The sequence below is a fragment of the Rhinopithecus bieti genome, unplaced genomic scaffold, assembly GCF_001698545.2.
Source record: "Rhinopithecus bieti isolate Rb0 unplaced genomic scaffold, ASM169854v2 scaffold_12573, whole genome shotgun sequence".
Lineage (NCBI taxonomy): Eukaryota > Metazoa > Chordata > Mammalia > Primates > Cercopithecidae > Rhinopithecus > Rhinopithecus bieti.
In genome coordinates, this window is record NW_016807321.1 from 2,253,490 (window position 1) to 2,313,489 (window position 60,000).

Here is a 60,000-nt window from a genome sequence, read left to right on the forward strand (position 1 = left end):
CGGAGGCCTCCCCCGCGCACAGCCCCCCCACCTCCCCCGCCACCTCTCAGACGGAGAGACCCCCGGGTGGGAAGGAAAGGGCTGCCGATGTGGGCCGGTGCTGCCAGACTTTCAGAGGCGAGCTGCCACCCACCCACGGAGTCGGACCCCCGGGCAGTAACTGGGGGAGGGCGGCAGTGTCCCGCTCGTTGCCGTTCCCCGCACCCCCCTAGGAAGCTCCATGGGGAGGAGAGGGCCCTTTTGCACACCAAGTTCTTGGGAGGCTGCCTTCCCAACAGCCGGCAAGTCCTTCCTGGAGTGCAGCGCCCTCAGAAAAGCCCCCGTCTTTGGGGAGGCGCTCTGACTACCCAAGGGCGCCCATGCACAACGTTCCTGGCAGCACCAGGGACTTTGAATGCCTTTATGGGACAAGGTGGTCTTCGTGTTTCTGTCCTCACTCCCAAACCAACTCTGGCACAAGGCAAAGCTGACACAGGGAGGGAGAGAGCAGAGGCCCTGGACAGAGCCCACAAAGAGAAGGGGGAGCAGGGATGCAGAGGCTGTGGCCTCCTCCCTGCCCACCTCAGGGCCCTTGGGGAGGGGGCTGGGACCCGCAGGGGCTGTGCGGCTCCCCTGCCCAGCCCAGGCCACCGCTGCAGCAAGAGGCAGGGCTGACCTGGGTCCTTCCCGCTGGCCCCTCCCTGGATCCTCTGACCTGGGGAGGGCCGGGTTCCAGAGGAGCGTCCGGCTTCCTGAATTTTCACTGTCTCCTTCCCACCCCATCAGGAGGGGATCTCGCCTCCAGAGCTGAGGGTCTCCCTCTGGACGTCCTCCCCTCCCACTGCCACACATGGTTCTACTGGAGGAGTGTCGAGTGTCCCCAGCAGCCCTCCAGGCAGGGTCAGAATCCCCCCCACCTCACGGCACATCTCCTCATAGCCTGGAGGCTCTGCAACTGCCCTCCACCTACCACCATGCTGGGAGCCCCATGGGTAGAGACCACAGATCTTGGTGACCTTGAGCCTGTGTGGCCAGAAGCTCTTGGGTCTCTGTCCCTGCCAGCCTCGCTAGGCCACATCCAGCCTATGCTATGAATGCGGGGGGGCCCATGTGGGCCTTGCAGTGCCCCTCAGAGGCTGTTCCTGAACTGTCCCCAGGGGCGCTCCTGCCCTGAGGCCAGCACCCCCACAGGGTCACCCCCACCGAGAGCTGTCGCGGTCGGTGTCCAGCCCTCCCCAAAGCGCCACATCACAGTCTGTCTCGACGCCCATCGTCCCAGCATGCGGAGCTGGGTCTCCCAGTCTGGCCTCCAGGTCTCCCCTCACTCCAGTTTGCCCCATGGGCCTAGCACCTCATTCACAGACACTGAACCAGTGCTGGCTAATGGGGGGCCCTTGGGGCACCAGGAGGTGTGGCCTCTGGCTTTTCTGGGGAGGCAGGCAGAGTTGTGGCCACAGGGATGGATGGGCTTACAGGCCTCTGCCGGGTGGTGCTAGTTCCCTTTCAATCTCAGTGTGGGTGGCTGGACCCTTGGCCAAGTCTCAGTGTGGGTGGGCCTCCTGGGCAGCTGGCAGGAAGGTGCAGGGGGGTGGGGAGCTGTGTGAAGACCCCCAAAGGGCTGCTACTTGGCAGAAGCTCCCTCTGCTTACAACCTTAGGGATGGAGTCTGGGGTCACCAGGGCCTGGCTCAGCCTGGGCAGTGGCTGGTCACTGGGGCCTGGGAAAGAGGTCCTCAGGGTCCTCTGCAGCAGCCCTCACATGTTGGGAGGGATTTGCAGTTCCCTGGGGGCTCTGCTTGGTCCTCTGCCGCCCCTGAGAGCCCAGAGTCACTGGAGCTGCTCTAAACATAGTGGCAGGCAGTGTCCGGCATGACCTCATCGCCTCCTCGTCCCCTACAACACCCACCAGCAGCCGCCTTGCCTGGCGCCAGCCAATGACCCACCCTCTTGGCTGGGCTGTGCGACTCAGGTGTCCGGCTGTCATGTCCTGTGAGCCAGGGCTGGGTGGGGAGCCTCCTGGGTGCTCCTTTCTCTCCGCGTGGCAGGGAGGAGGCCGGCAGCCCCGGCCCAGTGTCCAGATGGGACGCAGTTGGGGTAGAGACCACAGTCAGGGTGGCGTGATCTGGAGTCCCAGGGCTGGGGGGACTCTCCAGGGCGGTACAGGGGATGGTGTGGGTGTGGCCAGTTGTGCTGAGGGAGGGGCATCCGATGTGTGTCTGTGCATCTGTGTGTGGCCTGTGTCTGTCTGTCTGTCTGGGTGTGGGGTGAGGGGGACTCTAGTGCTGGAGGCTGCCCAGGGCCTTGGGAGCCAGGCAAGCTGGACTCTCCCAGGAAGAGATGAGGGCCCATAATAGGTCCAGGACCAGGGGTCCTGCTCCATGAAGTTTGGAGGGTCCTCAAGGCTTCTCTGGCCACTGAGCTTGGGCCCCAGCCTTCTCCAAAGGAGGGCAGGCAGTTCATGAGTCTAGGAGCATTCCTCTGCCTCTGGAACCCCACCTCAGTCTATCCTGGACCAGGTGGGCTATGGCTCACCCTTGGGAGGGAGCCTATCTGTAGCCCCCAAACCCCAGTCAGAAAGGCAGAGTTTGGGGGCAAGCTTTCTCTACAAGGGTGGGACTGGCCTGGGCACTGAGTGGACACTGTCCTGCCTACCACCTGCCCCTCTCCCTCAGCCTGGACAGGAACCCCGGCCTCCAAGTGAGGCCTGCAAAGGATGCTGGGTAGTCCCCCCCCTCGGTGGCTGTGGGTGGGGGCTTGGCTTGGCACGGCTCCGGGCCTGGATGGCGGGACCTCCCAGGCACTGCCTGGGCACAGACCTCCCAGGCTCCCGCCAGCCCAGCCCCTGCGGCTGCAAGAGCAGCGAGGCTGGGACCAATTACCGAGTCCGAGGGGCCTGGACCCTCCTGCTCCTCGAGGGTGGAGGTGGGGGTTCCTGTTGGATGCAGTTTCAGGTGGAGGGGGCTCTCTGGCCTCCCGAACTTTGGCTGTCTCCAGTTCAGATCCTACCTTCTGCCCACAGCTGAACACCTCTTCCGCAGGGAGCCCCCAGCCTTCCAGCCACTGTCCTCGAGAGACGGCAGCATCTTGGTCTCCTGTCTGTGGCCTTGGTGGGCTTTCTACGGAACTCACTGAGACAGGTCCGGCTCCTCGGGAGCTCTGTATTTAGTGGGCCTTGTCCTGGAGTTGCGGCTCCAGGCCTAGTGAGACATGGCAGAGGCCAGGGCAGTGAGAGTGTGAGGCTGGGGTGAGGGTCTATGTAGAGGCCGCCCGATGCCTCAGAACCAGGTGGACAGTTGTGTGCATGTCTCTCTTGGCCAATGACAGGTCCGGTTCAGGTGGCCCTTGCCCAGGGACACAGGCTTCTCCTGGCTCTGTGCCTTCCAGCTCTCAGTCCTGGTACGCACAGTGTCACTGGGCTTCTGATAGCTGCCGGCCTCAACTCTGGGAGAGGGCAGGTGGGGCGGCAGGAGGTGCCTGTGCTTTCCTGGGCATGAGCAGGCATGAGAGGTGCATGTACTCACCTGGGCAGCGCCTCTCAACTGTTAGGTGTGGGGTTAGGGTTCACCTGACGATTTGCCACAGTCCAGCGGACCCGAGAGTTGCATGCAGAGCTGGGTGTCAGTGCAGATTGGGGAAGGGTCTGAGGGTGTGGGTGTGTGGGGCTGTGCCGGGGCCTGCAGACTGGGGTGTGCGGTGCGAGTGGGGAAGGGTCTGAGGGTGTGTGGTGCAAGTGAGGTGCTTTTGTAGTCTGAGGGATGATGTGCCAGTGTGGTGTCAGGGTCTCTTCTACTCTGGGTGCTAAGGGCCAGCAGGACTGAGAGGGGTGGGGCCTTCTCTGGGTCGAGGGCCACAGGGGGATGGTGGGGATGGGAGTGCTAAATGCACAGGGTGGGGCTGGGCTGCGGGCAGCAGATATGCTGTGGACAGTCAGGGTTAGGTCACCTGCGGCGAGCGGGGCTTCCTAGGTGTTCCCAGGGCCCTGGTGATGTGGAAGCTGTTCTCAAATTCTGGGGTGTTGTGCTATGGTGGGCATGTACCTAGGGTGTTATCAAGGGCTGTGCCCACTTTTAGGGGCACTGGACAGGAGTCGGGGTGTCAGAGCAGCTGCTTGAGCTCTGCAGGGACCGTCGTGTGGCCCTCGGGGTATCCTGCCCTAGGGGCAGCTGCAGGGCCACTTGTGTCCCTGGGTGTTGCTGCCTGTTGTGCGGCCTTCCCAGGGCTGTTTGTTGATGGGGGGGTTCCATGGGAAGCAGGCTGGTGGGCTGGGCTGCTCTGGGTTTCTGAGGCAACAGCAGGGAGGGGCCAGGAAACTGCAGCTCAGGAAGGAAGGCTGGCCTTGCAGGAGGAGGGAGCCTGGGGCCAGCTTAGGCTGAGCAGGCGCCAGACATTCTGTCCTGCGGCCCCGGCCCCCACTGGCTGGGAGCTCCTGCCCAAGTTCTACTGGCCCCACCCTTGTCTCCACCTCCATGCTTGTATGGCTGCCTTTATTCAGACCTTGGTGGCTTGGGCTTGGGTCTGTGGGTAACCTGGTCCTGTGCTTATGTGAGCCCCGGTCCCTTTGTGGCTCTGTAGAGGCCCAAATGGGGCTCGCGGTGTACCCTGCACTGTGGGGCATGTGTTAGCACACTCCAGTCCCCAGGGTCCCTGGAGGGCAGTGTCCACTCTGACTGCCCTGTCCTGGGCTGGCCCAGCCTCCTCCTCCCCTGCCAGGTTGGGAAATGGGGAGAGGGAGAACACCCTCAGGGGTCATCTCTCTCCCAGCCACGGAGGGGCACTGCAGGGCTGGACGCCTGAAGCTGTGTGTTTCTTTCTGTTGCTTGTCCTGGCATTGGTGACAGCCAGCTGGGGCTGCCACATGGGCTAGAGGGGGCAGGCCTGTGTTCTGGGGGCTCATCCACCCCTTCTTGCTCAGGGACTGGCAACATCTATCCGTCCATTTGTTCTTGGGCAGCTGCTGTGTAGCAGACCCTGTATTAGGGGTTAGGAATTTGGCAGAGAACAAAACAGACAGGTCCCCGCCTGTGGGAAGCTTCCATTTTGGTGAAGAGACAGACAGTCAACAAATCCACAAACAGGCCAGTGGCTCACGCCTGGAATCCCAGCACTTTGGGAGGCTAAGGCGGGAGGATCACCTGAGGTCAGGAGTTCGAGAACAGCCTGGTCAATATGATGAAACTGCCGTCGCTACTTGAAAAAAAAAAAAAAATTAGCTGGGCATGGTGGGCTCCTGTAGTCACAGCTACCCCAGAGGCTGAGGCATGAGAATCGCTTAAACCCGGGAGGCGGAGGTTGCAGTGAGCCGAGACTGCACCACTGCACTCCAGCCTGGGCGACAGAGTGAGACTCTGTTTCCAAACAAAAACAAAAGGAAAAAACAAAAATTAGCTGGGGGTGGTGGCACATGCTTGCAATCCCAGCTAGTAGGGAGGCTAAGGCACAGGAATTGTTTGAGCCTGGGAGGTAGAGGTTGCAGCGAGCCGAGATCGCACCACTGCCCTCCAGCCTGGGCGACAGAGAAAGACTGTTTCAAAAAACAAAAATGAAACAAAACAAACCTAACCGAAAACAAATCCACAAACAAGCCAGAACTTGGGGTGCCAGGTGTAGGGAGGGGCTGTATCAGGGTCACGCATGGATTTTGCCCTTGGGGGTTCAAGGGAGGGGTCTTTTCACAGAGGGAGGAGCATGTGCCAAGGCCCTGGGGCAGGGAAGTCTGCTGGCATGAGTGGAGCAGGGGGTGCAGAGAGGAGGGGATGAGGCTCAGAGGGAACAAGGGCTGAGTGGGGTCTGGGAGAGTCTTGCATTTTCTGAGTGAGATGGGACCTTGGGAGGTTCTGAGTAGAGCATGATCTGCCTCAGCTCAGCTGCTACGTGAAGATGCCGCTGTGCAGGGCAGGAGGGACGGGCTCACCGCCAGCGGAGAAGGCAGGGGGCTCTGCTTCTGCAGGGGGGCCTGGCCAAAGTTGGCTCTCAGCCCCTGCTCCGGCTGCCCCGGGAGTCTGCCTGGTCTCTCTCTGGGAGGCGTGGGCCCCTGGGAGGTGCCGCCTCAGGGAACCCTGGTTTTGCTGCCCCGTGAGTCCGTGAGTCGGGTCTCCAGGCTTCACCCATAGCCCGACCCCACGGCTGCCTGGGGCCTCTGGGGAGGGGGAGGGTGGAGTGGCCGCCAGGCTGGCGGGCTGGCAGGGCAGCATTTCTGGGAATTGTGTGGGGGAAGTGCATTGTTAGAGCAAGCCTGGAGCGGGCCGCCAGGGCCGCCACTGGCCTCTGGGGATGCCTCCTGCCTCCCCCAGCGTTGCTTCTGTGGGAGGGAGCTGGGACTGGGCCAAGGCATGGGCTGGGCTGGGGACTTTCCGAGAGACGCTGCCCTGGGCAGGTGGCTCTTCCCATTCTGCAGACTGGGTGACTGAGGTCCAGAGAGCCGGCTGCTGCAATGGCAAAGCCAGGAGCAGTGGGCCCAGTCCCCATCCCCTGCCCTCATCTACTGGTGCCTGGGACAGGGGAACACTTGCTGGACCTAAGCCCCGTCGCTGACCTGCCGGTGGGCATCCAAGGGAGGCCTGGGTGGGGTCCAATGGGGACACAGCTCGGCAGAGCCCCCAAGGTGGGCTGAAGGGTCTGATGGAACGGGGCGCAGAGATGGCGCCTAGGTGCTTGGGCTGTGGGAGGGCTGCCACCATGGGGTGGCAGGGGGTGGGGGCTCCTGGGGCTGCAGGATTCCCTGGCCCCCGCTCTGTGGTTGCAGGAAGCAAGTGAGGCTCTGTGTGAGTTTGGCAGCAGGAGGCTTCCCACCGTGGCTCTGCCTCAGCCAGAGGGGAAGCATGGATAGCGGCCACCGGGGTCATGGCCGGCTTTGGGCGGGCAGGGGCGGGGACGCAAATAGAAAATAAAGAGCCTGAGCTTCCGAAGTTTCCTGGACTCAGGATGGGGGAGGGGCAGGCTTTTGGGCCAAAGGTGCGGCCGGCCCTGTGGGGTGGACCAGGGGGTTTCTCCCCAGACGCCTGTTGAGGCCAGAACTGCCCCCTCAGACCTCCAAGGTGGGACATATCTCCTCCTTAGAGCCCTCAGATCAGGGCCCTGTTGCCTACAGAGAATTCCTAAAGGCCTATCCATATGTCTCTGTCCATAAAGACATCGAGTGTGGAGGACACCATGGAGGAGGAGACGGAACCCTCCTGTTTCCTGGGGCTCAGTCCCAGGTGAGGCTGGCCACAGGTGACCACAGAGACCTAGCCTGGTGTCGTGCAGCCGCTGGGTCTGTGAAGGGGAGTGGGGCACTCCTCACCCCGTGGCAGCTCCTAATCAGGAGGCCTCTCCCCTCCACCTGCACGTCATGTGGCTGTGGCTCCCAGGATGAGACAGGCTCGGCGCCCGGAGTGGGTGAGTGAGCATCCCTCTCCTTCATCACCACTGCCTCCGCTATGAGCCACCCTTCTTTCAGGCTATGTGCATTTCCGACTCTGTTCTCAGGGTTTAACCGAAACCCTAATGCGGCAGAGTGGGACCCGGGCCTTGCCCTCTGGGCAAGTGGCTCCCTGTGTGTGTAAGGCTCCCGCCTGCCTGTGTGCGTGTGCACGTGTGCCTGCACACAGGGAAGGAAAGTTTTTCAGCTGCTGAGGATGGGAGTAGGGGCTGGAGCAGCACCCTGCAGGGACGCCCCACAGGAAAATCGATGGTTCTGATGTTCTCAGCCTCTGGGTGCAAATTCCTGAGGGCACAGGAACGTCTGGCACCCCTGGGCAGCTTGCTGGGGGAAGCTCTGTGGAGGAGGACGTCCGGAGGTCAGTAAGGTCCAGGGGGGCGGGAATGCTCAGAACAAGGTCTCCGAAGTGCAGAGCTCCTGAGGGATCCGGGACCAGGGGCACTGGGGAGTTTCAGGGTTGGTCGCCGCCACAGCCCACACAAGTGAGGCTGCTCTCTGGGACTGGCCACCTTCTCGCCTCTGCCACTTCACAGTCCTGGGGGGCAGCTGTGGCTCTTGCTGGGAACCAACTGAACCGCCCTGGGGCTTGGGGGTGGGGTGGTGCTGAAGTGAGGCTCACCCGTCCGTGGCTCACTCCCGCCACCTAGAGGCCACTGTTCCTCACAGGCACGGGGCCAGTCACCTGCCTCCGCCCAGGGGGCAGGACCTCCCCACCGGACTGCGGGCTCTCTGATCACCGGGATGGGCCTACACCTCTTCCCCTGCAGCGGCTGCTTCCACGCAGGACTGGAGCATGTCAGGGTTTGGGGCTGCTGTCCTAGGGGAGTGGCTGCGGCCTGCAGGTCAGAGGCCCCCGCCTTCTTTTGCTAACCCCCTTCCCTGCCTGTCCTGTCCACCCCTTTCTCTCCATCACCTGCCCCTGCCATGAACCACGAACCAGTGACCCCATCCACACCTGTCTGACCAGGCTCCCCACGTGCCCTGACGTAACCCCGTAGGCTGGGTCCACAGCTGACATCGCTTCCTGGGGAATTCCCAACCTGCCAGCCATTGTTCTTAAGACACCCCAGCGGCCGGGCGCGGTGGCTCAAGCCTGTAATCCCAGCACTTTGGGAAGCCGAGACGGGCGGATCACGAGGTCAGGAGATCGAGACCATCCTGGCTAACACGGTGAAACCCCGTCTCTACTAAAAACTACAAAAAAAAAAACTAGCCGGGCGAGGTGGCGGCACCTGTAGTCCCAGCTACTCGGGAGGCTGAGGCAGGAGAATGGCGTAAACCCGGGAGGCGGAGCTTGCAGTGAGCTGAGATCCGGCCACTGCACTCCAGCCCGGGCTACAGAGCGAGACTCCGTCTCAAAAAAAAAAAAAAAAAAAAAAAAACACCCCAGCATCTCGAACTCCCTCTGTCTGCAGCCTCTGTGGGCCGGGCCTCCACTAGGACCCCCTGAGACATGTCAGGCTCCTCACGAGCTCTGTCTTGTGTGGCCATGCCCAGGGCCCCAGGAGGTAGAGGACCAGCGGGCATCTCGTGGAGGAGGAAAAAGGGCCCGGAGAGGGACCTCAGCTCCTGCTGAGCAAGGGAGTCCCACCCAGTTCCTGGCATCCTCGTTGAGGCCCCTCGTCCACGGTGCACAAGGTAGAATTCATGGGATCATAAAGGAAGCCAGTTCTACCAACACACGGTTAGGAAAATATTTTCTTAAAGTGTGATATCAAAACCCAAGTGCTTCTTTACCAAGAACAAGATGTTACCACTGGGCAGCCTCTGCAGTTCCAGTAGCAGCCAGTGTGTGGGCACGACACAGTTCCCATCCGTGCCAGCTCAGCCACAGGCCCAGATGACCAGATCTGGTTCATGGCCTTGTTCATAACTGAACGAACAACACCTTTCTGCTAGAGGTTGGTATAAAGGAGATGATGGCCCGGACGCGGTGGCTCACGCCTATAATCCCAGCACTTTAGGAGGCCGAGGTGGGCGGATCACCTGAGGTCAGGAGTTTGAGACTAGCCTCACCAATATTATGTAACCTCGTCTCTACTAAAAATACAAACATATTAGCCTGGAGTGGTGGCGCATGCATGTAATCCCAGCTACTCGGGAGGTTGAGACGAGAATTGCTTGAACCTGGGATGCGGAGGTTGCAGTGAGCCGAGATCGTGCCACTGCACTCCAGCCTGGGCCACAAGAGCGAAACTCTGTCTCAAAAAAAAAAAAAGGAGATGATGGTTTCTTCCCACCAGTTTATTTTCTGTCAGGGGTTTGGTCTCTGACTCCCTGGATTGTTGAGACACCTTGCACCCCACCAACACTTCAACCAGAACTGGGCTTGGCCCTCTCTCCTTTCTGCCTCCACTCTTAGGAACTTGCAGCTATCTGGGGTCAGTTCTCCTCCGTGCTGTCTGGGCTGCACCTCCTGCCCAGGAGGGGCCTCTCTGTGCTCCAGCCCTTGCCAGCATCTCAGGATCTGCAGTCCTGATACTTGGAGGTCTCCCCCACCCCCAGCTTGAGGGCTGGCTTCCTTTCGGTGGTCTTCAAATCAACTCACCCTCGGCTGTTGGAGAAGCCTGTGTGTCTGGCCAGGCAGGCTCCATGGATGTGTCCAGTGTCTTCATGGATGGTGGGAACCAGCTTTGAAACCCTGGCCACCCGGACCTCCGAAGCCACGCTTTCTGGGGTTCCTGCTGGTTCCTGCACAAGGGCAGTTCCAGTGTGGCTTCTACAGGACCCTGGCCAGCTCCTTGGTCTGGTTGCCAGCCATTGAGAGGGTGGCTGAAGGGTGGGTGGCTCCAGCCTCCTCTCGTGTGCCTCTGATGAGGCTGGACCCTTCAAGTCTTCCTATATGCCCAAACTATGGAATTCTTGCCACGAGGACTTGCTTGGATGGTCTAGGCTGGAAGCCCCAGCTCAGTGAGGGCAGAATCAGTCAGTATGGAAACTGTGTTCATGTATTAATAATAATATAATCATATAATATCACGGGGCCTCTATCTTTGAAAGACTTTGCTCCTCACAAGGAATGCTATGCTCTTTCCTTATGATTGAGGTTTTTTTTTGCGACGGAGTCTGACTCTGTTACCAGGCTGGAGGGCAGGGGCGTGATCTCAGCTCGCTGCAACCTTTGCCTCCTGGATTCAAGCAATTCTGCCTCAGCCTCCTGAGTAGTTGGGATCACAGGCGCATGCCGCCATGCCCAGCTAATTTTTTTTTTTTTTTGTATTTTAGTAGAGATGGGGTTTCACCATGTTGCCCAGGCTGGTCTCAAACTCCTGAGCTCAGGCAGTCCACCTCCCAAAGTGCTAGGATTACAGGCATGAGCCACTGCGCCCGGCCTGAGTCTTCTTTTTTTGAGACAGGAGTCTCACTCTGTCACCCAGGCTAGAGTGCAGTGGCACAATCTGGGCTCACTGCAACCTCCACCTCCTGGGTTCAAGCGATTCTCCTGCCTCAGCCTCACAAGTAGCTGTGATTACAGGCATGTGCTACCACACACGGCTAATTTTTGTATTTTTAGCAGAGACAGGGTTTCGCCATGTTGGCCAGGCTCTTCTGGAACTCCTGACCTCAGATAATCTGCCCACTTCAGCCTCCCAAAGTGCTGGGATTACCGGGGTGAGCCACTGCACCTGGCCAAGATGAGTGTCTCTCTCTCTTTTTCTTTTGAGACAGAGTCTCGCTGTTGTCGGCCAGGGCTGGAGTACAATGGTGCTATCTTGGCTCACTGTAACCTCCGCCTTCTGGGTTCCAGCAATTCTCCTGTCTCTGCCTCCTAAGTAGCTGAGATTACAGGCGCCCGGCACCACACCTGGCTAAGTTTTGTAATCTTGGTAGAGAAGGGGTTTCACCATGTAGGCCAGGCTGGTCTTGAACTCCGGACCTCAGGTGATCCACCTGCCTCAGCCTCCCAAAGCGCTGGGATTACAGGCATGAGCCACCGTGCCCGGCCAAGATAAGTCTCTTAACTGACCATATTTTCTTTTTTCTTTTTTTTTTTTTCGTTTTTTTTTTTTGAGACGGAGGCTCGGCTCGTCGCCCAGGCGTGGGTGCGTGGTGCATCGGTTCTGCGCTCACTGCCAAGCCGCCTCCGTGGTTTCGCCATTACTCTGCCTCAGGACTCCCGAGTTAGGGCGTGGGAAGCTACATTAGCGGGATACCAGCGCCGCCAGCCCTCGCCGGCAGTTTTTTGTTTTTGGATTTTTAGTAGAGACGGTGGCTTTTCCCGTTGTATTCCGGCATGGTCTTGATCTTCCTGGACCTTGTGGATCCGCCCGTCTCGGGTCTTCCCAAGTGCTGGGTTACAGGCCTTGAGCACCACCGCGCCCGGGCCCCATATTTTTGTTTCTATTTTTGGGCTGTGGAGCTCAGTTATATCTGTTAGTGTCACAGAAAGCCAGGAACGCTCGGCCAATTTCCAACCGGCCACCTGGCCTCAATAGTTCCCTTGCTTGACTTGAAATGAAATAATAGGATTCCACAGCATAAGAACAGCGGCTTCCTTGGTCCACAGCCTCCCCCAGGATTGTGCCCTCCCGCACACCCCTCAGGCTTCTCATTACTGGGGAGTTCGGCGCATTGTGGGGGATGCTGGCCCGTCACTGTCCTGTCCTCGAACCCCTTCCCTAGGCCTGAGGCCATCTCACTGGCTGCCTGCAGTCCTGGGCCCTACCTAGGACCTCCCAAACAAGGGCAATGGATACTAACGGTCAGCTCCATCCCCTGCTTGTTCTCAGGCATTGATGTCAATCGCTACAACTTTGACGGAAGCCCGTGGAGCCATTCGTCCGTCAGCTCACAGTGGAGGACTTGGATACAGGAGGCAGTCTACCTGCCAGAGCCCCAGAATCTAATCCCTGGTTAGCTGACCATTGGGAGGGCAGAGGCCCCCCGCACTCGCGAACCCCCAGGCATGGGGCCCTTCTAGATGCCAGTCCAGGTATCCGCGCGCTTACCACCTGCAGGGCCCCACAAGAGGCCTTCAGGTGTACCGCGGGCCTCTGGAAGAGGTAACCTCCACTTCAGAGGGTCCGGAACGTGACCAAACCTCGCTCTGGCGAGCTGGGGGACGCCTCCTCCGGCCAAGCGGAGCCGCAGGGCTCAGCGGGCCCCAGAGTCAGTGCTTGAGCGCTGGGTTCCTGAGCCTCCAACTTGAAGGACGGCTGGTGGCGACAGCAAGCCCTGAAAGCCAGGGAGGAGGAAGGGTGAGCCGGATTCCCGGGGCCTCCTGGGCCCCAGTCGCTCCAGGCTGTCTGGCCGGGAGGGGCGTGGCCGCCGGGGCGGCCTTCCCCGAGCGTTCATAGTGGGACCAGGGAGCCTCTGCGGCGGCGGGTCAGGACTTATCCTTCCCAGGGGGAGGCTGTGCCGCGGGCCGCGTGGCGCCTGGGGTTGTGGTCCGAGCTCGGGCGAGCGCGGGCGCGGCGGCGGGCGGGCTGGCGGTGGCACTAGCGTCCGATAGGATGCCGCGCGCGCCGCGGCCGGGGCAGGGGTTTGAACCGAGGGTCCGCCCGTCCGCGGCGGGGTTGGTTCGGCTGCGGCGGGGTGCGGGAGGTGGCGACGGACCGGGCCGGGGTCCCAGCCCGGGCTGCGAGGGAGTGGACGGGATGCGGGGCCAGCGTCCTGAGGGCGATGATGGGCAACAGATCGCCCGGAGGCTGGACAAGATGGTGACCAAGAAGAGCGCGGTGAGGGGCGCGGGCCGCCAGGACCCCGGGAACCCCGCCCCGCCGAGACCCCGTCGAGCCCGCCGACCCCGTTAGGGCCGGAAGACGACCTGAGGGACAGGACGAGACCCCTCCCCGGCAGAGACTTCCGGGACGCAGGGGAGACCCCCACCCGTGGCCGAGACCCCTGCCCCGAGCCAGCCCTGCCGTTCACCCCCGCAACCCCGGCAGAGGCCGCGATCGGGCCTGGACCTTGTCCCGGGAGAGCCACCCGCTCTGGACTCAGAACCCCCCTCGCCCGCAGTCACAGGCTCCGCCCCCTTCCCTGTCCCTTAACTCCAGACCCCCAGCCTGGCCCGTCGACTCCTTCCTTGGCCCCGTCCCGCCCCTGGGAGTTCCCGGGGTGTTCGGGCCTCCTTTGCGGCTGCCCCAGCCCCTTGCCTTCCTCCATCCCGGCCTGGGCATCCTCAGGGGCCGAGCCCCGCCCCCAACTCAGCCCTCTCCCACGCTCCGTCTCTTATAGCATTTGTCACGCTCCGTCTCCCATAGCATTTGTCGCCAGCAACAGTTTGGAGTCTGAGGTTGGATCCCTTTTTCTTCTGGAGCTGCCGTGCCTCCCCTGCCTCTTCCTGGCCCTTGTCATCCTCCTTCACGGCCAGCCAGATACCTGGCTTGCCTGTGGGGCCCATTTTCTTCCCTGTCTGTCCCCACCCCACAAGAACCAGGTTTCTCTAATAAATTCTCTCCCTTCTTTAGCCAGGACTTAGCCCGCAGTAACTTGGGTTGTGGGTAGTTATGTGGACACCGTCTGAAAAGAGCCGGTGTGCTTATATAAGACCCGGGAGATGGGGCAAGCCTCCTCTGGGAGCGTCTGGGCGCTGGAGCCTCTGGCCAGCTCTGTTCACTGCGGCCTGGGCCTCTGTTGTCTTGCGGCCACAGCCAGACTTTGGAGGAGGCTGTGTGTAAGGTCTTTGAAGGGGCCAGGCCAGTGGGGGTCCAGTTCCGGAGTCATGACCTTGGCAACCTCTGCACCCTCGCACAGAAGCATCTTTAGATGATGCTGCCTGCCTCCTGGGGGACGGGGAGGGGTCTGGCCGCAGGTCATGTGGAACTCCTGGCAGGCTCCATGAATGTGACCTGCGCTTTCCCATCCAGACTGTGAACTCCTGGGGCAGGGCCAGCTGTGTGTCTGCCAGGCCATCCCAGGGCGGCGAAGGTGGCTGAGTCATAGGCTTTGGGTGATTTGTGCAGCCACCCCAGGGCTGTGTGACTGTAGTAGGGGTTTGGGGGATGCTTTTTGGGCTGAGCAGGGTTGAGTCTGGGTTCCTGTGACCGGGGTTCTGGACTGGGGTCTGCACTGGGAAGGGGTGGGCTCCCACTCATTCCTGCTGGGTGCAGCACCTCATCATTGCGTTCACACACACCCCTGGAAAACTGGTCAGCACAAAGTAGGGGTCTGTGAACCATCCATAGCTGTTTCCAGAGATGACCCGAGAATGGAGTTGTATTCCTTGTTAAAGGAGACAAAACACAAACGATAAAAACTGTAGGTGGGAAAAGCAAAGGTGGGTCATGGAGCTAGGGGAGGGCTGGGTGGGGCTAGGCAGAACTGATAGGGGGTTTCTGGTGGAAGAACAGCTTGAGTAGAAGCCCCAGGGGAGAATGAGGAGGGGAGGAGGGCACTGTGCAGTGGGGCTCCTGGGGGTCCCATTGCCTGAGGTCCCCTCGGGGACTTGGGGGCCAGGTTTGGGGGATTTTATACCTCTGGTCCTGAGCCCACTGAGAGCGCCCTTGGCTCTGGCTATCGCCTCAAGGCTGGACTCTGTACAGCCCAAGGGGCAGGGCCTGCCTGGGAGGGTTTAGCAGGGGCTGCGGCGTGAGCAGACATGCCACCCAGATTGCTGGGGTTGTGCGGGGTCGGGGTCGTGGGACATCTGATCAGGTCACCTTAGGGCAGAGGGAATGATACACACGTGGAAACACATGCACGTGTTACAGAGGAGGTGGGGGCGTTGCAGTTTTAAATAGGAGAGGCCTTGCTGAGAAGGTGTTGTTTAAATAAAGCCCGGGATGGAGGGAGGGAGGAAGATGTCCTGGGAGGCTGCCCCAGGCAGTGGAGCTGCAGGTGCAGAGGGCCTCAGTGGTGGCTCAGGGCCCTTGGGGAGCACTGAGGAGCTGTACCTGGTATGGAAATGTGGCCGGTTTGTGCCTGGCCTCATCAGTGTGTGAGGACCTGGAGGAAACGCAGATCTTGGGTGGGGAGACAAGGCAGAGAGAACGGGGTGCGTTTCAACTGTCCAGGCGAGGGGTGCTCGCCTGCTTGGGGGCAACTCAGAGGCCTGGAGGATAGATGAGGGGGCTGTGGGTCTGTAGGTGCTGGCTGTGGCTGTGCCTGAGAGTTTGGCCTCCACAGCTGGTGGGGGGTGCGTGCTTTGGGGAGAGGCTGCCCTGCACATCAGGGCATGAATGCACAGGGGAGTGAATGAACCTGGGGCTGCACTTTCACCTGGCTGTGGCCCTGGCTGCTGGGGAGGGGCCATGGCTCTGAAGCCTCCTGATTTGCCAGGGGAGCTGGCATTTCTGTTCTGGTTTGGGTCAGTGACCTGAGGTGGTTACAGTGAAGTCAGTGAGGTCATTGCCACGGATGTGGGTTACAACCTGGAATGCTTGAGGCTGCAAATCCCCTCCCCTTCTTGACTGAGCAGTAAGGGCTCCCTGCTGTGCTGCAGGAACAGCCCTGGGTGTCTCCAGGTAGAGGAATTTTGGTTTCTTTTTGACCCCAGGTTGAGTCTCCAAATTGTCACTGCCTTGTGTTCCCCTCCAGTAGGCAGAAGGAGGTGACATTGTCCGTTGAGATCTAAAGTCCTTTATGAAGGTCCTCCTTCTCCTTCCAGGAGGGAGCCATGGATCTGCTGCGGGAGCTGAAGGCCATGCCTATCACGCTGCACCTGCTCCAGGTAGGTCCCTGCCTGCCCCAGGTCCGGGACAGCTCCTGGGGACAGCCCAGGAGATGGCAGTTCTGAGGGCACCTGGCAGGGCTTCCCCACCCTCCCCACCGGGCCTTCGTTGGCACAAATGCCTGGTCCTGAGGAGAGGGTCTCTGCCTTTCTCTGGGCTCAGTGGGAAGGGAAGGGAGTCTGAGGATATTGGGAGAGGCATCTACCTCCCTGGCAGGTCCTGGGTTCCTGTCCTGTGGGAGCCATCAAGGGTCTGCCAGGAGGATCTGACGCCTAGGGTGGGCCCCTGCCTCCACCCGACTCAGACCACTTGCCTTGTAGTCCACCCGAGTCGGGATGTCTGTCAACGCCCTTCGGAAGCAGAGCTCCGACGAGGAGGTCATTGCACTGGCCAAGTCCCTCATCAAGTCCTGGAAGAAGCTCCTGGGTGCGGCTTGGGCCAGTGCCCACTGAGTGCTGGGACCAGGGCCCCGAGAAGTGCTGCCTCTGGCTGGTCAGCACAGTGTAGGGTCCTGGCAGTGCCCACCCTGAGCCAGGTCACCTGGGAGTGGGGCAGTGGCAACCCCAGACCATGAAGCACCCAGCTTGGGGCTGGCAGTGGATCAGTGGGTGCCTGTCAGCATTGCCTGGGAGGGGTGGCCTAGGAGGCAAGGGTGTGTGCTGGGGGCAGGGTTCCAGGTAGAGCAAGGAGAGAGGAGAGTTGAGGCCAGGACTTGAGCCGACAGCACTGAGAGACTGGGGTGAGCTGGGAGGTCACACAGAGGGGAAGGTCACGGCCAGGAGGCTGGGAAGTGTCAGGAGACGGGAAGGGAGAGGGAGAAGTTGGGGCCGCCTCAGCTACTCAGAGGGAACAGAGGGGCAGCCCCCTGCCAGGGGAGGGAAGGGAAGGGCTGGGCTGGACTGAAGGCTGCCTCTTCCTGGAGACAATGGGGTGACTGGGGTTGCAAAGATGCTGCTATCCGGGATGGAGGCAGCCCTCCTAGCTCTGTCCACACCCTTGTGAAACAGTCTGTCTCTAGCCCTGTGTGACCCTCAGGCCGTACACAGCACAAGCACGTCCTCATCTCCAGCCCTTGGGCCTGGCTCTGGGCTTTCAGGAAAGAGCTTTGTTGGGGACATGCTTGGTTTCTCCGGCCAGGACAGGCAGGAGGGTGGGCCCCAGAGGTGGCCTTTGTGAGTGGGTGCTTGTATAGGAAAGTGTTCTGGGGAGGTAGCCGTGGGACTGCAGAGACGGACAGGTTGCTGGGGAGGGTGAGGGCCTGTTCACAGAGGCTGGGCGCCTTCCTGGCCCCTGGCTCCTCTGGCTGGGTAGGGAGCTGGGGGCTGGGGCTACGAGTGTTGGTGGTTGGGCTGAGGCTGCACCTTGGTGGTGGTCTGCGCCCGTCCCTCCTCTGCCTTCCCCTGATTAGCCCATCCCTGGTCTTTCCTCAACTGCAGATGCTTCAGATGCCAAAGCCAGGGAGCGGGGGAGGGGCACGCCTCTGCCCACGTCCTCGAAGGATGCCTCACAGGCCTCGGATCCCAGGTAGTACACCTGGAAGGCAGGTGCACACACTCCTGCTTCCCAGCCTGCTTCCTTGCCGGGGAAAGGGTGCTAATCTCCGTGTGCCTAGGCATTGCTTTGAGGCCGCACACAGAGTCGGTCAACCTCATGCCGGACACTGGCCTCGTGGTGTGTCCCGCCTGCACTGACCACTTGAGACGCGGGTCTGTGTCCACCTGGCTGTCAGCCAGCCACCCTGGCCTCTTCCTCTGCCAAGAGCTGCTGTATACCCTGAGTGGGCCTGTGGGAGCCCCCGGCCTCTTCCCCCAAGACCCCCTGCTGGGTTTGGTTCTTGCTGGCCCACTCTGGCTTCCCGAACCTCAGCCTCACTCAACGAGGGCCCCTCCTTCCTGCAAAATTCTGCCCAGAACCAAAGGCGGGTGCCCAGCTTCCCTCTCCTGCCCTGCATGTGCATGTGTGGTCACTGCTGCCAGGGGGCGATGAGGGCTCTGTGGCCTGCAGCTGGGAGCTGGGGGTGTTTATGGTGGCAGGCTATGGCCGAGAGATGGCTTTGCCCTTGACCATACTGGGTTATGGTGACTGGACCACCAGGAACTCATGGATACCTTTGCAAGTTGATTTTCCTCCAGGAAGCTGCCTGCTTCTGCCAACTTCCACAGAGGGGACGTGGGGAGGGCTAGATGGATGCAGCCTGGTCATTGGGCAGCCTCATGTTGGGGTCCAGCCCTGAGGGGCATCCTTGTCCCATTCTGTACGTGCCTAGCAGGGTCATCTGTGACAGTAGAACCTGGCCTTGGGTGACTCTGCCTTGTCTCCCCACCAGGCAGCTGTGGGTCTCTCCCTCTCCCTGACCAGCTGACCAGGCAGCAGGTAAATTAAGCGGGTGGCAACCTCTAGAGGTGGCAGGAACTGCCAGGTTCATTCTGATCAAAGCACAAGACCTGACTGCTGGGGTCTAGGATCCTGTCCCAGCAGAGAGTACATCCTGACTTATCTCTTTTATATATTTTTGGACCATGCCCCTGGCTAGAATGGGCACCTATGACTCATGTGCTCAAGATAAACAGGCCCCAAGACAGTGTTGAGATCATGAGCCAATGGAAAAGGGTTTGGAAGGGGGATTATGCTGTGGCACCTGCTGCTTCTGGGATCAGTGTCTTGCTGGGGTGCCTGCAGCCTTGAGTCTGAGTCTAGCTGGCCCTGGCTCTCTGCAGCCGCAAGAGGCCGGAGCTGCCCAGGGCACCGTCGACTCCAAGGATCACCACATTTCCTCCGGTGCCCGTCACCTGTGATGCCGTACGCAACAAGTGCCGTGAGATGCTGACTGCTGCCCTGCAGACGGCCCGTGAGTGTGGCCAGCCCTGGCTCCTGACACCCGCTGGGATTTGCAGGGCGGCCCGGGCCCCTGCCTGCCCGTGAGTGTGGCCGGCCCTGGCTCCTGACACCCGCTGGGATTCTCAGGGCGGCCCAGGCCCCTGCCTGCCCGAGGAGGCCTGCTTCTAGAGGGGCGACTCTCCTCCCCCAGCCCATTGCTGTGGCCCTGGCAGGGGCGTGGGGCCTGTGCCTGGATCATGGGCCTCTTCCAGGGACACGGATGTCCCCTCTAAGCTGCCAGGGTGTTTTGCAGGCAGAAGGGGTGGCAGGTGGAGAAACCAGTGGGGGCAGCTAGTCAGGGCTCCCTCTTGCAGACGACCACGTGGCCATTGGTGCGGACTGCCAGCGCCTGTCAGCTCAGATCGAGGAATATATCCTTTGGGCAGGGGCTATGGGCCTGGGTTTCTGGTGGAGTCAGGAGGCTGCCTGGCCTGGTGGCTGCTGGATGCCACTGCCCAGCTGTCCAGGGGTCACATGCCTGGGTGGTCACCTACCTGGGTGGTCAGGTTGTCTTGCTCCAGGAGGGCCCCCAGACCAGCTGAGAGGCTGATTCTGCCTGCTGGTGGGGCCTAGGTTCCCTGGGGCTGTAGCCTGAAGCTGGGTCTCAGTCAGGAATGGGCCTGGGGCAGGCTCAGCCTTGCAGCCCTTCACCTGTCCACCAGGTGTGGCTGGGCAGACCGACCCCTGTGTGGCTGGGCAGAACCTTTCCAGCCAGCACCCCAGCATGGCCCCCAGTGGGGCAGGTGGTAGGTGGAGGGCAGCGACGTTGTCCTCGGGTGGGTCCTTAAACACTTGCACGCATCTTCCGGGACGTTGGAAACACAGACATGAAGTACAAGAACCGTGTACGGAGTCGTATCTCCAACCTGAAAGATGCCAAGAACCCTGACCTGCGGCGGAATGTGCTGTGTGGGGCCATAACACCCCAGCAGATTGCCGTGATGACCTCAGAGGTGAGCCCCTGTTGGAGGGGCTGGAGGGCTGCTCCCTCGGAGTGGTGGGCTAAGCCACTGGCCCCGTGCTCCAGGAGATGGCCAGTGATGAGCTGAAGGAGATCCGTAAGGCCATGACCAAGGAGGCCATCCGAGAGCACCAGATGGCCCGTACTGGCGGCACGCAGACAGACCTGTTCACCTGCGGCAAGTGCAGAAAGAAGAACTGCACCTACACGCAGGTGAGTGGCCGCTGGGCACCTCTGGGCACCTCCCCTGGGCCCAGTGTCTTCAGGGCATCCCGTGCCCCTCCTAGGAGCCCATACCTGTTCCCGCCTCTGCTGTGAGTTTTCCCAGCCTCTCTGTCCCTGACTAGGCTAAGGCATGATGGCCACCTTCAGGGACCACTCCCCTCTACCCAGGACCCCTGGGCCCCAGGAGGCAGCGTCTTGGGTGGTGGGGTCCACTTGTTCCGGGTGCTCAAGTCGGAGGGCCTGGCCCGGCCCGGCCCAGCCTGAACGGAGGGCCCTCAAGGTATTGATGTTGGTGGGAGGGCCGTGCTGCCTGCTGCCTGGCAGTGACCGCAGGACTCTCAGTCCCTGCCATGGAGGTGGACACTGAGTGTGCTGGGGAGACTGTGGATCCCATGAGATGGCAGGGACCCTGTTAAGAGGGGAGTGCGGCTGGGCACGGTGGCTCATGTCCATAATCCCAGCACTTTCGGAGGCCGAGGCAGGTGGATCATGAGGTCAGGAGTTCGAAACCAGCCTGACCAACATGGTGAAACCCCGTCTCTACTAAAAATACAAAAATTAGCCGGGGGTGATGGCGCATGCCTGTAATCCCAGCCACTCAGGAGGCTGAGGTACTTGAACCCAGTAGGTGGAGGTTGCACAGGGAGCCGAGATCGCACCACTGCACTCCAGCCTGGGTGAAGAGCAAGACTCTGTCTCAAAAAAAAAAAAGGGAGGGAGTGTGTTGAGGCGGCCGCTGTGCCTGGCAGATAGGACTCGCGAGGCGCTGCAAGGATAGCCCTTCCTTCCCCTCAAACGCTGCATGGGGCCTGGGTCTGTGCAGAGCCTGCGTCTCTCTTGCTCCCAGCCTCTGGTCAGAACAGGCTCTGCCTGTGGCCTGAAGCTCACCCTTGGGCCTTCTGGAAGTCAGCCACAGGCACTAGGGACCCCTGCTAGTTCCCCCCACCATTGGGACCCTCCTGCCCTCAGCCAAGTCTGGGCCCTGCTGGTCCCCAGCCAATGTGAGCTGCTTCAAGCCCACACAAGGGCCTCTGCCCCAATAGACACCGTCTCCCTCCCCTGGAGGCTCAGCTCTGGAAGGTTGCAGTCGCAAGGCGGCCTCAGATCGGGTCACCTCTGGGAGCTCAGTGGCTGTAAGGCCAGCTCTGCCCATGTGGAGGGGACACTCTCTGCAGCAGAGCCCTGGGCTCACCCAGCCCTCCCTACAGGTGCAGACCCGCAGCTCTGACGAACCCATGACCACCTTTGTTGTCTGCAATGAGTGTGGAAACCGCTGGAAGGTGGGTGAGCAGGCTCAGGCTGCCCCTTCCAGCTCCATTCTCTGGAGGTGGGGTGTCTCAGCCTCTGTGGGATCTGTGGTGTGAACTGGGGATGGCCCTGCCCAGCCAGCCTCCTGGGAGTCTTGGGCATGGTGGGTGGAGACTCCAGCCTTGGGTGAGCCTGTGTGGCCTTCTCCTCTGGGGAGTCTCATGTGGCCACAAGGCTGGAGGCCTCACCCCCTTTTTCGCAGTTCTGCTGAGCCCTCGTGTACATGTGCTGCAGCCTTGGGCCGTGGCCAGTGCTGGCCCCCCCGCCCACGTCCTCCGTTGATACAGCTTCTCTGGAGACCCTAGAAGGCGGCATGTCCTGCCCTCAACCTGCCTGCCTGGATTGCACCTTTCTGCCCTTTCTCCGTCGTTATTAAATGTTTCTTTTTGCCATCTTGTTCTCCTCAGCTGTTACTCCTGGTGGGCCCTGTCCCCATGTTTGACCTGTTCCCGCTGCTGTGGACAAGGCCCCTCTCTGAGGTCAGGCAGTGCTTGGGCTTGGCCCTGGTGGGTCAGCCCCAGGAGAGGAGCTTGACTGACCTTCAGAGATCACCTGGGGTGGCTCTGCTTGAGAGGGCAGGTGGGGAGAGGGTCTTGCATGCGTGCTGACAGCCTGTCGTCCTGTGCAGGGCACTGTCCTCCCCACTGCCTGAGGCACGGGCAGCTTGGGACCCAGGTCCTGGCACTTCAGGACAGCTTGTCCCCATGCTGCCTTTTCTGTTCTTGTGGGAGTTGTGGTCTCAGGGCCCTGAGCCAATTTCAGCTTCAACTCACTTAACTTCCCAGAAAGGTAGGGGATGGGGTGGTGAGCACTCAACTCATAGGGCCTGTGAGATGGTAAAGATGGCACTGTGCCTGACACCAAGCAGCCCCTCCTGCCCCAGCCAGCCTGCCTCTGGGTACCCCATCCAGCTGGGCCCAGGCGGCACTTCCTGTTGCCTCTTGACTTCTGAGGTGCTGTGGGTTGTACGGTTCTGGCCCACTTTCAGCAAAGGAGGCCGAGGGCGTGGAGCTCATGCCCCAGGCAGGGTTCAGCAGCCACCCACTGGGGCCACTGTTCTGAGGGCTCTGGTGGAGCCCAGGGCGTGGGAAGGTGAGCACACAGGCTGTGTCTCCCCTCCCAAGGGGCACTGGACCCCCTGCCCTGGGACGAGGGCACTGCTCCCCAGCCCTGAGTCTGGGGCCACTCCTCATTCTCCAGTCTCTCCCCAAACTTGGACAAAAAGTAGAGACTTTTGCTTTAAAATATCTTCAATAATAAGACATCCTATTTTGGGGGGGTTAGGGATAGAGATAAATATGAAAACTTTTTTTTGATAAAACACCTAGTAAGGACATGTTTCCAGGTTTAAAGTTCATGAACATATAAAACAGAAATTGGGTCCTGCCACCTTGAGTGCAGGATTCTGAGGTCCTACATCTGGTTCTGAGGTTCTGGGTTTGATTCTGGGGTACAGACAGCTCAAGTAGGAGGTCTCCTTATGTCATAGAACTACATGATGCAGAGGTTCTGCCCCCCACCAAGGCTTGTCCGGGGCCCGTCAGCTGCCTGGGGAAGAGGCCCCAACGAGGCTCCTGGGTCCAGCATGGCTCCTGGGGGGGTCCCTACTCTCACCATGCAAGAGCCCCCACCAGGAGCACTGGGCCAGCCAGCTGCGGGCCGATGAGGGGGCTTCTGGCCCGCCCTGCACCTGGAGTTCCTGCTTGGCCACGGGTGGGCAGAGCCAGGAGGCACAGCACTCCCCACTGGGTCTAGGACCGTCTCCACGGGTGGGGACCCCAGCCGGCCAGGCTGGGCCCGCAGGCGTGTGCCCCGACAGCCAACACCTGAAGGGAACCCAGAGTCGGCCACAGGAGGCGGTGGGGTCTGTGCTGCTGGGGGCGGCCTAGGCCTCGGAGGAGGACTGTGACGGCCCCTGCAGCAGCAGGGCACGGTAGGTGGGAGAGCTGAGGAAGCGTGGGTAGGAGTCCCGGTGCATGAGCGTGTAGATCTGCAGCTGTGCGTCGTCAAACGTGTGTGCGGACGGCTCCTGCATCTTCTTGTTGATGCCCTCCCGCACACGGGAGTCCAGGCTCACCTGCAGGACAAGGCACTGAGGTCAGGGGGCTCGGGAGGTGCCTTCCCCACCTAGTGCCCGGAGCAGGCGGCCCCTGCCCCTTGTGGTGTCCGGCGCACCTCCTTGGGGGACAGGATGGACACGTAGTCTTCGTAGATGAGCCTCGCCTTCTCGTCCACCACGTGCTGGTTGGCCTCGGCCTTCAGCTCCTCACAGGCCAGCCAGAAGAGCATGTTCTCCTCGCTGTACTCTGTCCGCAGGAATGCCCGGAACACGCTGCGTCCCGCCGGGCTGTGCATCAGCTTGTCAAAAGACTGGGCCCAGCTCTGCACCTCCTCAGGACTTGGTGTGGCACTGCGGGCATTGGGGCCAGGCTATGTCAGGCCCAAGTCTCCCGGCCTGGGGCCCCCCAACATGCACACACCAGCCGGCTGGACTCACCATACTTCACAGCTGGGGAGGGGCTGCAGCTTGCTCTCCCGGGAGGCCTGCCATGCGCGCCGCCGCTCTTGGTTCCTAGTGGCAGAGAGGAAGCGGCACTGCCGTGGGCACACACGCCTCCATGGCCACACAGGCCCTCAGCACATGGGCAGGCATCTGACACACATGTGTACCCACTGCAGGAGGGCAGCCCCTGCAGCTGGCTCCTCCCACAATCTCCTGGGAAAGGGTGTCCATGCTCCCTGTCAGTCGTTCCCGAATTCTCCACGGAATCTGCAGTCCAGGTTACTGTCCCTGCCACAGTGCCCACGGACTCAGCCCTCTTCCATTCCAGCACTTTGACCCAGTGCCCGTGAGTCTCTGGCCTTCCAGGAGGGACCCTTTGGCTCCTGGTGCTCCTCCCCATCCCTGGCCCACTGGGCAACCTCCTCCACCCACCCATGCCCACCCCACATGAGGCTGAGAAGCAGGTATGCCACTTCCCCTTCTGCCTCTGCTCCCCTGGGGGAGATGGGTTGGGGCAAGCTGAGGGGCCACAAGGAGCTGGGAGATCCCTGAACACCTGGGATGCCAGAAGGGTCATGTGCCTGGGAACAGGGACACCCATAAGAGTGTGCCTGGGAACATGGCCACCCTGCTCCTCGGCCTGTTCTTGGCCTGTCCCTGTCCCACTGATGGGGCCACACGCTGCAGGTCTGGCATGTCAGCAGTGTGTCTCGTTGGCTGACGCCACTGAAAGCCCCAAACCCATGTGTCCACACTGGTTAGGTCCTGGGGCCTGATCCCTGGTTCTCTCAAGGGAAACTGCTTCTTTGCCTTGGCTCCTAGCACCCTGTCAATGCTGGACCCAAATCCATAGCCGGCTGATCTTTCTCCAGGGCACGGCTGGCAGACATCGTGCACCCAGACGTCCTGACGGAACTAGGCCCCTGGGCTCCTCCCAGCCCCTTTCCCGACTGCCCCCTGGCCACCCCAGCTTGCCCATGGGTCAGCTGACCCCATGGTGGGTCCAGAAGTGCTGTCCTCTCATCGGCCAGGACCTGAAGCCTGAATAGGGCCAGGCTTCTGCAAGGCATGAAAACATCCACCAGCTCCCCTACACTCCTAGGAAATCTGTTACCATCTGGGAGCCCCACTCCCACCCTCACAGGGATGCCCAAAGACCCCCCACCACCCTGTGCTCTTCTCCCCCCACGCATGCTGTCTGGGAAACTCTTGGCTATCACCCCAGGGCCAGCAGTTGCCTTATTCGGGTCTCTGCTCAAACGTCCCTCCATCCCACACAGTCTGTGGGGTCTGTGCCTCTCTTTCTCTCTTTCTTTCTTTCTTTCCTCTTTTTTTTTGAGACAGAGTTTTGCTCTTGTTGCCCAGGCTGGAATGCAATGGCGTGATCTCGGCTCATTGCAACCTCCACCTCCCAGGTTCAAGCCATTCTCCTGCCTCAGCCTCCCGAGTAGCTGGGATTACAGGCATGCGTCACCATGCCCGGCTAATTTTGTATTTTTACTAGAGACGGGGTTTCTCCATGTTGGTCAGGCTGGTTTTGAACTCCTGACCTCAGATGATCCGCCGGCCTCAGCCTCCCAAAGTGCTGGGATTACAGGCGTGAGCCACTGTACCTGGCCTGTGCCTGTCTTACTCCATTGCAGGCTCCCAGGCTCACAGCAGCATGGATAAGCACATGCCGTGTGAATGGGCACATGCATATACACAGCACACCGACACACCCTTGGCAAGACAGGTACAAGAACCATACATAAGCCCCCTGGGGCCAAGGCACCGGCCACTCATCACCAGGGCCCAACAGACCCTGGACAGGACAGCGCTGCGAGTTGGCAGGGGCATCCTACCTGCAGGGATTCCTCAGAAGCCACCACTGGGTCCCCTCCTGGGTCTGCTTGGCCCCAGGCCCTCGAGCCCCTCTCCAGCTGGGCACCCCAGGCCCTACTCACCAGGAGCAGCTACAGCAGCAGCACCAGCATAGGCAGCAGGGGTTACGGCTGGGGGCCGCTGGAGGGGCTGCATCATGACTGGACATTGAAGGGGGCCGGTCCGCCTCCTCTGGCCCTGTGTTCTGGGGAAAAATGGGGCTACCTCAGCCTTCAGGTCAGGACCCACCAGACACTCCACCTCTCCCCCACCCTCCCATGGGTGGCCCTGTTCCCAGGCACATGACCCTTCTGGCCTCCCGGGTGTTCAGGGATCTCCCAACTCCTTGTGGCCCCTCAGCTTGCCCCACCCCATCTCCCCCAGGGGAGCAGAGGCAGAGGGGGAGGTGGCATACCTGCTTCTCAGCCTCATGCGGGGTGGGCATGGGTGGGCGGAGGAGGTTGCCCAGGCTCCGTGGTGCCAGCTCTCAGACCCTCACCACAGCCTGGGGGTCTGGGGAGAGGGGCCAAGGTTCTGACTGAGAACCTGAAACCCCAGCCCCCGCCTGTCCCTTAGGAGGGGTCCTGAGAGAGTGTCTCCCTAGCAGGGCCTCTGGACCCGGCTCTGCCCAGGGCTTCTACCCCAACCCCAAGCTTACAGCAGGGCTGGGAGGGGGTCCAGGGTCATTGAGGAGGGGGCTGCAGCAGCTTCCGGCTCCTCCTCCCAGGCTGGGCCCCAGATGAGGCCCCACAGGAGGTTCCGAGACACCCCCATCCGCTCACTCCCTGGGAAGCCGGAAGCCTGGGTTCCTCTTTCTCGGTTTCCGGCTCCCAGCCCCTCCCAAAGGGGCCCCGAGAGTCTGGGGCTACCAACTGTGCATGCGGGTGATGGCCAGACTTGCTTCTGGGGCGTCTAGGCTGGGGAGTGGGCAGAGCAGCTCCCACCAAGAGTCCAGGTCTGTCTGCGCGTCCCAGGGTTCTCAGCCAGGGGCAGCAGGTTAGACCTGCAGCAGTGAGGATTTAAGTGGGACTCAGGGCTGGACTTTCTGAGGGTGTGGGAAGGGGGGCAGGGCCCTGGTGAGGAGGGACATGCCCCCCAAACATGGTTCTTTGGTCCTGCTACCTCCCACCCAAGACTTCCCTCCCTCCTTGCTCACTGCATGTAGGCTGTGAAACCGCTGTGGAACCAAGGCCGTACCACAGGGCGCGCCAGCCAGGGAAGTGGGGGTGGCAGTGGGTGGGGGCACCCTGCTCCCCAGTCAAAGCCTCAGAGTCCCTGAGGGGCGGGGTGTGGTGTGGTGTGTGTACCTCCCAGCGTTTGGTTGCACCATCTGCAGGGGAGGTGCACCAGGAGCGCCAAAGCTGTGAGTGGCCCTCGTGCCACCTAAGATACCACTTTGAATCCCAAGTCTCCTTGGGCAATGGCACAGGGGGGCCAATCAGTGCCCCGGAGGCAGTTGTGAACACCTGCGCCCACCTCTGCCCTCTGGGCCTCCGTGCATGTCCACCACCCTCCTCATCTGCCACCCTCCTCCCTGGCCAGGGAGCTCACAACTTGGTTCTACTTTATTTTCTCAATCTTCATCCCCCCCGCCACGCCTCCCTTAGCTTGTGGCCTTTGAATGCTTGTTTCTCTCTGGTTGGTCTCTCTTGGCCTCCTGGGACGGTGTGTGAATGGCGATCAGAGAAGACAGTGCTGGAGTTCTGCACTCTCAGGGCCCCCAATACCCCTGAGGCCTGGGCATGCAGAGGCCACTGCCCTGGCCCAAGGCTGGGGCAGGTGCAGCATCCCCCGGGACCTCGGCCCCTCACCACCTGCCCAGCTTCCTCTGAGACTGTGGGTCCCACAGGTTCCTAGCAAGTAGATGAGGAGACAGAAAGTGGCCCCGCAGCTGGGCTTGCTTTCAGGGGTCAAGTTTCTAGGGAAAGGAAGGGGCGTGGCAACCTGAGGTTTGGTAGCTGTACCCAGACGGGGCTGTCTGTGACTTCCCCAGGCAGCAGTTCTTCCTCCTCTCTGTCCCCACCCAGGGTCCTCCCCCACACTCTAGCACCCCGGAGACTGTCCCTCCTGGGCTACTGTCCCTCCTGGGCTATCATCTCCACCCCAGCTCTGAACTGGAGGAGGGGACGTGTTTAGGGGTGCAGGGCCGGGGTGCTAGGGGCTGCATTTGCTGCAGAGGAGGGAGCCAGCCCCTTCTTCCCAGCTTCAGGCCCTGGACCGGGTCACCTGTCCCTGAAATGGGCTTCCTGTACCCTTCTCAGGTCAGCTGGGGCAACCCATGTCCCCAGGCTACCCCCCCTTCTCTCCTGGGGGATACAGAGTCTCAACTAGGGTCCTCCTGCTTGTCATCCTGGGATTGGGGACTCCCCTTCCCCAGCCTCCCAGGCTTTGGCCCCCAAGTCTGGGATGGGAGAGGCTGGACAGGCGGCACGTCTGGTCTCTGGGGATAGAGGCTCCCTTGGGAGTGGCTGCTGCTTTGCTCCACAGAAGGAAAAAGAACGTCCCAGAGCCTGCCCAGTCCAAAAAAAGAATAAGAAAATGTGACAATCCCAGAAAAAAATGTCATAACCTTTGGGAGGGGGGTTGAAGAGGGGCTCCATTCTCAGTTCTTAGCTCCTACCCAGGGCCTTTTCCATCTGCCACCCTCCACATCTGGCTGGTGGATGAGCCCTGGCCTGGCCCCTCCAAGGAAGGGCCAGCTCTCCCCACCTCTGAAATGGTGGTAGTGACCCACCCACCACGCTCCTCTCTCTGCTGTTAGGGTCTAGCCTGGAGGAGCCTGTGTCCTCCTCCAGGTGCCTCTTTCTCCAGGCTCTGACGCCCCCACCCCTACCTCAATGCTCCCTACTCACCAGCGACCCAAAGGCGGGGTAGGGGCAGGAGGGGCCAGGTTGGGTCTGGGCCCCACCCTGGCTGCCGAAGGGGCGTGCACTGCAGCAGCAGGGACTCAAGTCAGACGGCAGGAGGGACTCCTGCGGTGCTCTGGAGGGAGGCTAGCGCCAGGAGCCCCCGATCGGCTGGGGCCGGGGGCGCAGCGCCTCCCCTACAGCTCGAAGGGCTGAGTGGCTGCCAGATCCAGCGGGGTGGGGGCAGGGGCGGACAGGGTGTCCCGCCCCGGCCCCTCCTCACCGGGCTGGCGGGGGGGAGGGAGACGCGGAAACCTGGGTTCTTCCGGCCCCCACCTTTAAGCAATCACTTCCCCGGGCTTTGAGCTCCAGAAAAAGGGGAACCCGGCTGCAGCGCCCCTCCCCAAGCGCGGGGGGCGGGCTCCAGTTCCACTGCGGCCCAGGGTCCACGTGGACCTAGCGGCGGGAGTCCTTGGGGTTCGAGTCCCGTGCGCCGGCTCCCGAAGCTCCCGCCTCGCACGGTCCCCGGCCCCGGGCCCGGGAGGGGCAGGGCCGCCTGTCCCGGCGCGGCGCGCAGCGCACTCACCAGCCGCGCCCCGAGCCACATCGCGCCGCCGCCGGCCCGCGGCTCCAAGTCCAGCCCGACATCGGGAGGGGGCGCGGGGGCGCAAGTGCGCAGGCGCCCGGCAGCACATCCACCCAAAGGCCCGGCCGGGACTTCTCGCGCCGGAGGCGCCGGGCCCGCCCGCCCGCGCGCCCCGCCCGCCCCGCGCTCAGCCGGCCTCAACCCCACCCGCCCCCGCCCGCGCTCGGCCCCACAGTCGCCTGGGGTGGCCCGGAGAGTTGAGGTGCTCGTAGTGGAGCCCTGGCTCCCGGGCCGACGGAGCTGCACGGTGGTAGATGGGGGTGTGGCCGCGGCCCCGACTCTGCTCGGCGGGGCCATTCCTGCCTTGCTCTATCGTGTGGGACTTCCACGACGCTCCAGTGTGGAGGCAGGAGAGCGGGGCCCCATATGCTGCTCGCCCTGCTTGGGAAAGAGGAGGCTGCTGGAAAGGACCGATCGGCGGGCACGCCAGCCCGGCCCACCCCTCGCCTCCGTGAGCTTCGTCTGTAAAACTGGGTTAAGAGCCTGTCGTGCTGTGGGGGGTTCCCAAGGAAGGGGGAGATTCCTGTGCTGCGGGGCTGGGGAGAACTGGGGGTGCGGGTTCGTGCATCCGGAGTCATGCCGAATGTCTCCTGCGGGGCCTGGCAGAGTCCCTGCTGACCCGTGGGTCCCAAGATGTCCTACAGCTTAAAGCCACACTCTCCCCTTTGCCACGAACGCCCTGTCCCTTTGGCCGACTCTTCTCATCCTTTATGACTCGGTACAGACGTGGGTCAGGCTTCTTATCGCAGCATGCTTTGGCCTAGTGTCAGGGTGGCCCTGACCCTGCTCCGGAAGTGTCTGCAGAGCATCTGTGCCCCCCGCCCCTCCCCGGGCCCAGCTGTGTGCAGCTCCTGTCCTACCCAGCACAAGCACTCGACCCGGATAGCTCCCCGTGTCAGGGTCCTGTTCATCAAATGCCTTCCAATTGCACAGGTCAGGTGCACACCTTACACCTTCACAGAACTCTGAGGGGTGGAAAGGGAGATTTTACTTGTGTTCCTCATTCAATGGACAAGTATCAGTACCTGGGTGCCCCTGTGGGCCAGGCAGTGGGACCGGAAGCCAGCAACATAGATGGGCCTGGATCTGATGCTAGGGGCGTAGAGTGAGTTGTGGGGAGCAGGCAGGGAAGGCCTGAGTGAGGGGCGGGAGGGCTGAGGAGGGGAGGGTGTTGCGCTGCTGAGGGGGCGAGGGCCTGAAGGGGGAGGTCAGAGGTCAGAGGGCCCTGGAGGACAGACTGGCTCTCGAAGCTGTACCCAGAGGCCTGGCTGACTTGATTGCAGAACGCTGTGACTGCCATGTTGTCAGGCCAGGCAAGCAAAGGCAGGGGCCAGGAAGTCCATAGGGACAAGAGGCAGGCTGCTTCTTATTCAGCCCAAATAACACTCCTAAGAGGTGGGCACAGGTGAGGTCAGGGAAGCTCAATGAAGATGGGCCAGCACCTGGTCCAGGCCACGCACAACCAGCTGACCCCGCTGAGCTGGCCTGTTGTCTCCGCTGTGGGAAAATGCAGGTGTGGGCAGCTGGCAGTGGGTGAAGGTCAGTGCCCTCCCTGCCCCCTCGGGTCACTCTACAACCCCCCAATCATTCCCCCATCTCCTCTGGCCCCTTGGGCCTGCTCTCCACTCCCCTGGCTTCTGCCCCCCGGCACAGAGCATCCCTGAAGTCCATGGGTGGAGCCAGGTGAGCTGGGCAGTTGATGGTGGAGGTGGGATTTGAACCCAGGACCCTCTGCCCCCTCACAGCCCTCAATATATTGGGCTTTGGACCACATGCCTTCTTTCCCATAGAGCTTTCTACAGGCAGGCATCCCTCCAGGCCATGCAGAAACGTCCTGGGCCCCATTCCCCAGCCTCCTTTGCACATCGACCCCCGCTTTCCATGGGGATCAAAGGGCTTGAGTGCTGGCCTGACCCTGGTGCAGTCACTGAGGTCACTGTCTTGCTGGCCTTCTATGGGTGCTGGGCCTGTCTCTGCCCCTCTTCCCTCTTGCCTGTCTGATGCAGAGTGACCCATCCCCTTCAGAGCACTTGCTGCTGTGGGGCACCAAGACCCTTCTTCAAGATGAAATGGAGTCTCAGAGAAATGATGAAATAATACGTGATTCTCCCAGTAGATGAACTCATTCTAGGTACTCAGTCAATCCCTAAGACACAGAATCCTGAGGTACAGGCTGCAGGGAGTTTGGCCAGAGGACACCAGGGCTGGCTGTCATCACATGTCACAAGTACATCAGGGTGTGAGTGACTGCCACTCCTGGACAGAGACTGCCTCCCTTCCTTGTCTGTCTGCCCCTGCTCAAGCCCCTTCTCCCTGGCCTCCTTCCTCTCTATCCTTCCCTTCCTGAAACCCCTCCTGCCATCTCTCTGTCCTCCCCTTGTCAGCTGACTTCTGAGCTGTGTATACAGTCTGGGCTTGGGTCAAGGCCGAGGGCAGCAACAGCCCAGAAAGAGTAAAGTGCCCGGTGCTTGGGGAGAAGGGCTGGCTGAGGGGCAAATGTGCAGGGCTCCACCCCCTGGCCGCGGCTGGGGAGAGACACTGGCTGCCATTGAGCTGGAACCCTTCTGGACCCCAGTTCTGACCTCTGCCCCTCCTTCCAGATCTGCTCCCGGACTTCAGGCAGTCAGCTGGAGCCCCCTGCCAGGAGGAGGGGTTTGTCTGAGTTCCTGTAGTTCCCGCTTCTGTGCAGCCTGCTGGGCAGGGGGCTGGGAGGGAGGAAAAGGAAGCTGGGCCTAGGGAAGCCCCAGGTTCTGCAAAGAGCTCATGTCAGGGAGAAAAGTAAGGTCTAGGCCGGGTGCGGTGGCTCAGGCCTGTAATCCCAGCACTTTGGGAGGCCGAGACGGGCGGATCACGAGGTCAGGAGATCGAGACCATCCTGGCGAACACAGTGAAACCCCGTCTCTACTAAAAAAAATACAAAAAAAACTAGCCGGGCGAGGTGGCGGGCGCCTGTAGTCCCAGCTACTCCGGAGGCTGAGGCAGGAGAATGGCTTAAACCCGGGAGGCGGAGCTTGCAGTGAGCTGAGATCCCGCCACTGCACTCCAGCCTGGGCGAGAGTGAGACTCCGTCACACACACACACACACACACACACACACACACACACACACACACAAGCAAAGTAAGGTCTGCCCAGAAACCTCCGGGCTTTCAGAGTTCAGGGATTTTGTAGGTCGTGGGCCTGTTTGTCCGAATGGGAGGGGGGTGGTTTCCTTTCCTACTCCGTGTGTGTGGGGGGGGATGTGGGTGTGTGTGTGTGGAGGGGTGGGTGTCTGGCGTAGGGCATTAAGGGGGTCACAGGAGGCTATTCAGGATGGAAAGGAAGGCCACAGGGTGGGTTTTTTGTCTGGGGGCATCAGGGGTTCCCCTTTCCCAGTCTCTTGGTCCTCTGGGCACAGCTGGTGCCTCTTCAAAGTCCAGCTTAGGTCACTTCCGCTGCCCACAGCACAGCCCTCCCCCTGGTCCCCTGGTGGGATGACCTGCATTCGGGACCTTTACTTCTGGGGGTGTGACTCGCTGAAACAGGCTCGTTCTTCGTCCTCCCCAAGACTGGGGGCCTCCCATTAACCCACAGAACGCCTCGTTGCCAGTGGGGGCAGGTCGGGATTAGGGGTAGGCGTGTCCCTGGCCTGTTACTTTCACACTCACCCACTTGCGTCTCCCCACTTTTTTGGGAGAGGCCCCACTCTCTGTACCCTGATGTCTGTGAGGTGCATGGGAGAGGCAGCGTCCATACTCCCCGCTTCCCTCGGGGGTCCTGGGGAGCGGCAGCAGAAAGACCAGAGAGCCTTCGGAGAATTGTAACTTTATGTGGGAGGTTGGGGCGCGTCGCACACTCTGGGTCGCCGTCACCGCGGGAAGATGCTGCCATCCACGTTCTCCTCCAGGATGGTCTCCACGCGCCTCCGCTGCCGGGGAGAGAGGCTGGGGCCCGGCGTGTGCGGAGGCGGGCGGGGCCCCCTCCCCTCTTCCCGCCCCTACCCGGGCTTGTCTGCACCTCTTGGCGGTCCAGGGGGTCCGGGATCCGCGTGGGCTTCAGCTGCGGCGGCAGGAACAGCTCCAGCCGGATGGCGGCGCGCGCGGACTTCTGCCGCTGGATGAGCAGCGCGATCTCCTCGGCCTGCCAGGCCCGGGGTCGCTGAGCGCGCCCCGCCCCGCCCGGCTCCACGCTCCCGGGGGCGCCCCTCCTCACTCCTGCCCCCCACCTCACCCGCATGCGGGTGTAGCGCAGCCGCAGGGCGCGGACTCGCCCGCGGGCCTCCGCCGCCTTGAGTACGCCGAGGAGCCGGTTCTGGCGCTCGGCGGGCAGCTCGAGCGACTGCGTCCACGTGCGCGGGTCGGGCATGCGGTATCCCGGCTCCGCCGACCCGCACGGGAAGGTGGAGGCCGCCGCGCCCACGTCCTCCAGCAGGTCGCCGAAGAGCAGATGGCGGTGACGCTGCGCAGGGAGCATGGCCGCTAGCCCCTGCGGCGTCAGGGCCCAGCCCGGCTTGGGGGGCTCTGTCGCGGGCGCCCACTTGGCGCGCCCCTCACCCCGCGCCGCGCCTGGCGCGCTCTTGCCGCCTCGCTCCCGCGGTTCCTTGCGCCGGCCCTCCTTCGCTGGCGGCGGCATCCTCCCGCCCTGCGGTGGGAAGAGGGCGTCCCGTCGGAGCCGGGGCTGGCACCGGGCCCTTCCCGCCCTCGGCAGGGCCCCACCGTGCGCCCCAGCTCCCGCCCGCTGGGCTCTCCGCAGTGGGTTTTGAGTCCCGCACCCCCAGCCTCTGAGCTTTGCCCAGGCGCTCTCCCTCTCCCGAGCGCACGTCCCCAGCAGCTCTGCCATCAGCTGATCCTGCTCAGTCCTGCAGTCTACTAGAACTTTCTGATCAACTCAGTTGTAGGAAATATCTTTCCTACCCTATGGACTGTTCTGTTTGAATTGAGAAACTGCTGAGACCCCCCCGAGTTGATCTCAGGCCCTGCCAGGGTGGACGCCACATGGAGACCTCTAGGTGACGCCTGGGGGACCTTCGTTGTGCCCCTATGTCTGCGGTCCCTGACAGTCAGGGTCTCCCACCAGACAGTTGGCTCTTCCCCTTCGGGGCCTAGATGGTTGTGGGGAGCAGGGCCTAGGGGTCAGGTGACAGAGGAGGGAGGGTCCAAAAGTCCAGCTGGCTCCTTGCTTCCTGGCCCCAGCCTACATCTGCCACCTTGTCCAGCCAGGGCCGGGCTCGCTGTGCCAGAGGCAGAGCCACTACCAGCCCCAGCGGCTGCTAACGCCCCCGCCCCTCCTTAGCTCCAGCAGCCGAGGCCTAGTCCCCACCTCTTGGTCCCCACAGCACCTACTTGCTGCCTTCTCTGGTCGGTAGAACCTCCGCGTAGCCCAGAATCTCTGGGGCTTTTTGACGCGGTTGCCCAGCAACCGGAGTCCTGTCCCTCCCTCGACCAGGTGGGACGGGTCGTGGCAGGGGGCGGGGTCCCCTCCGGAGGGCCCTGGGTTAGAGCCTGGGCGTGGACGCGCCCCTCAAGGGGCCATCCGGGCATAGAGGCGTAGAGCCGGCTTCTCCAGCTTGGGTGAGCGTCCTTTCCAGGCGGCGGCAGACTCGCCATCCTAGGGGTTGTGGGCACAGGTTCCTGGTTTGAGGGGTCTTTGGGGTTAGTTTTGTGGGTGGGGCCCTCGGCTATGAGGAGACCTTTGTGGTTCAGGCCCATTCCTTTCTGATGGGCAGGGGGCCCTGGCCCCAGCCACTGGTGTTCACAGAAAGGGATAATGGGGCAGAACTCAGGACCCCTCACCTCTTCTAGGGCAAGTTTGGGGTCTCAGGGGTCCAGGTGTTCCCCAGGACCAGAGCTGGGTTTTGCTGAACCCTGTGTCTTGGGATCTTGGGTCCTAGGTACTAGATTTTGGAAATCTATTTGTGCATTCCTTTATTTTGTAACTAATTCTCAATTAACTAATCATTTTATAATTTCTTCATAAGTGTGTTCTAGAATTTACTAATTTCACATGCTTATTCAACAGTTTAAACTAGGCAAAGATTAGTGCATAAAGCCCAGTCTGTTACGTATCTATTACTTCCATGAGATGTCTGTACTCTCTACATTCATAGACCTGCCGCTGGGGCACCTTGCTGGGAGCTTGGAACCTGGGAGTCTGGGAGTAGGGCTGTCCTAGCTGAGAAGCAGGGTCTTAGCTGAGGTTCTGGCCTTTTGGCAGGAGGCTGTTGGGTGTTCCCATTGTTTTTGGGAGACTGCCCTGACCTCTCAGTAAGAGGGTAAACTTTGACATTCAGCCCTTTGTCCTAGAGCCAGCACCCCATCCTATGGCTAGGCCCATCCTTCCAGCCCTCAAGCTTTTACTGCTTCCTGGTGCTGTTCCCTCCCCTCCTGCAGGTGCCTTTGGGGTCCTGCCTGGGCTGCAGCACCAGCCTGGCTTGAGGAAGGTCCTTGTTTTCTGGAAGCAGCAGTGACTGCGTAGGGATGCTCACCCAGCAGCTGTTTCCTCCCGGCAGCCTTTGTCCTCCCATAGGGGTGAGTCCTTTGAGACAGGGACCTGGGCCATCCTCTCAGCTTCCCTGGGTCTGGGCCAGGGGAACATGGGTGGGGCACTTTCTGGCTCTTGGTGTTTGTAGGGGAGTTAATGCAGGGAGTAAGGGAATGTTCTTCTGTTCTGCACGAAGGGGCTTGTAACCTTCTTCTGTTTTAATAGGACTGGAAAACCTTGACACCCCCTAGTCCATAATTCCCAGCAGGTTCTCCCAGGACCTACCTGGCTCACAGTCCTCACCCCTGCCGTTTCTCCACACATTTCCAGTTCTTCAGGGAGGGAGGCGTTCTCTGTGTGTTTGGGGTCCAGGAACTGTGAGGGACCCAGCAGGCCAACACCTCCCATCTGTTTCTGTCCCCAGGAGTCACGTGTTTTTCAAGGGCTAACGGAAATGCTGAGATCTAAAAGCATGTTTATTCCTGCCAAGGCCTGACAATGAACCTTCAAGTCAAATTAGTAAGCTTTATTAATGACTACAAAGTTTAACATTATATTGAGAAGCTACAACTCAATTTTTTTGTCATTGTATATAAATTTTGTAACGTTAAGATCACAAGGACAAAGTAGTTTATTTTGATGAAACCCAGAATTGTTAAAATTCTTTCACTTTTTTAATAGTACAAATGTATGGCCTGGTGACTGGCTTCCCCAGGGGATGGCTGCTCTGTGTGGGGCTTCCAGACCCTCTGCTTTGATTCTTGTACTTGGCCAGCCCAGGGTGGTGAACCTGTGGAAGGAGGGGGTAGACTGTGCCTGCCCTGGGGATGGGAGTGGTGAGGACGAAGGACAGTGCTCCAGCTGCTGCCTGGCGTTTGCTGATTCTGAGTCACTGGATGAAGGTGAGGTGTGTGTGTTTGCCTGGTGAGGGGGTGTGAATCTCACCCCGGAACCTAGGCCTGCCCAAATACCCAGGAGCTCCAAGAGCAGCCTGTGTCAGGCTTTAACCGTCATTTGTGGACGCAAGTTCTGTGCTGTTGTTCATGTGTCATTGTATCATGTCTTGGGCTATCCCTAGTATCCTCGCCTATTGTTTTGCCTGCTTAGGACGTGTGTGTTTGAGGTTGTCTTGCTCTCTCGTATAACATGTGTCTCTTGCTATCTCTTGCGTGACATATATGTTCCATATAGGACCTGATTCTACCTTCCCCCTTCTGGAGAGACCGCCCCATCCTTGGCAGACTGGGGGAGGGCAGGACTCTATTGGGGGTCTAGAGAAACCTGGGCCGTTTCATCTGCACCGCCAGCTCTCCTCTGTGGGAGCCCTTCTGGGTCTGGGGCTGGGCCCCTGCCAACCCCAGGGACCATAGTCAATGTCACACCTGGCCACTCCCTGGCCAGGTGACCAGGCCTGTCCTTTCCTCTAGGACTGTGCCTGTGAGGGGCCAGGCGCCTGTCTCCTGCGGGTCTCTGCTGGGTCCATTGACCATGCTCTCAGAGGATGCCTGCTGAGACCAGAGCTCACAGGCCTAGGCTGGCAGCCGTATTACTTAATCATGGCCAAGTTAGGAAAGTTCCGAGGGCTGGGGGTCCTGGGGCAGGCTTCTTGGAGGAGGTAGGACTGGAGCTGGCTGGGATGGGGCAGGATCCATGCAAGGGGCCGGGATCTGCACAGGGAGCCAGGATCATGCATCGAGGCCAGGATCTCTGCATGGGGGCAAGAGTCTCTGCAGTGAGGACTTTTAGGAGGTGACAGAATCTGTGTGGGGTGCAGAATCTTTGCAGCGGGGCCAGGATCTGTGCAGTGGGTAGGATCTACATTGGGAGTCAGTGTCTGTTCAAGGGAGTGGGGGGACAGGACCTGTCCAGGGACAGCAGGATCTGTACAGAGGGACCAAGATCTATGCAGGGGGATAGCATCTCTGTGGGGTGGGGGCACAGTCTGTGCCGGGGTTTGGGGGGACTAGATCTTTGCAGGTGTGGTCAGGATCTGCGCAAGGGGTAGGATGTGTGCAGGGAGGCCAGGGTCTGTGCAGAGTGGCCAAGATCTGTGCAGAGTAGCCAGGGTCTTTGCAAGGGGGCAGGATCTTTGCAGGGGGAGCAGGTTGTGTGCAGGCAGGTGCACAGGGTCAATGCAGGGGCAGGGTCTGTATCAGGGGCCAGGGTCTATGTGGGTGGGGGGCAGGTTTTGTGCAGGGGGTCTAGGCTGTTCAGGGTGCCAGGGTCTGTGCAGGTGGTTTGCAGCGGGCACAAGGGAGAGAGGAGCTGTCCCGGGTTCTATGGTTATGAGCATGTCAGGGCAGGATGACACAGAACACACAGGAAGTTCAAGGGAACACATTAAAGATTGTGAACAACTGGACTGGGGAGGCCACTGCCTTCTGCTGGACACTGAACGGCTCCCACAAAGGGAGTTGAGGTCTCTATTGACTCCTGAAAGGCCAGGCAAGGCAGAGCTGGGAGCTGCCTTGGTGGGGGTGCAGGTGGCTGGTTGCTATTGCTGGGTGAGAAGGCTTGGGGTCAAAAGAGGTGGGAGTCAGGGAGCTAGGTCAGACCTCATCCCCCCTCCTTTCTTCCTGTCCTCCTTCTATCCCCAATGTGTTTTCCTCCCCCTTCTCCCTCCTTCCTTACCCATCCTCCCTCTTGATCTCTCCATACTTCCTCCCCCCTCCTTTCCCTTTCCTCCTCTTCCCCATCTCAGCCCCTCATCCTCCCCCTCTCTGGCTGTAGGGAGGAAGTTTTGGGGGTGACCCAGGTGGCAGGCAGACATGCTGAGGGAGAGATGTCTGCAGTAGCAGGGATGAGGTGCCTGTGTCCTGCACTCTGCCCTGGCCTCTGACACTGGTTCCTGGGCTGGGGACATGAGGTGGGGCTTCTTTGTCTCCTTCCCTTACAAGGCATCTGCTCTGCCCACCCTCAGTGCCTGCAGTGCCCAGGCTGGGTCCCAGGCTGGGAGGCAGGCTCAGGAAGCTGGGGTAGGAGGGTCTAGGGTCTCCTGCTCAGACCTTAGTGAGCCCAGCTGGGGTGGGGGACTGCAGGAGTCCAAGCCTGCCTGGATTCCTGCCCCCTCTCGGCTCCTGAGGTCAGGGGGCTCATCCTTGAGCTTTGCCTAGAGAGCCTGTTTGTGCATGTGTGGGTCCTCTGGGTGTCGGAGGGCCTTGGCCTGTGTCTGCCTGTTCCCGAAGGTGTCCATGCACGCTCTAGGTCTACCCATGTGCCTGTGTGCACCTTGGCGTCATCTTGCACGTGTGGCCTGTGTGTTTGATGTGTTTGTGCATCCCTGTGAGTGTCTGCATTTCTGAGTGTGTACCCATGTCTCTGTGTGTTCACCTGTATGCCTGTCTGGGCATCTGTTTGTGTGTTTGCAGGAATATGTGTCCCCATGTGTCCCTTGAGTGTCTCTGTTGACGTGCCCCGTGCCTTCACACGTGTCCCTGAGTCTTGGTTGCCATGAAGATGCAGGGATAAGTCCTGGGGGACAGTGAGGGATGCTGGGTCCTGGGGCATCTGCCTGTTCCATCCTCTCCTGATTTGCCAGGTATCCTAGCAACCCTGCTGCCAGTTGCCTAGCAACCAGGTCCCCACTCTTGGAGAAGGTGCTCTGAGCAGGGTCTGAGCTGTGTGGGGACAGGTCTGGTTCTCCTTCAAAGCTCATGCAGGAAGTACGACCCCACGACCGGGTGGGAGCTGGTGATTCAGCTCAGGGGTCACCCAGACAGCCTTGGCCTGTGACCTTTTATCTCAGTGGATCAGGCATGGGACCCTGAGCTGAGAAGGAGGCACCTGTAAAGGAACTGTTCAGCTGTGTGGGTGCCAGGGGCCTGTCTGAGGGAGTGATGCTCAGGCATTGATCTGGGACCCAGCTGTGGCAGAGGTGCCCTTGGCATTTCAACCCTGTGTCTGACACTCTGATGGACGGCCTCACACCTCTGAGGCTTCATGCTCTAGCAGTGGCCGGGTACAGTGGGGTGACTGAGCTCCAGGAGCACACAGTAGGTGCCGGGCCAGTGCCGTGTCCTGGACCCCAGCATCTTGCCTGCATGTTTACAATGAAGCTTTGATCTGCCAAGAGCTGGCCAGGTGGGGGCATTTCGGGGTGCTGGGAGCCCAGATGCAGGGTCCTGGCCAGTCTGTCCAAGGCTGTATCTCTGTGTGAGTCGTGGCCCTGTGTCTGTGTGTCCGAGTCTGTGAACATGTCCGTGCGTGTCTCCCTGAGACTCCGTCCCTGGGTGTGAGTCTGTGTGTCCTTGTGTGTCTCTGTCCTGTGTCTCTACTCCTGTGTCTGTGAACCCATGGGCATCTCTGTGCATGTATCCTGGCCTGTGTGTGCGTCTCCGTCTGGGGTCTGTGGGTCCGAGCCTCCTTGTTCATCTCTGTCTGTGTGTCTGTCCCCTTTCAGTGTGGGGCCGGCGCAGCCCTGGGCACGGTGACCCACCTTTCCGCAGCCCCCCCACTCCTCCAGCCTGCGTAGCCCCTCCCCCTCTGGAGCTGCAGCCTCCTCCTCCTCCTCCTCCTCCCCTCTGCTTCAGGCTGCCGGGCTCACTCTGCTGCTGCGTCTGGTCTGGCGTCTGCTGAGAAGATCTTGTACTGAGGCGAGTGGTGGCTGGGCCTCTTCTACCCTGCTCTGCACCTGTGCCAGACTGCCAGCTGGCTGAGGGTGGGGGTCTCCACGGTGGTCCCAGCTCCCAAGGAGGCTGCAGAGGTAAGGACCTGAGCCGCTGGAGGTCGGGTGGGAGCTGGAGGTCGGGTGGGGGTCCTGTGGACAGACTGCAGCAAAGCAGGGCGGGGGAGCAGGAGGAAGCTGTGCTCCCAGGAGGAAGGCTGGGTCCCAGGCGTTTCTGGGTGTGTCTGTCTCTTTTGTGCCTGTGTGTGCATGAGGGCAGGTTTGGACATTTCTGTGTGTCTGTGTGTGTGACTTGTGTCCCTGCATCCCTGTGCCTGTGAACACACGAGTGGCTGTGTGTTCCTAAGTCCCTGCGGGTGGACAGTGTCCTGGGGTGTAACTGCTGCCAGGCAGCCTGTATGTGAGTCTCTAAACCGAATGAGACTGTGTCCTTGCGGGTGCATGTGTGTCTTTGTGTCCTCGTGTCTCCATGTGCCCCTGCATGTGCATGTGTGCCTGTGTGTTCTGTGTGTGCCCGTGTACCTCAGTGTCTGTGCCCGCCCAGTGTGGGGGTCCACGTGCCTGCTGGGCTGCACGTGCTGGGTTGTGAGGCCTCGGCTGGGCGTGTGTCTGGCACTGCAGCCACTTGTCTGTGCTCTGTCCCAGGTGTTGCACTGAGTGGATTTGCAGGGCAGTGGCATGGAGCCTCTCTTCCCCGCCCCATTCTGGGAGGTTATCTACGGCAGCCACCTTCAGGGCAACCTGTCCCTCCTCAGTCCCAACCACAGTCTGCTGCCTCCGCATCTGCTGCTCAATGCTAGTCACAGCGCCTTCCTGCCCCTCGGGCTCAAGGTCACCATCGTGGGGCTCTACCTGGCCGTGTGTGTCGGGGGGCTCCTGGGGAACTGCCTCGTCATGTACGTCATCCTCAGGTAGGCTGGGCCACGAGGTTCCTGTCTGTTGAGTCCCACACAGCTGCAGAGGGGCAAGCTGAGGCGGAGGCTGTTCTGGACGGGCCTGAGCAGGTGTTGATTTCCTGCTTCCCCCATTCAATTTGTTGGACCCTGTCCAGGAGGCAGGGTCAGTCCTGAGGCCCCAGGGAGGGGAGGGGAGGGGGCTGGCCCTGGCCCACCCCACTCTGTCCCAGGCAGAGGCGTCACCACCCTGACCCCTGGTTTGAGCTGTGGACCAGGCTCTGTATCCAGCTGTCTGCTTGAATGACCTTATGAGACCACACAGCAGCCCAGTGAGAGGCTCTTTTCAGCCCATTCCCCAGATGGGTGAAGGGAGGCGCAGGGGCTGGTGCTGGGACAGTCCTGAAACCCCTTCTCAGGTTCCAGGGCTCCTGCTTATGGCAGGTGTGTGTGGCTGAGCCCATGATCTGTTGGTGCTCAGAGATGGGAAAATTTGTAGGGGCCAAAGAGAGGGCAGCTGATAGTTGAGGTTGAGGGAGCAGTGTGGGGGCAGTGCGGGGGCAGTGCGCGGGGGCAGTGCGGGGGGCAGTGCGGGGGGGGCAGTGCGGGGGGGCAGTGCGGGGCAGTGCGGGGGGGCAGTGCGGGGGGGCAGTGGGGGGGGCAGTGCGGGGGGGCAGTGCGGGGGCAGTGGCGGGGGGCAGTGGCGGGGGGGCCAGTGCGGGGGCAGTGCGGGGGCATGCGGGGGGCAGTGGCGGGGCAAGTGCGGGGGGCAGTGCGGGGGGGGCAGTGCCGGGCAGTGCGGGGGGCAGTGCGGGGGGGCAGTGCGGGGGGCAGTGCGGGGGCAGTGCGGGGCAGTGCCGGGGGCAGTGCGGGGCAGGGCGGCATGCGGGGGGGCAGTGGCGGGGCAGTGCGGGGGGCAGTGCGGGGCCAGTGCGGGGGGCAGTGCGGGGGCACTGTTCTTCAGGCAGTGGAGGTTTATGGGTGGTGCGGGGGGCAGTGCGGGGCACTGTTCTTCAGGCAGTGGGGTTTATGGGTGGTGCTTTAGCAGGAAGATGACTGACAGCTGGAATGAGGTTTCTTATTGGTCCAGGATATTTGCCTGGACCCAGAAAAAGGCGGTTCTGAAGACAGTGCCCAGGGCTCTAAAGCAACTGTTCCCTCCTTATAACCCCAAAGGCTCCCAACCAGAGGTGTTATGTAGGTAGAGGCAGGACAGGGTAGTGGGGTGTTCAAGCTGCCACAGTGTCCCTGAGAAAAGCTGTTCCCCTCTGGGCCTTGTTTTTCCCGTCTGGAAAGTGAGCAAGGTGGACCATGTAGCCACGTGTGTGTGTGCGTGTGTGTGTGCGTGTGTGTGTGCGTGTGTGTGTGTGCAGGTGATGCGTGGTCAGACGAGAGAGTGGGAAGAACAGCTGCCCCTCCCCAGAGCTGACTCCTAAGGGAGGCTCCACGGAGGTTGCTCTGTGATGTGCAGGTCCCTTCGTGGCTGGCTGGCGTGTCACGGCTGAGGAGTGCGGCGGCCTGGGGCAGTCCCTGTGCTTGAGTACCTTTCCGGCTGTTATCGCTTCTCTGCTGTGTTTCTCCTCTGCACTGAGGCATTCGATCTCTCAGAGGCACTTCTTGGAGTAGAGCAGGCAGGGAAGGCCACGCTGCTCGGCAGAGTCCTGAGAGAGAGCGATGCTCAGGGGCTGCTGTGGCCACACTGGCCCAAGAGGCAGCATGTTGTGAGCCAGTGGGCTGGGGTGACCATCCCAGGAGTCAGAAACACTCCGTTCTGAGCCCTGCTCTGCTTTTTACCAGGTCTAAGGCCTTAAAAAAACAACATAAATCCTCTCAGCCTCAGTTTCTTCCTCTATAGAGTGGGGATCAAAGCAGCATTTTTGTAAATCTTCAATGACATAAATTCCCCCTGAAGAGCTTGGCACAGGTATTTGCCATAATCATTGTCGTCGTTGTTTTCTCTTCGTAATTGCGGCCTCTTTGTGCTTATTCATAATCCCTCTCTAAGAGGCAGAACTGAGCCCCTTATTTCCTTGAGGCAGCTAAACTGACACAGAATAGTGTCATCTCGGGTGCTGCTGCCACTGCCAATACCGCCGCCACCATCACCATCACAGTCATCACCATCATGTGACACCATCATCACCATCACCACCATCACCACCACCACCACCATCACGTTCATCATCATCACCATCATCACCATCACATCACGTTCATCCCCATCACCATCCTCTCTATCACCACCACCATCATCACCGTCACCACCATGATCACTACCATCATCACCACCACCACCACCATAATCCCCCACCAAATGTTACAGCCATTAACTTATTTAACAAAAATTTATTAACCACCAACAACTTTCCCAGCCCTTTCCAGCACCTTTTCAGGTGCTTGGATACAATCATACCTTATTAGCATCCCTCCTGTCCCTGTCACCATTTTCTGTCTCCGTTGCTAGATAGCAGGGTGGACTTGGAAGCCTTTTGGTATGTTCTTATAGATTCCGGAGCTCTCAGAAACCTCTGGCAACTGTAGGGTCAGCATTTGAGTCTGTGAAGGGTCTCGGAGGGGACTCAAAAGCAAGGAGAGTAGGCTTTTTCCCTTAGGGCTCTAACCCTTTGCTCCCGTGCAGAGTCTGGGGTGTGTTCTGGCACCCTACATCCCCTGACCCCTCTAAAGTAGACTCATGTTTAAGGCTTGGAATCCTTTTATGTATGTCAGAGTCACTTGAAGAGCTGGTGAAGATGTCTGATGCCAGGTTCCATCCCCTGAGACTGACTCAGTGAGTCTCAGGTTGGGTCCAGGAGCTGTCACTTACCAAGCCCCCATGGGAACTCTGATGTTAAGGGACTCAGGGCCAGTGTAGCTTGTGGTGGCCAAGATGAGCCCCTTGCCCTTTGCTGCCCGGTCCAGCCAGCATAGCCAAGTGAAGCCTTTCTTCTCCCTCTACTCTTCAGGCACACCAAAATGAAGACAGCCACCAATATTTACATCTTTAACCTGGCCCTGGCAGACACTCTGGTCCTGCTGACACTGCCCTTCCAGGGCACAGACATCCTCCTGGGCTTCTGGCCGTTTGGGAATGCCCTGTGCAAGACAGTCATTGCCATTGACTACTACAACATGTTCACCAGCACCTTCACCCTGACTGCCATGAGTGTGGATCGCTACGTAGCCATCTGCCACCCCATCCGCGCCCTCGACGTCCGCACATCCAGCAAAGCCCAGGCTGTCAATGTGGCCATCTGGGCCCTGGCCTCTGTTGTTGGTGTTCCTGTTGCCATCATGGGCTCGGCACAGGTTGAGGATGAAGGTCAGTGGGGTGTCCCCTCCTCCCCTCACCAGACTCTCCACGGCTCCTGGGTGGCTCCTCTGGGCCCACTTGCCCTCCACGTCTCCTGGGCCCACTCTGACCCCACTTCTCTCCCTGCAGAGATCGAGTGCCTGGTGGAGATCCCTACCCCACAGGACTACTGGGGCCCTGTGTTTGCCGTCTGCATCTTCCTCTTCTCCTTCATCATCCCCGTGCTCATCATCTCCGTCTGCTACAGCCTCATGATCCGGAGGCTCCGCGGAGTCCGCCTGCTCTCAGGCTCCCGGGAGAAGGACCGGAACTTGCGACGCATCACTCGGCTGGTGCTGGTGGTGGTGGCTGTGTTTGTGGGCTGCTGGACGCCTGTCCAGGTCTTTGTGCTGGTCCAAGGGCTGGGAGTGCAGCCAGGCAGCGAGACTGCCGTGGCCATTCTACGCTTCTGCACAGCCCTGGGCTACGTCAACAGCTGCCTCAACCCCATCCTCTATGCCTTCCTGGATGAGAACTTCAAGGCCTGCTTCCGCAAGTTCTGCTGTGCCTCTGCCCTGCGCCGGGAGGTACAGGTGTCTGACCGCGTGCGCAGCATCGCCAAAGATGTGGCCCTGGCCTGCAAGACCTCTGAGACGGTACCGCGGCCGGCGTGACTAGGCGTGGACCTGCCTATGGTGCCCGTCAGCCCGCAGAGCCCATCTACGCCCAACACGGAGCTCACACAGGTCACTGCTCTCTAGGCTGACACACCCTGAGCCCTGAGCATCCAGAGCCTTGGATGGGCTTTTCCCTGTGGGCCAGGGACACTTGGTCCCAGAGGAGGACCTAGTGACATCATGGGACAGGTCACAGCATTAGGGCTACCTCCATGGCCCCAGACAGACTAAAGCTGCCCTCCTGGTGCAGGGCTGAGGTGACACAAAGACCTACCTGGAAGCAGCTGCCGTGCTGCTGGATGGCCGTGACTGGAGCCCGTGCCCCTCACTGCCCGTGCTTCACATGACTCTTGGCCTCTCTGCTGCTGTGTTGGCAGAACCCTGGGTGGGCGCACACCCAGAGGAGGAGCAGCTGCTGTGTCATCCTATGCACCCTACGTGCTGTGTGCTGTTTGCATGGCAGGGCTCCAGCTGCCTTCAGCCCTGGGACGTCTCCTCAGTTAAGCTGGACAGGCTTGGCGCTGCCCGGGAAGTCCAACAGGCAGCTTTTCTTTGGGGTGGGACTTGCCCTGAGCTTGGAGCTGCCACCAGGAGGACTTGCCTGTTCTGACTCCACCTGTGCAGCCAGGGCCACCCCAGGAGAGTGTCCAGGTGGGCTGGCCGTCCTTGGCTGCAGACCCTGAGCTGCCAGCCGCACCTCTGAAGGTTTCCTGTGTGCTGCACGGTGCAGGCCTCATCCCTGACTGCAGCTTGGCTCTGGGTCCAACCCCCATTTCCCTTCAGGAGACCAACGGGAGGCCCTGGCCCATTCCCTCCAGTAGTGCAATGAACTGTCATGCTGTGGACCGTCAACTGAGCTCTGCTTCTCGGTGTGTGGTGGGTGTCTCAGGAGGAAGATGCCGTGTGACCACATGGGCGGCTCTGTTGTTCACAAAGTAGAGGCCTCATTTTCCTGGTCTTGACTGTTGTTTGGAGCAGGGTGGGAGAAGATTCTCTGGGGGTCTCCACATCCTCCCAGGGCTCCCCTCACAGCCTCTCCTTTGCTTGAAGCCGGAGGTCAGTGGCCGTGCAGTGTTTTGGGGAAGCTGTGTTGCAGGGGAAGCTGTGTGGAAGGAGAAGCCGGTGACCACAGCAGAGTCCTGCTCTGATGACGCCTGCTTCATTTACAAGCCTCAGGATGGCTCTGCGTAGGGGGCCTGAACTTGCTGCCCGACGAGAGGATAGCTTCACAGCAGAGCCAGCATGAGGGGTGGGGCTTGCCAGGGCTTGCTTGAGCCAAACTGCAAGCGCTGTGGTGGCTGCGAGAACACTGTGGGGGTGGGAGGGGGTCTGTGTACCTCAGGGGATGTCCTGCTGTGGTCAACCAGAGAATCACCGTTCCTGGTCTAGAGATGGAAGCTGCAGGTTGGTGACTTTGCAAATGCACTTCCTACAGACGAACTATTAAAAGACCTGCAACATTGAAAAAACTCATTTTTTCCATCAAGACTTTGGCCAGGTAACCTTAGGCTCCTGCCAAGAACAGTAAGTGATGGCCATCTCACCACAGAGCCTGGGCTGCTCCTCCAGCTCTGGGGAGTCTAGGCCATGGGGACTGTCCCTGGGGAGGCCCATGCTGTCTCCGTGACATCTGTGGCAGGAGTCTCTGAGAATGGGAGCTGCCTAGCTACAGTGTTTTCTTGCCAAGGCTAAGTGTTTTGTGACTCTGTGCTGACGTAATGTGCATCTTCACGTATTTATGCATGTGGCAAGCGTTACTTCCTGTGCACGCAGCCAGCCCTGGGTCTGTCTCTGGGGTAATGAAAAAGGACCCTAATAAACACCTGCTCACTGTCTGGGTACTCTTCATAACAGGTGTTTCTGGCTTCTGCCACCTGGGGATTTGCTTTTGGGGTGACTTTTCTGGGATTAGCACGTGAGTGGGAGGAGGCTATGGGGTTTAGGCTGAGTTCTTGCACTTGTCCTGTGCTGCTCAACAGGCTGGGCTCTGTCCTCAGTGAAGGGTCCTCCAGGAGGCTGGAACCCTGGGGAGAGTTGAAGCCAGTTAACGGTGTGTTGGCCGGGCTATTCTCTTTTCTTCAGCACACACAGTTTCTCCCTAAATAACCGATGGCCGCACCTCTCCCCTGCCCCTTGGAAAGAGAGGTTTCCTGAGGATCCAGTGGGAGGAGGCTGCTCCCACCCAGGCTGCAGGGTTTTCTTCCCCCTATTTCATCTCAGAAGAACCCCTGCTTCTACTCATTATTTCCCCTTCCTAGAGCAGATCTGAGGGGAGTTTTGGTGAAGGATGAGCAGACAGCCTCCTCTGGGGTTGGGCACACTCTTGCCATGGACATCTGCCTCCTGGTTCCTGTTTGGCCCAGTGCAGCCCAGGCTGACCTGCAAAACAGAGCAGCTTTGGAGGGTGGGCACCGGCACACTCCAGGCCAAGGGCTTGTCTCTAGGGTATGGGCGGATGGGTAAGTTCTGTAGGGTTTTATATAGGTTTGAATGACAGACACTGTCTTATCCTGGACTGCTGTAGCAAAGTACCATAGATCCAATGGCAATAGAAACAACAGACGTTTATTTCTCACGGTTCTGGAGGCTGGAGATCAGAGATGAGGTGCAGGCACAGTCAGGTTCTGGGAGAGACCCGCTCCCAGGCCGTAGAGGGCCGTCTTCTCACTATATCATGACATGGGTTTGAGAGCTCGAGAGCGTCTGTTTCCTAAAGGCACTCATCCCATTCAGGAGGACTCCACCGCCATGACCTGTCATCTCCCAAAGGCCCCCTTCTCCTGATACCATCAGCTTGGCGGGTGGGATTTCAAAATACGAATTTTGGAGGAACACAAATAGTTCATAACAAACACATTGCTATTAAAGCAAAAATTTAGCATCAAGGGACAATTTGGGAGGGACAGGCTGCACCGGGGTAGTTACCCTGCCCTTGGGCCCGGGAGATGGTGTGGGCTTGGTGGAAGAGGCTCACACGTGGTGCTGTCCTGTCCTCGGGTGGGTGTGGATCCAGGGCTAAGCCCACAGCTAGTGTCTTCCAGAAGGAGCCGGCCAGACAGGGGCCAGGGGCCTTAGGAGGAGTTGGGGGCTGTTGGAGGCTGACCAGCTCCCTAGCTCACCCCACCCCTCCTCTGACTGCACCCTGGGTCTCCTCTCCAGCCCCCGGCTCCCCCAACCCACCTCTGCTGTTGGGCTTGGTCAAGTCGCCTGGCTTTTCTGAGCCTCAGTTAACTTCCCTGTGCAAAGGAGACCTCAGAACCCTCTTTGTGGGGTTGTGGGGACGGCTGGGGCGCCCGGAAGGGTCCGGGTCCTGTCCGACCGCAGGAGGGCCGGGGTTCAGCGGCGGCGTCGGACCCTCCCGCCAGGGGGCGCTGTGGGCTCACGCGGGCCGAGCCTCGGGCCCCAGGGCGCGGCGGTGGGAACCGCGGTCGCTAGCGGGGTCTGACGGTGGGTGGCGGGGCCAGGCTGTCCCTGGGACCAGGAGCCCAGAGCGTGCAGACGTGGCGGGCTGAGCCGCTCAGTGTGGCCCCTGCCCCGCGCCCACCCCGCCCGGTGTCCGGAGGTCCGCCCACCCGCCCCTCCCTCCTGGCTGGCTGGGGCCTCCCCAGTCCTCGGGGGTCCTCTGCTGCTCCCTGGCTGGGCGGTGGTCTGCAGACCCTGTGGCTGTGCCTGATCTGCCTCGTCCCCGAGAAGAAGCTGAGGATCCCATTGCTGGACTGTGGATGGGGACAGGAGCCGCCCGAGGTCAGAAGGGGTCTGGGTTCTTTGGAGGAATCCTGGTTGGCGCTTTCTCTGCAGCAGAGATGGCCCGCTGGGGCCAGAGGGCAAACTGGGGGCCGGGTGGGAGACCTCGGCCCTGAGGGCTGTGGGGGCCTCGCCCTGGCGCTCCGTCAGCGCCCCCGCCCCTCCCCCCACCCCGTGGGGCTCACTCTCAGCCCTGCCTGCGCACACTCCCACTCCCCAGCCTCTCCTGCCCGCCCCTCATTGTTCACTCGCTCATTACGCCTCACACCTGGCTTGGAGCGGGCTTGGAGCGGGTGTCTGGGAAACAGTCTCACTTGTCTCCTCAAGGGGCTCCGGGGCGCAGTAACAGCGCGCGGGCGCAGTAACAGGCTGCTGCTTTGCGAGGTGTGACTGCAGCGCAGCCAGGAAACAAATCCAGGGACAGCTTGTTCTTCCTGCGGTGTGGGTGTTGGTGGTGGCTTAAAAATTGTCCACAGGCTGGGCTCACGCCTGTAATCCCAGCACTTTGGGAGGCTGAGGCAGGAGGATCACTTGAGCCCAGGAGTTTGAGACCAGCCTGGGCAACATAGTGCGACCTTGTCTTTTAAAAAAAAAAATTGCTGCCTGGGCCGGGCGCGGTGCTCAAGCCTGTAATCCCAGCACTTTGGAGGGGGCGGAGACGGGTGGATCACGAGGTCAGGAGATCGAGACCCCATCCCTGGCTAACATTCGTGAAACCCCGTGCTCTTACTAAAAATCCCAAAAAACTAGACCGGGCGAGGTGGCGGTGCTGTTAGTCCCACGTACTCGGGAGGCTGAGGATGAGAGATGGGCGTAAACCCGGGATGGCGGAGGTGCAGTGAGCTAGATTCGGCCACTGCACTTCCAGCCTGCGACAGAGCGGAGACTTGTCTCAAGAAAAGAAAAAAAAAAAAAAAAATTGCCTGGTGTGGTGGCGCACGCATGTGGTCCCAGCTACTCCAGAGGCTGATGTGGGAGGATTGCCTGAGCTCAGGAAGTCGAATCTGCCGTGAGCTGTGACCGCACCACAGCACTCCAGCCTGGTCAACAGAGTGAGACCCTTCTCGATTTAAAAAAAAAATTGAAGCAAAAGAAAATCAGTCTACAGCCCCCAAGTGTGGGCTGGACCTGTGACTTGCTTCCAATACACAGAATGTAGTAGAAGGGATGGCAAGTGGCTCCGGACACTTGGCCTCAAATGTGTTGAGGTGTCCTCTTGGCTCCCCCCTGGGTCGCTGGCTCTGGGGGACCCAGTGCCATGTTTTGAGGACACTCAGCCCCTGAAGCATCCATGTGGTGAGGAGCAGAGGCCTCCTGCCCGTAGCCACGGGAGGGAGAATTCTCAGAAGGAGATACCCCAGCCCCTGCCCAGGCTTCTGAGGGCCAGGGCCTTGGCCAACGTCCTGACTGCAACCTCAGGAGAGACCCTGAGCCAGAACCACCCAAAAAGCCACTTTAATTCTTGAACCACAGAAGCTGTGAAATAGTAGAAGTTGTTTTAAGCTGCTGAGTTTTGGAGAAATTTGTTATGCAGCAACAGATAACTAATACAATGTTGTCAGGGAGGATAAGTGGATGGAGACAGCCCTGGCGTGTTTGGCTGGCTAGCATGGAGGAGAGGCACTGATGCAGGCCTGAGCCGAGGGGGCTCGACAGGCAGGGCCCTCGTGGCCTGGAGAGCTGGAGTACTTGGTGGATGGGTGGAGGTGGGCGTACACCCTGGGATGCCTCGTGGGCTGGTGAATGGTGGGTCCTGTGTGCCTGCTGGACAGATTGATCAGAGCTCTGGGTCATGAGGATGGAAACCAACCCAGAGCACTCACACCTCACTGCCAGGCTGGAATGCCAGGCATGGAACCAGCTGAGAGCCATGGGGCCAAGAGTCGGGGCCTGGCCACAGCACACCTGGGACCAGCCCCTGGCCCCTCCCACCTGACAGCTGCCTGCACTTCATTACCACCCTCACCCTGCCCCCACCAGAGTTTCAGCAGCTCCTGCTGGCTGATTACAAGCCCCTGGCCACACCGTGGGAGAAAGAGTTCCAGGTGCCAGCCTGTCCAAGTGACGGATGGTCCCTAGGCTGTGGTGGCCCAGAGGTCCTGGCAAAAGGGCCCTGTACCCTCTAGCAAAATATGAGAGGACCATCGGCCACAGCATGGGGGGTACAGAGGAGCACAGGTCGTGGCATGCGGGCACGGCGGGGACGGGCCTCCTGCTGGAATGTCACTGGGGTTTCAGCCCATGAGAGTGGATTCCATGGTCTCATTTGGTGCAGGTGTCCTTGGCCTTTGCAGCCACACAGCATTGCTGCTGTCTGAGGCGCCCGCACTAGCCACTTCCCAACCCTGTCTTGGGGAGAGACTGTGAGACATGGGGCTGGCCCAGGTCAAGACCATAGTTCAGGGGCCGGGCGCGATGGCTCAAGCCTGTAATCCCAGCACTTTGGGAGGCCGAGACGGGCGGATCACGAGGTCAGGAGATCGAGACCATCCTGGCTAATACGGTGAAACCCCGTCTCTACTTAAAATACAAAAAACTAGCCGGGCGATGAGGCGGGCGCCTGTAGTCCCAGCTACTCGGGAGGCTGAGGCAGGAGAATGGCGTAAACCCGGGAGGCGGAGCTTGCAGTGAGCTGAGATCCGGCCACTGCACTCCAGCCCGGGCGACAGAGCAAGACTCCGTCTCAAACAAACAAACAAACAAAAAAGATCATAGTTCAGGTCCCTTCCCTCCCGACCACTGTCATTAGGGATCCTGAGTCCCAGAGCCTTCCGAGGCGCTTGTCCATCTGTCTGTCTCTCGTGGGTAAGTGGACTCAGGATGCTTGCTGTGTTGGGGCCTTCTGCCAGGACCTGGCTCCCTGCTGCTGTCCACCCAGGGGCTGTCCAGGAAGCAGAGACATGGAAGATATATGCCCACAGCTGTCTCTGTAGGTCTGGTGGCCAGTGTTTGAGGGTCTGTGTCTCACTGTGTGGAGAAGACAGCACTGGGATGTGAACAGGATGGGCACCCCCTGAAAGAGACAACCTGAACTGGGTGGTGGTGGGGGTGATGGTGGGTGCTCAGGCCCCTCAGCACCCGAACATGGTACGGAAATTTTTCCGGAAGTTGTCGTCTAGAAAGGCGTAGAGGAAGGGGTTCAGGCACGAGTTGGCGTAGCTGAGGCTGGTGATGACGTAGGACATGCTGATGACCAGTGGGGTCTGGGGCAGGTCTGTGGTCAGGGCCACGACAGAGGCCAGGTGGAAGGGCGTCCAGCAGAGGAGGCACACGGCCAGCACGACGAGGACCAGGATGGTCACCTTCCGCCTGGCCTTGCCTAGAGCCTTGGCACCAGAGCAGAGCCGCACGGCCCGCAGCCTGCGCAGCAGGTCTGTGTAGAGCACACAGATGGTGCACACAGGTACCACGAAGCCCAGGACCAACGTGTAGACACGGCTGGCCTTGAACCAGACCTGCTCGGGCCGCGGGAAGCTCAGCCCACAGCTTGGGACCTGCAGCTCATTGCTGTAGACGCCAGCAAAAGAGAAGAAGGGCAGAACCAGAACCGTGACACCCAGCCAGACACACAGGCTGGCGACCTTTGCCCCCCGGTAGGTGCGCCAGGGCATGTGGTGGGACCGCACAGTGGCCAGCACCACCAGGTATCGGTCCACGCTCATCACGGCTAGGAAGTAGATGCTGGAGAAGATGTTGTAGTGGTCGATGGCCAGCACCAGCTTGCAGAGCAGCTCCCCGAAGGGCCAGTGCTGCAGCAGGTGCTCTGCGATGTTGACAGGCAGTACCAGTGTGAAGAGCCCATCGGCGACGGCCAGGTTCAGGATGAACACATTGGTCACTGTCTTCATCTTGGGCGCCCTCAGGATTACAAGGATGACGGCCGTGTTGCCAGTCAGTCCCACGGCACAAATCCCGGAGTACACGGCGGGCAGGAGCACATAGAGGAACGGCAGCGGCTCAGAGAAGGTGGCATTGTGGCCGGTGCCGTTGTCCTGAGAGATGTTGGCACCCATCGTGGGGAGAGAGAAGGAGCCCCTGCTGTCAGGGAGCTCTGGGAGCCCAGCGGCCTGCATTGTAGCTGGGACTGTTGACAATTTGTGCCCTGGGCAGGTGGGAGGTGCCTTGGAGTTGGGTATCTGGTTGGGGGCCTCCTTGGGCTGGATTCTAGGAAAGAAAGACAACCGGAAACGTTGAGACCTGGCTGTCTGTTAGAGCACGGCCACTCCAAGTTCTCTGGCAGAGACGGCGGCCACTTTGCCAGGTCAAGGACATGGGGCCAGAGGGAGCCTGGTGGGGTGTGTGGGGGCCTCCTCCTGCCTCTTCCTGGTGATACTTTAGCAGATCAGTTCCCTTCTCCTGTAGAGAGAGCTGCTGGCCAGCCTCCTGGGAAGAGGAGACGTGGATCTGCCCCTGCCCCAGCAACCCGCAAATGCACAGGCTAAGTAGACTCAAGAGGTCCCTTTGAAAACACACCTCCCAAGCTCGTCTCTGGCTCCCTTGAATCTGAAGGTCCCTCCCTCAGGGGTCTTGGAGTCTGCACCCTCCCTCCCACCCTCCTGAGAGATGCTGCAGACCCTGCCGGTGCAGCTACTCTTCTCTCCACTGACCTGTGCAGTGCTTCAAGTCCAGAAGTTGGCAGCCATGGTGTGTTCCTGGTTTTGGCCAATACAGGCAGTCGCGGGGATGGAGGGGGAGGTATGGTCCTCACTCACAGACCTCCCGCTGAGGTTTCAGCACTTTCAGGACCTGCCCTGCTGGCTGCCTCAGCCCCGGCGGTGAGGTTCCCAGCCTGGTGCCTGTGCTGATGCTGGTGAGGGAGGGAGGCGGATCCCCCTCGCTGACGTGGAGCCTGGAAGGCAGGCCCCACCTTCCCCTGAGCTGCAGTAGCGCCTGCAGTCGGCTGTCCCAGGGTCTCCTTAGCACTCACTTACCTAGGCAGACTCCTCAGTGGGCGGCTGAGGCACGTGTGCGCCTGTGTGTCAGGAAGGCACTCCATACAGGGGCCTCTGGGTGTGCCCAGGTCTTCGGGCAGAGGGCACTGAGGGCGTCTGTGCCTCTGTCTGGAAGTCACTATGGACTTGGGCACCTTTATCTGCGTACATGGGTGTCTTGGTGGATCTTGTGCCCCACGCTGTGCATGTACATGGTGTGTGCCTGTGTGTGTGTGTGTGCCGGTTAAGACATGTACATGGTGTGCCTGTGTGTCCTGTGTGTGTGTGGGTGTCAGGTAGGACATGTACATGGTATGTGCTTGTGTGTGTGTGTGCCAGGTAGGACATGTACGTGTGTGCCTGTGTGTCCTGTGTGTGTGGGTGTCAGGTAGGACATGTACGTGGTGTGTGCCTGTGTGTGTGTGCCAGGTAGGACATGTACGTGTGTGCCTGTGTGTCCTGTGTGTGTGTGGGTGTCAGGTAGGACATGTACATGGTATGTGCTTGTGTGTGTGGGTGTCAGGACATGTACGTGGTGTGTGCTTGTGTGTGTGTGTGCCAGGTAGGACATGTACGTGTGTGCCTGTGTGTCCTGTGTGTGTGTGTGTGTGCCAGGTAGGACATGTACGTGTGTGCCTGTGTGTCCTGTGTGTGTGGGTGCCAGGTAGGACATGTACGTGGTGTGTGCCTGTGTGTGTGTGCCAGGTAGGACATGTACGTGTGTGCCTGTGTGTCCTGTGTGTGTGTGGGTGTCAGGTAGGACATGTACATGGTATGTGCTTGTGTGTGTGGGTGTCAGGACATGTACGTGGTGTGTGCTTGTGTGTGTGTGTGCCAGGTAGGACATGTACGTGTGTGCCTGTGTGTCCTGTGTGTGTGTGTGTGTGCCAGGTAGGACATGTACGTGTGTGCCTGTGTGTCCTGTGTGTGTGGGTGCCAGTTAGGACATGTACGTGTGTGTGGGCCTGTGTCTGCCTGCATGGGGGTTTCTGTGGGTGAGCTCTGCGTTGTATCTGAGTGTGTCTGCATGTCCTTGGCTGAGTGTGGGGGTCTGGGGGTCTCTATGCCCTCAGGTGGAAGCAGAACTTGTTGTATCTGAGTGTGTCTGCATGTCCTTGGCTGAGTGTGGGGGCCTGGGGGTCTCTATGCCCTCAGGTGGAAGCAGAACTTGTTGGGCCACAGGAAACCCACCTTCTTTTGTCTTTTGCTAAAAGAGGAACTCAACCTAGGCAAGCTGTGAAAGGCTGCAGAGAAAACGCTCGCACCCTGACGTGCATCTCTCGTGCCGTCCTGCAGAGGTGGTGAGTGTCGCACTCTGCTCTGGGTTGGTCTTCGAGTCCTTCACTTCTCCCCGCTTTTCTTCCTTGCTGGACGCACCCTGCCTTATTCAACCCCCGTGTGTGCAGCTCGGCGGCTTCTGGACGTGCTTTGCAGGCAGTGCCACAGCTGACACGAGCAGTCGCCAGTCAGGGCCGTTCCTCAGCTGAGACGTGTTGGGTCAGAGGGTCTGTGTGTTTTCTTTCCTTTCTTTCTTTTTTGAGACGGGGTCTTGCTCTGTCGCCCAGGCTGGGGTGCAGTGGTGCTATCATGGCTTACTGCAGCCGTGACCTCCCTGGGCTCAGGTGATCCTCCCACCTCAGCCTCTCAAGTAGCTGGCACTACAGGCATGTGTCACCATGCCTGACTAATTTTTGTATTTTTTTTTGTAGAGACGGGTTTCACCATGTTCCCCAGGATGGTCTCGAACCCCTGAGTTCCAGCCTACCTCGGCCTCCCAAAGTGCTCAGGTTACAGACATGAGCCACCGTGTGTGTTTTCAGTCTGGGGAGATGTGGCTGCCCATCGAGACCGTGCCCTCTGCCTGTGGGGTCGCAAGACTGTCACCCCACACTCACAGTCTGCCTTCTTTCATGAGAGTTGCTCTGTCAAGTCTGTTGGTTAGGACAGGAGCCCGGGCAGTCACCCTGAGTACCCTGATGTCACCAGCCTGAGGGTATACTGTGGATGGGCCCCGAGCTACCCTTCCATGGGCTATGCCATGTGGATGTTGAATCTGGGGTCAGGGAGCCCTGCTGAGATATCTCACACTCCTCTTCAGCCAGAGTTTGGGGATGGCGGTGGGGGATCTACGGGTGTGTCTCGAGGGAGCCTGGGGCTGGTGGTAGCCACAGTTCGTCACATTCGTGGAGCTTGAGGCCCACGAGGTTGGGGATGGTGGTTAGCAGCCATGAAGAGGCTGCATTGGGGCTGAATTTTGTGATTCAGGGTGTTTGTGGGGTCAGGAGGGGTCAGTTCACAGCTCCTGGAAACCAGAGGCGTGGCACAGAGAGGCCAGGCCTGGCATGTGGTGGCCTCGTCCTCCTTGGCCCTAGTGGCCCAGCCATTGACCAGGGTGTAGGCTGGGCCAGGCGGTCACTGGTCTTGGCTGGGGAGCGACCGACCATGGCCTCAGCACTGGGCACTGGGAGAATGTCCCAGGCCTGGTGTCACCGAGCTGCTGTCCTGGGGTGGGGCTGGCCACACTGGCCTGATTCTGGGCCTCCCTGGGGGCATTGCTGGGGGCCTCTCCCTTCCCATGCATTTTGGGAGGGGCCCAGGCTAGTGCTGATACCTTCCTCTGCCCCCCAGGGCCAGCTGGCCGCCTGCCCAGTGCCCCTGTGTGGCCTGAGCTCTGGGCACCCCTCCTGCTCTTTGCCCTGCAGGACACCAACTGCCACCCACACCTTCTTCAGAGCAGGGTGTTCCAGGAGGGTCTTCCCTTAAGCCTCAGGAGTGGGGAGCCCAGTGTCACGGGCATCCCTCAGAGTACAGAATCTTCCCATGCAAAGGTCCCACCGTGTGTCTGGCTTCCTCTGAAGCCAACCATGAGTCTGGGTCCTCTTTTCACTCCACCGGTGTCTGGTGACTCTGGGAATCTGAGCCCCTCCCAGACTCTACCTCTGCTCTCCTGAGCCTGTCCTGAAGGCTGGTCTGGCACCACAGCCCGCCGGTCACACTGGAGGTGGGGTGGGCATGATGGAAGGGATGGGACCCTGAGGGCAGTGGGGACGGGGGAGACTGCCGGGTGCAGAGCTCAGGACCCCGGGGAGGCTGGTTGGAGGTGTCACGTCCTCCCGGCCACAAAAGCAGCAACCCCAGGTGCCTTTTCTTCCTCCCAGAAGCACCTCGCTTATGCCCACTGCAACACCAGGGCCTGAGCTGGGGGTGCTCCCCTGTCTGTACCCCCAGCCCTCAGGGCTCAGAAAGGCCCTTTGCTCTGTCTGTGGGCTGGGCATTGTTCCAGCCAACTGTGACCTTGTGAGAACATCGTTCTGTGGAAATGATTTCCATTTTCAGAAATAAATTGGCCTTTTCAAACGAACCTGTGAGGCCCTTTGGGTGTAGAGACGAGAGGCCAGGGAGGGAGGGAGCCGTGCTCAGCTCTGTCGGGCAGAATGATGGTGGGGGCCACTGGCAGGGCACATCATCTGTCTGGGGTGTGGGGTGATGGAGTGATGGGTGCCAGTCAGTGTGCATCTGAGCATTATGCGGGGCTGTGTGTGGGGGTCCTGCAGGGACCCGAAGGAGAAGCAGACCTACATTTATGTGCGGCCGAGCACAGTGACACTGTACCCCTTGGGCAGGGGCCAGGGAGAAGCGCCAGGACCCTGAGACAGCTAAGCAACGTATAAGCATAGCTGTGCTGGCTTTATTCTTATTGCCACTTCATATAGGTATGGCAGCTGCCCTCCGTCTGTCCCTCAGTGAGTGCTACAACTCGGATCTTCAATGTGCATGCATATATGTAGCAGACATACAGACCTAGAGGTTCATACGGACTTGAGTGTGCATGTTGACCATCTCCTCTCTAGCCAGGCAGGCCCTGGTAGGAGGGGTGGATTCTGCCCTGCTGGCCAGAGTCCAGGCCTGTCTGCCCTGCTCTCTCTCCTCCATCAGCTCTCCAAGATGAGCCTCAGCTGTGGCTGTGGCCCTGCAGGGTAAGTGCTCCCAAGAGGCCTAGGCCATTAGGACTAGTGAGAGGGCCAGGTGTGGTGGCTCACACCTGTAATCCCAGCACTTTGGGAGGCCTAGGTGGACGGATCACCTGAGGTCAGGAGTTTAAGACCAGCCTGGCCAACATGGCGAAACCCCATCTCTACTAAAAATACAAAAATTATTGTGGCCAGGCACATGGTGGGTGCCTGTAATCTGTAATCCCAGCTACTCTGGAGGCTGAGGCAGGAGAATCACTTGGACTCGGGAAGCGGAGGTTGCATTGAGCCGAGATCATGCCACGGCACTGCAGCCTGGGGGACAGAGTGAGACTTTGTCTCAAAAAAACCCAGAAAAACAAACATTAGCTGGGTATGGTGGTGCACGCCTATAGTCCCACTGCTTGAAAGGCTGAGGTGGGAGAATCGCTTGAGCCCAGGAAGTCAAGGCTGCAGTGAGCCGAGATCGCACCACGGCACCCCAGCCTGGGTGATGGAGTGGGACCCTGTCACAGAAAAAAAGAAGACCAGCGAGAGGCCCAGGCCTGGCCTTCTCTAAGTAGGTAACTGGGCAGCTTAGCTCTCAAAAGAGATAAGTGATTCAGGGCCAGTTTCTCTGAGTGGGAGGTGAGTTCTCCAGGGAAGCTGGGAGAAAACACACTTTATTTATAAAACTGGGAAGGGACCATTTCTCATTTAAATTCAGGGTTCCCCACCATGCCTCAGGGTACCTGCTGCCTCTCTCTTCCCCCTTCCAGTCAGCAACGAACTGTCCCCAGGGGAGGTCATGTTAGACAGGGCCATAGCCCCCGGGCACCTTAGCTCAGGGCAGATGAGAGGGGCCAGGGCAGCCAGACTGGGTCCTCAGCCATCTCCCAAATACCCTACCTTAGGCGCTGAGTCATTCGTCCACTGCACACATATTTGCCTGGGAGGACTGCAGTGAACAAAGGGCCAATTCCTGCTCTCGTGGGGCTGGCCCTTTGGTGGGGGAGGCAGATGGTGGATGAAATAGTGCAGTGCACTGTGTAACAGGAGGAAGGGGAGCTCTGGGGGGAGCAGGAGGCCACTGGGCCTTTCAGAGAAGGCACCTCCTGTGCTGAAACCTGGAGGGGGTGGGGGAGGTTGGGTGAGTGGGGACAAGGCCCCTGGGGGAAAGAGGGCCCTTGGGGCCAGGTCCTAAAGCCAGAGGTTCTGGAGGTGACAGGGGAGCAGAGGCCTGAGCAGGTTGGGGAAGAGGCCATTGTGGGGAAGCTGGGGGTCACGGTGGCGTGTAGGTCTGGCTGCCTGTGGGCAGCCCCCACCCTGACCAAGGCCTTTGGCAGCCAGGGTTTACAGGGCTGCTGGGGCTGGGGCACTGAGGCCTCCCTCTCATCTCTGGACCTCATCTGCTAAAGCTGTGCCTGCCCTACCCACGTGCCTCCTACCGCCCCAGGCGCGTGTAGGTGGCAGGCTCAGGGAGCCTGGTGCAAAGCTCCCATCGTGACTGAAGCACGCAGACAGGAAGGAGGGCGACTGTTCCCTAGGGCTCAGGCCTGTCTCCTCTTGGGGCTGGGAGGGTTGCTTAAATCAATTACCAAAGCGGCTGCAGCCTCCTGCTCACTCACGCCCCAATCCAAGCACAGGAGGGTGGGTCCCCAGGACAGTCTTCCCCAGTAGTGACTGCTCCCTGTTCTCCTTGCCTTGGCCAGTCCCAGGCCCTAATAACCAGGAATAGGCCCTGGAATGGGCCCGCCCTGAGCTCAGAAGCTTCCAGGTGCTCTCTGGAGGCTCAACCCAGAGGGCTTCACTGAGGAGGTGTCACTGTGCCTGGCCTCGGGGGCGTGTCCCTGGGTGATCTCAGTGTGGCTGGAGATGTAGGAGAGGGCTGGAGGGGGTCTCACCCTGTCCTCAGGGCTGGCAGCAGCTGTGGCCACTCAGAGATCGTGGGCAGGGTGGGCAGGCAGGGGCAGGCGCCTTTGAGTCTCTGGGGGAGGGGGTTACTCAGGCATGTTGGTGCATGTGGACGCACATCTGGGTGGGCGGGAGTGTGTGTATGTCCTATGACACCCTTCACTGGTGCCTGCAGCAGCAGAGCACCCTGGGCCCCCAAAGAGGGCCCAGGAATGTCCAAGGCCTGACGCGGAATGATCATATGTCTGGCTTTCTCGTCAGGCCATGAATTCTTGC

At 60.3% G+C, this 60,000-nt stretch overlaps 6 protein-coding genes across 25 annotated transcripts in view; 2 read left to right on the forward strand and 4 right to left on the reverse strand.

Moving 5' to 3' along the window:
* The window catches only part of SOX18 (SRY-box transcription factor 18), a 3,096-nt gene extending 1,846 nt beyond the window's left edge, over positions 1-1,250 (reverse strand). The window contains exon 1 of the mRNA XM_017881151.1: positions 1,183-1,250. Within this exon, the coding sequence (XP_017736640.1) occupies positions 1,183-1,250 (68 nt within the window). The remainder of the gene's footprint in view (positions 1-1,182) is intronic.
* An 11,604-nt stretch (positions 1,251-12,854) lies between these two features.
* TCEA2 (transcription elongation factor A2) lies at positions 12,855-21,780 on the forward strand. 4 transcript variants are annotated; one of them, XM_017881299.1, is made up of 10 exons: positions 12,855-13,076; positions 15,950-16,012; positions 16,334-16,439; positions 17,450-17,537; positions 18,731-18,861; positions 19,205-19,261; positions 19,689-19,843; positions 19,918-20,064; positions 21,285-21,356; positions 21,587-21,776. In XM_017881299.1, exons 1-10 carry the CDS (start codon positions 12,996-12,998, stop codon positions 21,593-21,595), a joined length of 909 nt encoding a protein of 302 aa, XP_017736788.1. In that variant the 5' UTR covers positions 12,855-12,995; the 3' UTR covers positions 21,596-21,776. The 4 variants fall into 4 exon arrangements, with proteins under 4 accessions (XP_017736788.1, XP_017736787.1, XP_017736789.1 ...); XM_017881298.1 differs by having other exon boundaries at positions 21,285-21,780; XM_017881301.1 differs by having other exon boundaries at positions 13,032-13,076; positions 15,880-16,012; positions 21,285-21,780.
* An 836-nt stretch (positions 21,781-22,616) lies between these two features.
* Positions 22,617-29,295, reverse strand: RGS19 (regulator of G protein signaling 19). 9 transcript variants are annotated; one of them, XM_017881309.1, is made up of 6 exons: positions 29,183-29,295; positions 26,166-26,263; positions 25,834-25,955; positions 23,882-23,956; positions 23,560-23,794; positions 22,617-23,461 (listed from the first exon to the last, which is right to left on the reverse strand). In XM_017881309.1, exons 2-6 carry the CDS (start codon positions 26,193-26,195, stop codon positions 23,270-23,272), a joined length of 654 nt encoding a protein of 217 aa, XP_017736798.1. In that variant the 5' UTR covers positions 26,196-26,263; positions 29,183-29,295; the 3' UTR covers positions 22,617-23,269. The 9 variants fall into 9 exon arrangements, with proteins under 9 accessions (XP_017736798.1, XP_017736795.1, XP_017736792.1 ...); XM_017881306.1 differs by having other exon boundaries at positions 28,603-29,192; XM_017881303.1 differs by having other exon boundaries at positions 26,166-26,753; positions 28,603-29,192.
* A 238-nt stretch (positions 29,296-29,533) lies between these two features.
* OPRL1 (opioid related nociceptin receptor 1) lies at positions 29,534-47,036 on the forward strand. 9 transcript variants are annotated; one of them, XM_017881316.1, is made up of 8 exons: positions 34,702-34,792; positions 35,612-35,749; positions 36,127-36,221; positions 36,478-36,604; positions 40,102-40,404; positions 40,972-41,237; positions 44,183-44,538; positions 44,659-47,036. In XM_017881316.1, the coding sequence occupies exons 6-8, from the start codon at positions 41,005-41,007 to the stop codon at positions 45,180-45,182; spliced, it is 1,113 nt and encodes a 370-aa protein (XP_017736805.1). In that variant the 5' UTR covers positions 34,702-34,792; positions 35,612-35,749; positions 36,127-36,221; positions 36,478-36,604; positions 40,102-40,404; positions 40,972-41,004; the 3' UTR covers positions 45,183-47,036. The 9 variants fall into 9 exon arrangements, with proteins under 9 accessions (XP_017736803.1, XP_017736807.1, XP_017736805.1 ...); XM_017881314.1 differs by lacking the exons at positions 34,702-34,792; positions 36,478-36,604 and adding an exon at positions 29,534-29,693 and having other exon boundaries at positions 40,232-40,404; XM_017881317.1 differs by lacking the exon at positions 36,478-36,604.
* LKAAEAR1 (LKAAEAR motif containing 1) lies at positions 33,003-34,829 on the reverse strand. The gene is made up of 4 exons (XM_017881312.1): positions 34,565-34,829; positions 33,453-33,863; positions 33,240-33,362; positions 33,003-33,150 (listed from the first exon to the last, which is right to left on the reverse strand). The coding sequence occupies exons 1-4, from the start codon at positions 34,826-34,828 to the stop codon at positions 33,091-33,093; spliced, it is 858 nt and encodes a 285-aa protein (XP_017736801.1). The 5' UTR covers position 34,829; the 3' UTR covers positions 33,003-33,090.
* Positions 47,037-52,000: 4,964 nt separating the features above from the next.
* NPBWR2 (neuropeptides B and W receptor 2) lies at positions 52,001-53,002 on the reverse strand. The gene has a single exon (XM_017881158.1). It carries the CDS (start codon positions 53,000-53,002, stop codon positions 52,001-52,003), a length of 1,002 nt encoding a protein of 333 aa, XP_017736647.1.
* Between the last annotated feature and the right edge of the window lie 6,998 nt (positions 53,003-60,000).

What these genes read in the sequence shown, in the direction of transcription:
- TCEA2 (XM_017881298.1), top strand. Translation starts at nt 12,996, where the DNA reads ATGCGGGGCCAGCGTCCTGAGGGCGATGATGGGCAACAGATCGCCCGG. An exon ending in TGGTGACCAAGAAGAGCGCG is followed by an intron (nt 13,077 to 15,949) that starts GTGAGGGGCGCG and finishes TTCTCCTTCCAG; the next exon opens with GAGGGAGCCATGGATCTGCT. An exon ending in TTGCCGTGATGACCTCAGAG is followed by an intron (nt 19,844 to 19,917) that starts GTGAGCCCCTGT and finishes CCCGTGCTCCAG; the next exon opens with GAGATGGCCAGTGATGAGCT.
- RGS19 (XM_017881309.1), bottom strand. Translation starts at nt 26,195, where the DNA reads ATGCCCACCCCGCATGAGGCTGAGAAGCAG. An exon ending in TGCTGCTGTAGCTGCTCCTG is followed by an intron (nt 23,957 to 25,833) that starts GTGAGTAGGGCC and finishes CTCTGCCACTAG; the next exon opens with GAACCAAGAGCGGCGGCGCG. An exon ending in CCATCCTGTCCCCCAAGGAG is followed by an intron (nt 23,462 to 23,559) that starts GTGCGCCGGACA and finishes CTTGTCCTGCAG; the next exon opens with GTGAGCCTGGACTCCCGTGT.
- LKAAEAR1 (XM_017881312.1), bottom strand. Translation starts at nt 34,828, where the DNA reads ATGGCGAGTCTGCCGCCGCCTGGAAAGGACGCTCACCCAAGCTGGAGA. An exon ending in CCGACCAGAGAAGGCAGCAA is followed by an intron (nt 33,864 to 34,564) that starts GTAGGTGCTGTG and finishes TTCCCACCGCAG; the next exon opens with GGCGGGAGGATGCCGCCGCC. An exon ending in ACCCCCTGGACCGCCAAGAG is followed by an intron (nt 33,151 to 33,239) that starts GTGCAGACAAGC and finishes TCTCCCCGGCAG; the next exon opens with CGGAGGCGCGTGGAGACCAT.
- OPRL1 (XM_017881314.1), top strand. Translation starts at nt 41,005, where the DNA reads ATGGAGCCTCTCTTCCCCGCCCCATTCTGGGAGGTTATCTACGGCAGC. An exon ending in GTCATGTACGTCATCCTCAG is followed by an intron (nt 41,238 to 44,182) that starts GTAGGCTGGGCC and finishes TCTACTCTTCAG; the next exon opens with GCACACCAAAATGAAGACAG. An exon ending in GGCACAGGTTGAGGATGAAG is followed by an intron (nt 44,539 to 44,658) that starts GTCAGTGGGGTG and finishes CTCTCCCTGCAG; the next exon opens with AGATCGAGTGCCTGGTGGAG.
- NPBWR2 (XM_017881158.1), bottom strand. Translation starts at nt 53,002, where the DNA reads ATGCAGGCCGCTGGGCTCCCAGAGCTCCCTGACAGCAGGGGCTCCTTC.